The 72,089-nt window shown below is 35.1% G+C and overlaps 6 protein-coding genes across 6 annotated transcripts; 3 read left to right on the top strand and 3 right to left on the bottom strand.

Moving 5' to 3' along the window:
* Positions 1–23,729: 23,729 nt before the first annotated feature.
* Positions 23,730–24,153, bottom strand: LOC100686828 (keratin-associated protein 21-1-like). The gene has a single exon (XM_038581134.1). The coding sequence runs from the start codon at positions 24,111–24,113 to the stop codon at positions 23,886–23,888; it is 228 nt and encodes a 75-aa protein (XP_038437062.1). The 5' UTR covers positions 24,114–24,153; the 3' UTR covers positions 23,730–23,885.
* Positions 24,154–35,722: 11,569 nt separating this feature from the next.
* On the top strand, positions 35,723–39,110 carry LOC111093444 (keratin-associated protein 6-1-like). The gene is made up of 2 exons (XM_038581731.1): positions 35,723–35,856; positions 38,535–39,110. The coding sequence occupies exons 1-2, from the start codon at positions 35,723–35,725 to the stop codon at positions 38,791–38,793; spliced, it is 393 nt and encodes a 130-aa protein (XP_038437659.1). The 3' UTR covers positions 38,794–39,110.
* An 11,073-nt stretch (positions 39,111–50,183) lies between these two features.
* On the bottom strand, positions 50,184–50,318 carry LOC111093559 (keratin-associated protein 22-1-like). Its single transcript, XM_038581133.1, has one exon. It carries the CDS (start codon positions 50,316–50,318, stop codon positions 50,184–50,186), a length of 135 nt encoding a protein of 44 aa, XP_038437061.1.
* A 4,749-nt stretch (positions 50,319–55,067) lies between these two features.
* LOC102151782 (keratin-associated protein 6-1-like) lies at positions 55,068–55,709 on the top strand. The gene has a single exon (XM_038581132.1). It carries the CDS (start codon positions 55,113–55,115, stop codon positions 55,371–55,373), a length of 261 nt encoding a protein of 86 aa, XP_038437060.1. The 5' UTR covers positions 55,068–55,112; the 3' UTR covers positions 55,374–55,709.
* A 7,844-nt stretch (positions 55,710–63,553) lies between these two features.
* On the bottom strand, positions 63,554–63,700 carry LOC111093437 (keratin-associated protein 20-2-like). The gene has a single exon (XM_038581131.1). The coding sequence runs from the start codon at positions 63,698–63,700 to the stop codon at positions 63,554–63,556; it is 147 nt and encodes a 48-aa protein (XP_038437059.1).
* Positions 63,701–69,482: 5,782 nt separating this feature from the next.
* Positions 69,483–69,725, top strand: LOC102151701 (keratin-associated protein 6-1-like). The gene has a single exon (XM_038581730.1). The coding sequence runs from the start codon at positions 69,483–69,485 to the stop codon at positions 69,723–69,725; it is 243 nt and encodes an 80-aa protein (XP_038437658.1).
* The last annotated feature ends 2,364 nt before the right edge of the window (positions 69,726–72,089 follow it).

The raw sequence follows: 72,089 nt of genomic DNA, 5'->3' as shown, positions 1-72,089 counted from the left end.
AATTTTGAAATTAAGATAATGGAGATTGATAAATGAAACAATGAATTTTGCCTGCCTTATTAACTCATTCATTTAATAAATATTTACATAGTATCAAATATATGCTGGGCTGTTTTTGAAGCACTGAATCATATGACTTAGTTCTGGTTCCTAATACTATCACTTTTTATCCTCACTGTATGAGGACATTGCAATTTTGCAGGCTCGTTAGACTAACATTAACCATCTCTGGAAAAAATGAGAGAATTCTTTTAATACATTTCTGAAACTATAAAACATGATTTAACATAATTTTGAATAAATAGATGTTGGTATCTGTATCATACATATTTTCAAACAGCATACATGTGCAATTTTGAACACGTCTGGGAGATAGCAATCAAAATCATATTTGTATGAGTTATTTTTCTATATTCAATTTATTGAGAGACGATTTTTTTAAAAGTGTTTAATAAAAATGAGATTTGCCTCACTTAAATCCATCAAACAGGACACACACACATATGTTGCATGTGCACAAAACTAACAGAAAGAAAGAAATATAAATGAAAAGAAGCAATGTTGTCAGGGACTTTATTTAAAAGTGAAGTTAAAACTTTTTCTCCACAAGAAAGATTGAATTAAACCTTACACAGAAGTTAAACGTTAATAAACATTAAATGGAGATATTTCCCATTAATTGGAAGAAACTGTATGATTTTTGTCAATAAAGAAGACAAAGTTATATCCTCTTTCCCTAACTTCACATCCAGGAATTAAGATAGATTTTCCACGTCTGAAAAGAGGTTAGAATTTCTGGAGGCCGAGTTCAGGACATTATTAGGATACATGCAACGTGCTGAGTTGCTCTGAAAGTTTCTCAGTGGAATCTACAGTACCAGTATCTGCCATACAATATGGGTGGCCACAGAAGTATCCTTATCAACCACAGGCACAGCTGAGGCCACCAGAGTCATTTCTCTAGTAGCACATGGGGTTGGGAGTGCCAGGTTCAATTGTAGAGCAGGGAATCCGTTTCCTGAGATTGAATATCACCATCTGTCCAGATTGCCTCTGTAGGGGGAAAACCACAGGTTGTGGTGACATAATTTGCATGAGAATTTTGGAGCCTCTGGATTCATAATGCCAAAAAGATTATTTTGCTATTACGTCAAGATTTCCAGAAATGCATCATGCAACTTTAAAAAGTGGTTTCTCTCCTAATTGCAAAACCTTCCTTCAAGTGTTTGTTTAAATTCCAGTTGGTTAACATGTAGTGTTATATTAGATTCAGCTATAGAATTTAGCGATTCATCACTTACATACAATACCCAGTGCTTATCATTACTAGTGCCCTCCTTTAAACAAAATTTTTTTTAATTTGAAAAATATGGGACACCTGAGTAGCTCAGTGGTTGAGCATCTGCCTTCGGCTTAGGTTGTGATCCTGGGGTCCTGGGATCAAATCCTGCATCAGGCTCCCTGCAGGGAGCCTGCTTCTCTCTCTGACTAATGTCTCTGCCTCTCTCTGCATCTCTCATGAATAAATAAATAAAATCTTTTAAAATTTTGAAAAATGCATTTATCTAAAATTAAATCTGCATTAGAAAAATAAGCCCAGAGATGCTGCCCACTTGGTACTGATCAGAGGCAGCCAAAAGAGAGTGTTCATGGGAATCAAGTTGGTAAACATATATGTCTCGCTCAGATATTACCACAAAAATATTGTATAACAAATGGACAGGAAACATGTAAAACAGTTTTACATAAAAGCAAACATTTACTTCACCCACATGTCTACTTGTTACTTATCATTTGATTGAATTAAGGTAGTCATGGCCCAAAGCAATGAGTTAGATCTATGCAACTCTCCTTTGGCTTGAACCAGCATCTCATGGATTTATCTCCTTCTCACTATAGAAAACAGGAGAGTGCAAAGGGTCCAACCCTAATGGTGGAAACAGATTGCCAGATTTTGAGCTTCTGTCACATGCCCATTAATGCCATTATGGAAAGCAAGTCAAGGAGAGGGGGATACACCTTTTGTCACATACACCCTGTCCACTCTGGGGTCACACAAGTTCCATAGCTAAGCCAAAAACAGTGGAGAAAGGGAATAGAATCCTCTCATGGAGGTCAGGGAGGAGGGTGTGAAAATTTGATGAAGAACAATTTATTATGTGACAGCTGAAGTTTGTTGGGGGGATTAACAAGAATTGGAATTGCAGTTAGAGTATAAAATTGTTCAGTTTTTGGAGATATGCTACCAGATGGTTTTCCAGAGTCAATGTGTGTTTGGTAACTCCATACTCTCATCAGCAGGTCATACCACCTGTCTTGTCTTTTAGCTAATCTGGTGGGTGTTGTAGTGATCTCACTTTGTATTTCCCTGATACCTAATGCAGTTGAGTATCTTTTGCCATATTGTTAGCCATGTCTAGATATCCTTCCTTTGTGAAGTACCAGCTCAACTGTGTTTCCTCTTGAGCTGTATAGGAAGAATAATGAACAAACTCATATCTCTGCTCACATCAGAATTCAAGCTTATGTTTCACTGGCTGGTTTTACTCTCCTAGTAACTTGATAAGGTGATAAAGGTCAATGACATTGCAAGCATCATTGCTTATGATACAAGTGGTTGTTAAATTGCATTTGGACAAGGGGGAGCCTCTTGGGATGTGACCTGGCCATCTGTGCTGTGACCCAAAGATGAAAGGCTGAAACTGTAAGTAGAAAAGACGAGTGGCACTAGCCCAAAGATGCTGCCCACTTGGTACTGATCAGAGGCAGCCAAAAGAGAGTGTTCATGGGAATCAAGTTGTTAATTGCTCTGAAAAATAAATAACAGGGATCCCTGGGTGGCGCAGCGGTTTGGCGCCTGCCTTTGGCCAAGGGCGCGATCCTGGAGACCCGGGATCGAATCCCACGTCGGGCTCCTGGTGCATGGAGCCTGCTTCTCCTTCTGCCTATGTCTCTGCCTCTCTCTCTCTCTCTCTCTGTGTGACTATCATAAATAAATAAAAATTAAAAAAAAAAAATAACAGAGTATGAGGCTCAGACTTCAGCCTGCTAAGATGTGGATGCCATTTTATATATTACATAAATATATTATATATTTTATATATAATATTGTTTATATATTATAAAATATAATATAGTTTATATATATTATAAAATATAATATATTTTATATATTATCTATATTTGATGGCTTAAGATCAAATATGGCTTAAGATCATCTGAATGCACAATGCATAGTTTTACACAATTACAGAAAAAAACAGTTGATCTACTCCCACCTTTTGGTTACCTCACTCCCGTAGGAAAAAAACTTGTGCCATGAGTTTTCTTTCTCTTTATTTTCTTTCTCCTTCTTCCACACTCATGATTGAACACAAATGGCATACACACATAAGACAGAAATGAGAAGAAGCACAAAACAGCATTACTTACAATAAAATAACATAATTTTTGGAAAAGTGACATAAAGATGTCATGGTAAACAAATAAAGTAAAATGATAATGTGATATCAAAGATTAGAATTGCTGTACTTTGTGAGATATTCAAAGGGATTTTGGCTAATTAAGATCAAGATTTTTGTTTTTCTATTTTATTTGTTTTGTTTTCTGGTAACATAGGATGAAGTTTCACTTTAGAAGAGAGAATAGAAAATCTTAGTAAAAAAGTCAGAAAACACAGGTAAAAGAGACCAATAGTGTGAGTGGTGTTAGTTTTCAGCAGAATCCATAAGACTGGTATCTGCCACAGCAAGATGGGAGGGGGCAACCATATCTATACCCACCAGAGCCACAGCCAGAGGTGCAACCCAGGCCACCAGAGTATTTGCTATGGTAGCATATTATGAAAAGAGTAGTAGGTTTAGTTATGAAGCTAAGAATCAAGTTTTCTGAGTTCAAAAGTCGCCATCTACAAATGAGCTTCTACATATCTCCAGTAGAAGGTGGGGCAAACCAATGGAAGTTTGGGCCTCATATTTTAGGCTAATTTGCATTGAAAACTTCTTGAAATCTATTATTAGGAAGAGAAGGCTTCATAAACAAAAATAATTTGAGTTGTGTCAGGATTCTCACAGCAAAACAGGTGTCTTTTGTAAGCAATTGTTGTCTATTTAGAAAGCCCTAACTCATTCTATTTTTGTTGAGAGCTTGTGATTCTAATGGGAAGCTCCTTATCACATTTTTTGGAGGATATTTTTTTATCTAACAATGAAATGTGTAACGTAGAGTTATAAAAGTCCTTATATGTGAATGTGGATTTGTGGATGGGATAAGTTAATAAAGTCACAAAATGGATAATTTTTGCTTTGAAAAAAAATTTAATGAAAACACTTATGTAGCTATGCATTTCCAGTGATTACATACAGTAGACTGCCTGTTCATTCATTCATAGGCACTTTGTTTCATAAATCCATATTAATAGATGTGTCCATTCACATTTAGACTTGTGTCATTTTTGTGTCTAGGCGAGGTTTTCAATTCAACCATGCAATTAACAGTTTATTTGTATATTCATTTTCTTTTTTAAAAAAAATTTAAATTCAATTAGCCAACACAGAGTACATCATTCGTCTCAGTGCAGTGTTCCAACAATTTATCAGTTGCATATGAGACCCAGTGCTCATCATATATTAGTTGATTTGCTAGATATAGAATTTAAGTTCCTTATAGGTGAAACCTACATATGTCCTTCTATGTTTTTATATTATAATGAGGCAAAGCTCCTGTTAAAAATCAGGATTCTTAATAGGACACACATAGGAACAAAAAATAGAATTTTATGTTTAAAGACAAATTGTGTGTTAAGACAAAACCATTTATATTTAAAGTAACTATTGATATATTAACATGTCATGTCTGCCATTTTATTGTTTTCTCTGTTTATTGGTCTTCTTTTACTGGAACAAAAGATGTTGGTCCAGAAAACTAGAGGAACATATTATATGTCTAATTAAAACCTACAGTACCAGATTTTCTGAGAACAACCTCATACTATTCCCTTACTCTTTATTGTCTTCCATTTAGCAGAGGGACTAGAAACTACATTTATGAGAGTCTGTTGCTAGAAGAATTTCAAAATAAACTATTCCAATGACAGGCTTCTGTTCAAGATTGATCAAGATTGGTGAAAGAGAGGAGAAAATCACATTTTTGGAGAACAGCAATGGGGAAATATATGACTTTTGAAATATGTGAAGTTTTACATGAAATATTAGCTACTATCCTGAGAATTCTCTGTGATTTTTTCACTTTCTTGACTCACTGAAACATAGCAGAAAGTCTGAGCAATAGGGAAGATGCTTCTTGAACTTTTTTTCCCCTAACTTTCATTGGTTGAGTAAGCTACTATTTTTATTAATTAAATCTTTTCTTACCTTAAATACCCAGAATATTTTCTGTTTTCTTTTTCCCAAAATCTGATTGATACACAGCAATGTCTTGATATACACATAATATTATGAACAAGATGTAATACGTAATATTATATGCAAATTGATCCTACATTTTTTATTGTGCTGCAAAGTAAATGTAATTTTTGAAAAAAAAGGATGATATATTTAAAGTCTTTAATAAGTATGGGTAAAAGCATTTGGAGGTTAAGAAGAAATAATTATATATTCAGAGAAACAAACCCTGAGGAAATTTGTCACAAACAGACTTACACTAAAATAAATACTAAGTGGATTGTTTTCAGCAGAAAAAAATGATTTCAGCTGGAAACACAAATAAATGCAAGAGTGAGGAACAAGGAGTGAAAATATGAAAGTAAAGGTAATGAATATTATTTGCTCAAATTGTTATCATTGTCCTCATTGTCATTGTCTCTGGTGGGGGGGGTGCATATAAAACAAATGTAGAATCTATAAGCTTGAAAGCAATGATATAAAAGATGTCAGTGTAATTGCAGTTAATGCGTTTTGAGGTTCCAGCACTATGTGATAAGTATTAAAGAATGCTAATTTATGTAAGAGTATAGTAAGTAAAAAATACATGTTTTATTCTCTAGCGAATCACTGCAAGAATAGTAAAAGAGTAAACAATCATCAGGAAATAGAGGAAAAATAGGCTGTAAAATATTTGATCGGTTCCAAGAAAAAAGAAAATGGATCATAAATTCAGTACAACAAACAAAGAGAAGGATGATAAATTAAAACCCAAACAAATGGGTAATGTGCATAGACTATTTCAATGAAAATATAGGATCATAAGCCTGGAAAAATGTATCTAACTTCATGCTGCTTAAAATAGACACATCTCTAACATCATGTTACAGGATATTTGAAAGGCAGAGTATAGAAAAAAATTTCACTCTGCAAACATTAAGCAAAAGACAACTGGTGTAGCTATATTGATATTACACCATAAGACAATAAGAATTTCTAGAACAAGAGAAGGAAATTTCATAACCATGAAGGACCAATCCATCAGGAAGGCATAACAAATTTATTTAATATGACCTAAATAACATAGCTTCAATATTAAGCAAGAATACTTTTCTTATCATAATAAGATGAAGTAAAAGATGTGTGTTAATAACTGAGAGAACAAGGAAACAAAAATAAAAGTATGCAAGAATATTGAAGTCATAAACAACACAATTAATAAACTTGGCCAGTAGATAAAAATAAAAGACCAAACCAACATCAGAAAACAATTCTCAAGTGCATATATATATTTATAGTCAATTTTCATATTCTACTGATGGGAATTATAGGCTGATAAAATCTCATTAGAAAACGAAACTTAATTCTATGACCCATGGATTGCACTTTTAAATATAGACAGAGCAAAATGTGACTAATGTTTGCAAGGTATATTGTTCTCTATCATTTTACTTTCATCCTACCTGTGTCACGTTTGAATTGATATTTTTGGAGAGAGCATATGTTTTGATCACGTTTTTTTCCCTACTCTGCTTATCTCTATCTTTTAGTTATTATATTAAACCATTTATATTTAAAGTAATTATTGATATGCTAACATATCACATCTGCCATTTTGTTATTTCAGTTTATTGGTCTTCTTTTTCTCTCTTTTTACTTTCCTATGGGTTACTCGATCATCTTCTTGATTCCATCTTGATTTTCTTGCACCATTTTTGAATATATCTATTTTTATGGTTTTCTTAGTGTTTGCTGTAGGCTTCACACTATTATTTACATTACTTATCTGAGTCTACTTATAACAACATTTTGTGACTTTAAGTGAGGTTTAGAAGTCTTATTTCCATTTAGGTCTCTTTGTCTTCCCTACTTTAAAAATATAATTGTCTTAAGCATTTCCCTTACATTTATTGATACCACATCAGATGATATTACAAATTTTGCTTCAACCATCAAATATGATTTAGAAAAATCATGAGAAGTATAGTTTAATATATTAACCCCAATTTGACCCACCCTAGTAACTCTTTTTTTTATGATTTTATTTATTCATGAGAGAGAGAGAGAGAGAGAGAGGCAAAGGGAGAAGCAGGTTCCACACAAAAAGCCTGATGTGAGACTGGATCCTGAGTCTCTGGGCCAAAGACAGATGCTCAACTGCTGAGCCACCCAGGTGTCTCAATAACTCTTTTTATTTCTATGGTTCCAAACCTTCTATTGTTATCACATCTGTTTTAGAGAACTTTCCTTAGCCAATTATCAAACGTAGGTACTGAGGACAAATTTTCTAAGTTATCCTTTATCTGTGAATTCCAGAGGATTATTTTTGCCAGCTGTAAATTTCACAGTTCATTCTTTTTTTCTTTTAGTATTTGAAAAATGTTGTGTCACTTCCTTCTAGCCTCCATGGTTTCAGATAAGAAATTTACTATTATTTAATTAGTTTTTCCCAATAAGCAACACATTAGGAAATAACTTTTTTTTTTATTTAGAATTTTTTTCAGTCTTATTCTCTTTCTCATCTTTTGGGACTCTCATGATACTAATGTTAGCTTTTTCGTTGTTGTCCCATAAGTCCAGGAGGCTGTTTATTTGTTTGGTCAATTTTTCCCCTGCTGTTCAGTTTATTAAATTCTATTGGTCTGCCCTAAAATTTACTGATTCTATTATTTGTCATTTCCACTTTACTATTAAACTCAGTGAGTTTTTATTTTTATTTTTGTTGTTGCATTTTTAAGTTCTAATATTCACTTGGTCCTTTTTATAATGTCTTTTTGCTAAGATTTTCTATTTTTTCATTTCAAGAGAATTTTTAATTGCTTATTTTCTTTAAAGATTTATTTACTTATTTTAGAGAGAGAGAAAGAGTGCATGGAAGAGGGGCAGAAGGAGAGGGGATCCCAAGCAGACTCCACATTGAGCATGGAGCCTAACTTTGGGGCCCAATCCCAGCAACCTGAGATCACAATCTGAGCCACAACCAAGAGTTAGAGGGTTAACCAACTCTGCCACCTAGGTGCCCCTAATTGCTTCTTGAAGCAATTCTATAATGGTTATATTAAAATTTTTATCAATACTATAATAAAATCCTTATCAGGTAATTCCAGTATCTGATCAATCCTGATGTTGGCATATGTTGTCTTTTCTTATTCAAATTGTGATTTTCTGTTTTTTAGTATAATTAGTAAGTTCTAAAATTGCGTTCTGAATATTTTGGATAACATAAGAATAACATAAGACTTGGACCCTATTTTATCTCTATTTTTCTCTTTATATATATATATATTTATATATATATATATTTCTCTTTATATATATATATATAAACATATATATACACACATATATAGTATATATAATACATATATATATTTTTTATTGGAGTTCAATTTGCCAACATATAGAATAACACCCAGTGTGCATCCCATCAAGTGCCCCCCTCAGTGCCCATCACGCAGTCACCCCATCACCCAGCCCACCTCCCTTTCCACTATCCCTTGTTCATTTCCCAGAGTTAAGAGTCTCTCATGGATTGTCACCCTCTCTGATTTTCCCCTTTCTTTTCTCTTCTTTCCCTTATAATCCCTTTCACTATTTTTTATATGCCCCGTATGAGTGAAACCATATAATGGTTGTCCTTCTCCAATTGACTAACTTCACTCAGCATAATACCTTCCAGTTCCATCTATATCTAAGCAAATGGTGGGTATTTGTTATTTCTAATGGTGTAATATTCCATTGTAATATTCCATTCCATATACCACATCTTTTTTTTAAGATTTTATTTATTTATTCAGGAGAGAGAGAGAGAGAGAGAGAGAGAGAGAGAGGCAGAGACACAAGCAGAGGGAGAAGCAGGCTCCATGCTGGGAGCCTGAGGCGGGACTCCATCCCGGGACTCCAGGATCGGCCTTGGGCCCCTGGGCCAAAGGCAGGTGCCAAACTGCTGAACCACCCAGGGATCCCCAGGTGTCTCACCTTTTCACTGCATCTGTATCTTTGGGGTAAATCCCCTAATAGTGCAATTGTTGGGTCATAAGGTAGCTCTATTTTTAACTCTTTGAGGAACCTCCATACAATTTTCCAGATTGGCTGTACCAGTTCACATTCCCACCAATAGTACAAGAGGGTTCCCCTTTCTCCATATCCTCTCCAACATTTGTTATTTCCTGTCTTGTTAATTTTCACCATTCTCATTGGTGTGAGGTGGGATCTCATTGTGGTTTTGATTTGTATTTCCCTGATGGGAAGTGATGCGGAGCATTTTCTCATGTGCTTGTTGGCCATGTGTATGTCTTCTTTGGTGAAATTTCTGTTCATGTCTTTTGCCCATTTCGTGATTGGATTGTTTTTCTTGGATGTTGAATTTAATAAGTTCTTTATAGATCTTGGATACTAGCCCTCTATCTGATATGTCATTTACAAATACCTTCTTCCATTCTGTAGAATATGGATTACAATTCAGTGTCAAAAAGTCAATTCAGAAGCACAATTATAAAGCTACTGGTGGCTCTGGAAAAATCTTTCTCTCTTTTTAAAGCAAGTAGTCCTCTTGTGAGGTAACAAGGGCTGGGTGCATGTGTTTGTTCAGCTTCCTCTTGGGTCACTGAAACCACTCTGGCTAAAGTGAACTGCTAACTCACATTGCTTCCTCACTGCAAATGGGTGGAGTAAAAGTTTAATATCCATCTCTGTCCTGATGACACCTTCTGGTAAAAACAGGGTGTTTAATTGCACTGCCTCATTGCCTCCAACTGGGGAAAATAAGCTTAGGTTCCCACTGGGCCCTGATGATACCACAGTCAATGTGAATAATCTGGTTTTTGCTTATTATATCTGTATACACAACCATCTCAGTGTTGGTTTGATGAGTGACAAGCTGCCACAGCAACACGAATCCCACTACTGAGAAGCCCACTGTTTTTTCAGATATCACATTCTGCAGAGAATGTGTAATTTGACAAAAATGCTATAATATAAAAAAATTGTGATTCTGGAGATTGATGAATATAAATAAACAGATCTTATTTGTCATATGTTTTTAAAAGAGAGTATGGGAACAGAATGAAAAATTTTGTGTAATTAATTGTTAACATCCTTCATTCATTAATTAATTAATGTTTGTAAAGTACTTTCTACAGTGCTTATACCTACTGACTATTTTTCTAGGTGCTGAGTGATAGGATTTACTTTTTTGTAACTTAATATAATCTTTTTCCACTGTCATATCACAAGAACATGACAACTACAAAAGACAATTAAGTAAATATCCATCTTGGTAGAAAAATGGACTAAAGTTATTTTAACATATCCATAATTTTATGTGAAATTTTGAAATATAATGAAAATGAAGTGAAAAAATAATGAATCTTGTTTAATGACAAAACGATGCATGTCATTTAAATCTCCTCAAATGAAATTATTCCCAGTAGCTGGATCTATAGGATAGGTAGCCTCAGTGGAAAAATACTAGAGTTGGTCAAACCAAAATAATAAGTCTATACAAAAGCACAGCAATAAATGGTTTAATCCAAATGTGTAGTGTCAGGAGAGGCCTAAGAATGGAGACATCAGAATAGAATCATGGAAGATTAGGTTACTACTATAGAAAGTATTACTAAGTAATTAAAATAATTATTTGTTATACTTTCAGCTTATGAAGATAAGGTTTTAGTGTGATCAAGGTGATGATGATAGTATGAATACACAAATTGACATTAGTGTCTCTGAAGAAATGAGAGACCTATCTTTCTGATACTTCATCACTTTGGGAATACAAATAGCACAGTTTCTCCAGTCATGATCACCTAAAGCTAAAGGAGGCAAAGAGGTAAATTTAAATAAAGCAATACTGACAGTAAGGATGTTGATTTCAAAATGAAGTTAAATTTTTCTGTCCATGAAAGTTATTAAAATAAACTGTGCACTGAAGTGAAATGGAAGTATAATTTTAACACCAATAAAAATAAAAATAAAAAAAACTCTGGGAAATGAACAAGGGGTAGCGGAAGGGGAGGTGGGCATGGGGTTGGGGTGACTGGGTGATGGGCACTGAGAGGGGCACTTGGCAGGACGAGCACTAGGTGTTAGGCTATATGTTGGCAAATGGAGCTCCAATTAAAAAATTAAAAAAAAAATAGGAGGAGAAAAGTCTATAAGTCTATAAGTCATAACAGATTTCAAACTATTTTAATCAACCAAGGTGGAACTTGCCAAATTTGAAATGCATTCTTCCCTCTCACCATTCTTATAGGCTAAGATTGGGTTGGACACTATTTAAAGAGAGAATAGAGTTCTATGTGAAGAGTTCTAAAAACAGAATCAATCATGGGAGGAGGAGTCCAATAATCTAAGTGGCTCTAGAAGTTCCTCAGTAGAATCCATAGGACCAGAATCTTCCACAGCAAGATGAGTGACAGCAGCTATATTTACATCCACCCTAACCATTGCCATAGCCACAGCCCAAGTGGCCATAGCCATAACCCAGCCCAGCATAGTAATTTCTGTAGAAGCACATAATATAAGGAGTAGATGGTTCAATTGAAAAACGGAGAAATGTGCCTCAGATTGAATGGGACCATTTGCATATAACTTCTTAAACACCCTCCATAGTGGGTGGAGAAAACCCTAGGTAGTGTTCACTGCATATTTCACACTAATTTTCATTAGAAAAATTTTAGAGTCTCTTGATTCATAAGGTGAAATGAAGCCTTCATAGGTAAGATTCTTTTGCTAAAATGTTAGAATCCTACAGTCAAATCATGTGGCTTTAAGAAGAGGCATTTTCTTTCTCAACAACAGCAACAAAGTAAATAATTCAATTAAAAATGGGCAAAGGATCTGAATACTTTACCAGAAAAAATAGACAGTTGGCAAATAAGCATACAGAAAGATACTCAAGGCTGAACGTCATTAGAAGATTGCAAATTAAAACACTGAGACACCACTCTACAACTTTTAGGATAACTAAAATGCAAAACACTGACAAATGCTGGCAAGAATGTGGAGCAATAGGAACTCTTTCACTGCTGGTGGGAATCCCAAATAATACAGTTGGTTTGGAATAGTTGGGCAGCTTCTTTCAAACTAAACAAATATCTTACCATATTATCCAGTAACTGTGCTCCTTGCCATTTACTCAAGTGAGTTGAAACCATGTTTACTTAAAACCTGCACTCAGATGTTTATAGCATCTTTATTCATAATTGCCAAAATGTGAAAGCAACCAAAACATCCTTCAGTAGGTAAATGTAAACAAAGTGTGATACATCCATGCATTGGATATTAGTCAGTGAAAAAAAATGAAGTGAGCTATCAAGGCACTAGGCTAAAGTAGCCAATAAAAAGATCTGTGGTTTCCATGGGTGTGCGGGGCAGTGAGAGAGGGTTGAGAATGAAGCACTAGAGATTTTCAGGATGGTGGAGCTATTCTGTATGATACTGTAATGGTGGATACATGTTATTACACCTTGTCTAAACTCATAGAATGTACAACACAATGTACACTGAACTGTGGTCTTTAATTAATAACAATGTACCTATATTGGCTCATCAGTTCTGACATATGTACCACACTAATGCAAAAAAATTAATAATAGAAGACACTTGTGGTGAGAGAGTGAAGCTGTATGTGGGAATTTTCTGTGCTTTCTGCACAGTTTTTCCATACACCTCAAACTGATCAGAAATCAATCTATTACTTTTTTTTTAAGTGTTTGTTTATTTTTCAACTACTGCTTACTCTGAATTTGACCAGTTGATAAATATTGCCAAATTACTTGGGATGACAGAGCACACAAGCATTGCTCTAAATTTGTGGGATTTTGTTTTGGATATTGGTTCTACTCAACTGTGGATTTCTAGAGATGTTTATATTTATATAGTTCTATTATACAGTCTTAAGTTTTATATTGTATTTAATGGATGAGTGGGTACCTTGAAAGGGAAATTACTTGATACTGAAAGTCTGCCAAGTTTTTCCATCTGTTCTCAGATGAAAACATGTCTCGTCTACTACATCATGTTTTCTATGGAATACTTTCAGTGAACTGACTTAACATATTTTTATGTGTTTTAATAAAAGACTATTCATGTATATTGTATAGCATCCAGACTATGAATAAATCATAAAGGTAGAACTTGATGAATTTCCAATGTAAACATATCTAGTAAGTACTTAGATCCAAAAATCACATATCACTAATATTCCAGATGACTCCCCTTATGCCCATTTCCATTCAGCACCAACCTTTAAGGATAACCATTTCTGATATTCAAAACTATGGCTTTGTTTGCCAACTTTTGAGTTTTATACAAATGAATCCCATACAGAGGATTATTTTATCTGGCTTCTTTTGAGCCTCATTCTTTTTGGTAGATTTATGTTTTTTGTTTTCTCACTGCTGCTGTATAAAATTTCAATGTACAGATATACCACAATTTCTTTATTCATACTCTTGATGGTCATTTGCATTGTCTCACATTTTTAGCAGTATTTTGCTAATAGTGTTGCCATAGACAATCTTGTACATGTCTCTTGATACACTTATGCATGTATCTAAGGCATGCTAATTATTGCTGTAATAATGTTGCTTTTAAAAGCCCTCAAATCTCTGTGTCATATGATATTAACAGTTATGTCTTGCTCGTATGTTTGTGAGTCTATTGGGATTTGGTCAATATAATGTACATTTGGCTCAAGTTGTGGGTTCTTTCCTTCATGAATCCCTCATCTTCCTTGGATTGGTAGATACTGGAGGCATCTTCTCCAGGTGAGAAGGCTGGAGTACAACAGGGAAAGCTCAGACATGTATGGATATCCCTATGCTCAAGGCATGTGTGACAATATCTCTCTGGCCAGTGCAAATAACATGGTCAAGCCCAAAGGCAATGATCAGAGAAAAACACTCCACCCTCAGTAAAGCCAGACCAAGTGACATAGACTGCCATAATCAAAGGGTTGGGATATATATTCCTGCCCTAAGAGTGAGAGAGAAGAGAATATATTCTGCTGAATAATAATTTACCCAGGAGATCCACAAATTCTTGCCCACCATTTCATTTATGTATGGTCTGTGGCTACAGTGACAGAATTGAGTAGTGAGACACACACCATATGGCCTATAAAATGTAAAATATTTTACTATTTACAGAAAAAGTTTACTGATGTCTGATTAATCTATCAAGGTAGGCATGCCAATTAGGTATATTCCTAGAACCAGAATTACTGAGTTATAGAACATATTACCAAATAGTTTTCCAAAGTTCTACATTTTCACCTGCAGTTTTTCTATCATTACTACACTCTGTGTTTTCATCTTGTTTGTAGCATCAATGACTTACTACAATCTATTGCAATATGTTACTTCTACTTCTTTCCTGATAAGTCTAGAACCTTAGTGCTATTTTTTATAATCCAGTCTTCTATGGAATATGTGTAATATATCTCATTTTCTATATATATTTAAACCTCCATATATTTAAACCTCCATATATATATGTCAAACCTTATCACTATCTGTGCATGATAGTATTCATATACATTTTTCTAATCATTCCATGCTTTTGTGAATGTCTGTGTTTCTGTCAGGATCTCTTTCTTTCTGCCTAAGCAAACTTACTGTTTCTTACAATTAATACTTGATAAAAATAAACTGTCTCACTATTTACTTGTTCAGAAATTTTGGGAGAACATTTGATTGTATGAGATTTTAGGCTGACAGTTATCTGTAATCCATTCTTCCTTAAAATGTCATCACATTATTCTTTGGCTTCCTTTGCTTCTGAGGAATCTACTATGGTTACTCTTTGTAGGTAATATTTCTGTTTTCTCTAGCTGCTCTGGTTTTGACCTTGCATTTCATTATCAGCACTTGGGTTCTGCCTAGATGTTATTATTTTATTTTATTTTATTTTATTTTATTTTATTTATTTTACTTTAATATTTTGTGTATTAAATTCCAGTTAGTTAACATACAGTGTAATATTAGTTTCAGGTGTACAATTTAGTGATTCAACCATTGCATGCAACACCCACTGCTCATTACAAGTGCTCTCCTTAATCCTCACCATCTCTTTAACTCATCTCCCCCCACTACCTCCCCTATGGTAACCACCAGTTTGTACTCTATAGTTGAGTCTATTTCTTGGTTTGCTTTTCTCTCTTTTTTCCCCTTGATTCATTTGTTTTGTGTTTTAAATTCCATATATGAGTGAAATTATATGACATTTGTTTTCCTCTGAGTTATTTTGCTTAGCATTATACTCCCTAGCTTCATCCATGTTGTTGCAAATGGCAAGATTTCATTATTTTTTATGGCTGAGTGATATTCTAATATATATATTATATATATATATATAATATATATATAATCTCACATCTTCTTTATTCACTCATCCGTCAATGGACATGTGGGCTGATGCCATAATTTGGCTATATTAGATAATGGTGTTATAAACATTGGGATGCTTGTATTCCTCTTAATGAGTATTTTTGTATTCTTTGGGCAAATGCCTAGTAGTGCAATTTCAGGGTCATTGGGTAGTTTTATTTCTAACTTTTTGAGGAAGCTCCATACTGTTTTCCAGAGTGATTGCATCAATTTACATTCCCATTAACAGTGTATGAGGGTTCCCCTTTTTCCACACCCTTGCCAACACCTGTTGTTTCCTGTGTTGTTGATTTTAGACATTCTGACAGGTATGAGGTGATATCTCATTGTAGTTTTTATAGATTTATATAGATTTATATTGATGATGATGAGTAATATTAAGCATCTCTTCAGGTCTCTGCTAGGCATCTGTGTATCTTCTTTGGATAAATGTCTATACACGTCTTCTGCCCATTTTTAAATTAGATTGTTCATTTTTTGGGCATTGAGTTTGATAAGTTTTTATGTATTTTGGATACTAACCTTTTATCAGATATATCATTTGCTATTATCTCCTCCTATTCTGTAAGTTAGTTGCCTTTTAGTTTTGTTGATGGTTTTCTTCACTGCGCAGAAGCTTTTTATTTTGATGAAATCCCTATAGTTCATTTTTGCTTTTGTTTCCCTTGCCTCAGGAGATATTTCTAGAAAAATGCTGCTATGGTTTATATGTAATTTTAATTGTACTTCTCCTTCTTGGCAGTGCAGAGTTTTTAGAATATGTGGTTTGGTACCTTTCATCAGCTTTGGAAAAGTATGGACTATTTTCTCTTCAAAATGGCTTCTGCTTTATTCTTTCCATTCCTGCTAAACTCCAATCACATTTCCTACTGTTTCATGAGGTATGATGTGCCCTTTATACTCTCTTTAGTATTTTACATGCCAAGTATTCTGTTTTTGCCTTGGTAGAATAGCTTTTATCAATCTATCTTTAAGTTAGTAGTTCAGATTTCCTGTAGCTAGTCTATTGAGTTCTTAACTACAATATGTAGAATTTAAAATACATTCTTCAGTGAATGTATCCAGTTATAACAATTATTTTGTAATTTGCATTAAGTTTCTTATATGATTGATCATAACTATGTTTAAATTTCTAGTTTCCAAATCCAGTACGTGGTTCACATTCTGGTCTTCTTATATTGTCAATTGCTTCTTTTGTATTGTTTCAGATGTTTCCACAAGCTCAACGTCTTGTATAAACATTGTAGAGGATCCAAAATTATGCATTTCATCATAGAGATTTTGTTTTGGTCCTAGGTTATTAGAAAAATTTTGATTCCATTAATCCCAACAAAGGCTCACATAAAATAGAGTTCCTTGAATATTGTAATTTTGGTAAGGGCCCATCTATCTGTTTTCTTTCAGGAGATAGGGATACTCCTTTGGATCTTCCAATTCAGGGCACTTCTGGACAATTCCTTAACTTAAATGATTATTTCCTCAACAATTTGATATGAAAAAAATTCTCTGATTTTCAAATGCATCTGCTTGATGTCTTAAGAAATTGACTCCTACCACTTCAGAATTTGGAAAATATCTGAAGGAGAAACCTGGCTGCCTATTAATCTCAGTGTTTTGCCAGTTCATTGTATCAGAATCTTGTGTCTCCAATTATGTTTTTCTAGCCTTGAGAAAGGAAAAACAAAACAAAACAAAAAAGCAGCCAAAACTTGGTTGTTACTCTTTTCTCCAGCAATCTTTTGTTTGCTTTGCTCCTACAATCAAGGACTGCAGAAATTCACTTAATTTTCTACAATTGTCCTATTTTTAGAATCCTGGTCCCTTTATTCTTAGTATTTTTTAAAAGATTTTATTTATTTATTCATAAGAGACACACAGAGAGAAGCAGAGACATAGGCAGAGAAAGGAGGCTTCCTGTGGGGAGCCTGATGTGGGACTCCATCCCAGGACCCCAGAATCATGACTTGAGTCAAAGGTAGACGCTCAACCACTGAGTCACCCAGGTGCCCTTGTTTTGTTTTTTAATTAGCTCTTCATTGGACTTAATGCTTTTAGTTTGAGTTTCCCAAGTAAAACAACTGCTTTAAGAGTGGAAAATAAACTTAATATCTCTAACATATACATTTGATAAAGGCCAGATCTCTAGGTAAAAAATGAAACAAGCTAATATTAATTTGATACTGAGAAAATATCTCAAATCTATTTTAAATCATAAATTTTATATATAAACTATAAAATTATATATATAAAATATATAGCTGATATAATACAATCATAGATGTTGCAAAAACACAAAACATACAAATGCATATAAGTTTTAATGCTCATTCTTTTTATATTTTTTAATGTTTGGATGGAAATACAGCTATTATAAAAAGTAGTCATTTTTAAAGCTTAGATTAAGACAAAAACAACAGAGATGATAGAAAAGATTATAGACATATATAAAAAACAGATTTCTTATGAATGCTTTTGGAAAGAATTGATATTTTTACTCTTCAATTTTAGTCATTTAATAACCACAAAAGAGCACTCTGGCTCTTTTTTGCTCTTTTTCACCATACTCCCACCCCGAACTACATACATATATGAATAATTGTCACACCCAAATAGAAGAACATATAAGCTAAAGTGTTGGAGATAATTTAGTATAAATGTACCAAAGCAATATTTGCAATGAAATAAAGTTTACTTAATAATACATATATTTTTTAAAGATTTATTTATTTGATTGAGAGAGAGAGAGAGCACCATGAAGGGGGGAGGGGTAGAGGGAGAGGAAGAGACAGGATCTTAAGCAGACCTTCTGCTGAGCATGGAACTCATCACAAGGCTCATCTCACAACCTTGAGATCATGACCTGAGCCAAAACCAAGAGTCCAATGTTTAACCAATTGTGCCATCCAGATGCCCCTAATACATATGTTTTACAATAAAATTGATAATTCAACTTAATTAAATTTTATGTGACATCATACAGGTAATACCATATCAAAGGAAAGACTTTCCTATAAACTGTGATACAGTCTAATTGATAATAATGAATCAAAATGTCATGCTGAATATCTTTTATTTATCTCAGATAGTCTGGTACAAAGTCAATATTTTTGAATACATTTTAAAATTTTTCATGTGAAGAAAACTTGGAGAGAATGCCAATAAAATATGGTGACATAGCTAATAGATTAAAAATTTCTCAATAGAAGCCATAAGACCAGTATCTTCCATAGTACAGTGGGCGGCAGCAGCCATAACCATAGCCACCATAGCCACAGCCATAGCCATAGCCCAGGCCACTATAGCCACAGCCCAGGCCACCATAGCCATAGCCCAGGCCACCATAATAGTTGCTGTAGTAACACATGATGTCAGGAGTAGAAGGTTCAGTTGAGGAGCAGGTGGTAGGTATCTTTAATATGAATGCCACCATCTGCCAACGGCCTTTTATACACCCTCAGTGGTGGGTGGGGAAAACCACAGGCAGTAGCATCCTAAATCTCACTAATTTGCTTCAGACAACATCATAAATATTTTGATTTATTGGCAAAACAAGGCCCTCATAACTGAGATAATTTTACTCTTATGTTAGGACTCCACCATTTATGAGCCTTTAAAATGAAATTCTTATTCTATTTTCAAGGCTATGTCTCACTCTATTTATTTAGTTGAATAAATATCACTTGATTATGTAGCATTTTATAAAATATGAAAATAGGTATCCCATTGTTTGGTTTTGTTTCCATTCTTCTTTAAGAAGAATTTTAAGATGAGCCTTGTCTGAAGGAACATGTTCCCTGAATCTTTCACATAAAGGAAGAATATAATATATATTCATATACTTTTTTAAAAATTCTTCCTTCCAACCCAGTATGACCACTTACCTTACTGGTTATGTTATTGGTAATAGGGTGGCAAGTACTTTCATATATAGACATATTTGGCATTTATTTATCAACCTTTCATTTGGTATGTGAGACTTTGATCTTTCCAAAAAATCTGTAACCATTTTATGGGCAGAAACTGTCTATGCCTTATGCTTCCCTGTGTCATCAGATAGGAAGGTGTTGTAGATGTATCTGCAAACCATATGGAGGTTAAGCTTGATTCTCCATCCTCAGCTTATGTCTCTTTTACCAGGGCTCATTTTTGTTCTTACAGATGCCCCAGATTTGCAGCAGTGATATGTGTCCTAAATGATGTGTGGACATTTCAGAGAGGTGAAAAGTGTCCTGCAATCGTTCCTCATTCTCTTAGTTTTCAGATGATTGGTGAAGTGTTGGTGGAGATAGAAATCCTCAATCATGGAAAGACTAGTTGAGCACAGAGCACAGAATATGCTGTAGTTTTTTTTTCTCATTTTCTTTCTTTTTTTAATTTCAAATTTTTAATGAAAATTAAAATATAATTGAATTTAATTAAAATATACTTTACATAAAACAAATTTAGACCTATTTAAAAGTAGAGGTTTCTTCCATGGCCCAAAAGTACAATGTTCCTAGGAAACCTTTCCTAGATTGAAATAGCATAAAACAAAGAAACAATTACCTTAATTTATATGAAAAAATTTTGTAAGCATTCCTAAACACAAAAATAACATTTTTAAAGCTTTTTCTGATACTTCAGGACACATATTACTAACAGATGCATTAAATAAATCAGGCTGAAGCCTGGATGCTCACAGACACAGTTCAGAGCTCTGGGGTGTGATGCTGAACAGAGATCTTGGGAAAGGAGCTGGGGGCAGAAGCACCACTCTTAGAGCTCCAGGTGCTCGCTCTATCTGTAGGGACTCGCTGCAAAATCAACCCTGAATGCTATTTTCACTTTTTGCCCTTTTTTGCAAAAAAAAAAAAAAAAAAAATCCTCTTTTAGATTTCTTTTGTTTAGAGAAAACAAGTACAAATGTAGTTTTGTTTGTTTGTTTTTGTAAAAGCCAAGTGTTACATATTGCAAACTTTTGAAAAGCTACCCTTATAGCTAAATAGTTTTAACAAACAGATTAATATAAATTATATCTTTACTCTAAATATAGCTATTAGGAGATTTTTCAAGGAGAGGAAGAAGCTTCCTGACTTTATAGTTGCCAAATTCAAATTTCTCTGGCCCCATCAACACTGCTTCAAATAGTGAGAGTGGTGATAGGTATATAGATGGGATGAAGAACCCTGCTTTTCTTCAGGCTTCTAATTTAGATTATATGAAATTTCACAGAAAAATTCAGGTAGGTTTTTCAGCCTCTTTCAACACCTCAGCTTTTATTTAACTATTACTAACTATGGTCTAGTCATTTTTAAAACAGTGTGTTATGGACAGCTGTTTTTGTTCCTCTGTCTTTTCATATCACTGACCTTCTCATTCACAGCATGAGATGCCAGAAGTGGTAAAAGGACATTAGGGAAACTTCCAGTATTATAAAGAAAAATACATAAAATAAATTTTCTTTCTTCTGAAATTGGAAAATAAATCATTATTTTTCTTTGTTGGGTGAAGACTTACTACACATCTCTTCACATTTTTAAGGTAGATTTTCAGGTATTATTATTTTTTATATATTTTTAATAATAAATTTATTTTTTATTGGTGTTCAGTTTGCCAACATACAGAATAACACCCAGTGCTCAGTGCCCACCACCCAGTCACCCCCACCCCCCGCCCTCCTCCCCTTCCACCACCCCTAGTTCGTTTCCCAGAGTTAGGAGTCTTCCATATTCTGTCTCCCTCTCTGATATTTACTACCCATTTCTTCTCCCTTCCCCTCTATTCCCTTTCACTATTATTTATATTCCCCAAATGAATGAGACCATATAATGTTTGTCCTTCTCCGATTGACTTATTTCACTCAGCATAATACCCTCCAGTTCCATCCACGTCGAAGCAAATGGTGGGTATTTGTCATTTCTAATGGCTGAGGAATATTCCATTGTATACATAAACCACATCTTCTTTATCCATTCATTTTTCGATGGACTCCTTGGCACCTATATTATCACGTGGAATTTTGTTGGTAGGGTTCACTTGTCAAATGTGATGATGGCCAAACTTTTTTTTTTTTAACAAAATGTAGCAATTTCTTGAAAGTAAAGTAGAAAGTCCACTTAATCAAAATGATCTTTGGCTGACTGATATCAGATTCCATAAGTCTCTTGTCTCTTTACCATTTCCCAATGTCATGAGACTTTGTAAGAAATAAAAATAGGATAAGTGGGCACATTCATTTTGGAGATTTTAAATATGTGCCTAAAGGATGTGGGAAGCAGTAGTTAAGAGGCATTGGTGGTGAAGACAAAGGCAGGGGATGTTAAATGTAGTGATGGAAAAAAGCCTATTTTAGTGGCAAAAGTATTTAAAAATTTGTCATAGAAAAAGTAATTTGATAGTCTGATCAGATGTAGTAGTAGCTGCTGAATCATATGGAAACCTGGGTCACATTTGTTCTGAGACAAAAAGATGGAATGTTAAGACTCTTGAATTTGCAGACACAGAAAATCTTCAGAAACAGCCCAAGACAGTCTGTTTTCTCATCACCATTTCTGCTCATTTTCTGTTTCTTTCTCTCTCCTTCTATTCCTTAGTCTCACATACATACATATACACAGAAACAGAAAAAGCAATGATGGGAATGTTAATGTAAATGCAATGCAGCAATATTTACAGGGATAAATTGTTGTTAAATATGAACTTTAACTCTCACATGAACGATACAAGGAAGAATAATGCTAAAACAACATAAAAAGTAAAAATTTTCTATAAATTACAAGTCATCCCATTGATTTTGGAAAGCCAAAATAGGCATGCTAAATCTGAATTATTTTTTTCCCCAATAGTCAGGAATGAAGTTGGCATTTCTGATGAGAGTATGCAGGTTCAGTTAGGAAATGAGACGAGTTCAATAGGTAGAATTGCAATCTGTTTTATTTAAAGATAGTTTAGCTTGGCTGTATGTTGGCTAAACAAAATGATCAATATGTACATTGTGTCTGTCATAGCTAGAGGAGGATTAGGCAAAAGAGAAGGGTTGCTGAGTCCCAGTGCTCCTCAGCTGCTGCGTCTCTAAGGCTGTACCATCAAACACAATGTCATCATTTATAAGAGCCTGGAGATGGGTATGTGTATATATGAGCATAGCTCTAAGTTCTCACATTCCCAATCAAAATTTCATAGAATTCATTAAAAATTATTATATGGTTGGGGTGCTGGATTGCTCCATTGGTGGAACATCTGACTCTTAGTTTTAGCTCAGGTCATGATCTCAAAGTCATGAGATTGGGCCCCAAGTTAGGCTCCATGCTCCACAGGGAGTCTGTTTGAGATCCTCTCCCCCTTCTCATTCTGCCCCTTCCCCTGCTCACACTCTCTTTTCTTTCTTTCTTTCTTTTCTTTCTTTCTTTCTTTCTTTCTTTCTTTCTTTCTTTCTTTCTTTCTTTCTTTCTTTCTTTCTTTCCTTTCTTTCTTTCTTCTTTCTTCTTTCTTTCTTTCTTCTTTCTCTCTAAAATAAATACATATTGAAAAAAGTTATTACATGATTTGCTATGTCCCATCATTTAAGTCAGTGACATTACATCATTTAGGCGATATTTTATTGAGGGCCCCTTGTGCCATTCACTTCTAAGGCAATGGATTATATTATTGATATTATTATGGTTGTGACTTCTCATAGGCTATCTCCCCATTTATAGCATTAAGATGTGGCAATGTTGCAAAGCCATATGAAAATATTGATCCCCCCAAAAGCAATATTTAATTGAATTATTTTAACACACACAAAATGATGAAGAAAAATCACTATAAATGCAACAAATACTTTCCATGAGATAAATGTTTATTAAATTCACTGTAAACTTTTCCCACACAAAATTGTTGATCAAAAATGTAAGGAATTAGAAGCTAATATGATATCAAAGGAAAATTTTTAAATTAAAAAATTGTGAAACATTCCATGCAATTTCAGTGATTCTAGTAAGGTTTGCGGAATCTATTTTATTTTATCTTTTCAGATATTTTAGGATGATGTTGACATTTTGGAATAGAAAATGGGATTATTCATGGGCAGAATCATGGAGGCAGATTCAGGCCGCTGGAGGAGAATAACAAGTTGAGTTTCTCTGGAAGCTTCTCAGTAGAACCTGTATGACTGGCAACTTCTGCAGCAAGATGGTCGGTTGCTTCCATATCCATAGCCTCCACAGACATAGCCCACACCATTGTGGCCACATCCATAGCCACCATAGCCCCAGCTGCCGTAGCCACAGCCCAGGCCACTGTAGCCACAGCCTAGGCCACCATAGCCGCAGCCACCATAGCCACAGCCTAGGCCACCATAGTAGTTGCCGTAGTAAGACATGGTTTCAGGAGTAAGGGATTTGGCTGAGGAGTAGGGGATCAGTTTCTGTCGGTTTGAACATCACCATCTGCACAGGTCCTTTTATATGTGCCTTCAGTGGATGGGACGCATCACAGGACTTGTTGATCACATATTTCCTACTAATTTACATCAGTACACTTCCTGAGTCTTTGTTTCATTAGGCAAGGTGAGGCCCTCATGAACAGGATGATTTGGCTGTTGAGTCAGCTTCCCTACAATCAAACCGTGTGCCTTTCAAGTGTTTTTCTTATTCTCTTTTTCAAACCCTTACTCAGCTTTTATTTATTTAAAGTATTTGAACCAATTTTTATCTAGTTTAATCATTGACAAGGTTCTAAAATGTTGATTTTTAAAATTGTATCATTACTTCTAATATATTATGTGAGAGTCTTTCTTAAGGTGAAAAATAATTTTCCTAACAATAGAACTTATTCAGTAGAGTTAGGTAGGCTTTCCATGTATATTATTTACTTTCACATAAAACAGGCATAAAAGTATATAGAATTGAATTTTGAAACTTTATAAACACATCCTCAAGGTCTAATATCTGCCAGTATTCCACCATCAATACCATCTCTCCCTATATACCTTTTGTTATTTTTGCTGAATGTTTTAAAACAAATCTAAGACAAGTAGCATTTTTCTTATAAGTACTTCAGTACTTAAAATGAGATTTTAAAAAACATATATAATTACAATACCAGTATCACACAGATGAAATTTAAAAAAATTCCTTAGCATCCTTTAATATTCAATTCATGCTCAGATTTTCTTGATTAGTTCACAATTACATTTTTATAGTTAATTTTTTATGTTGGGACTCACATTTAGGCATAATGTCTTCTAATTCTTTTTAAAGATTTAATAATTCTTCATATATTCCTCTATCCCTTGTATCATCTCTATCCTGATAAGTAGATGTAGAGGGTTGAAGTGATTCTGGTCATTCTCCTTATTTTTTGACAAGAAAAATACTTTATGAGTACTCTGTATACTTTGTTTTCTATAATATTAGGAGGCTCATGGTTGTCTGGTTGTCCCATGGCTTCACATTTAGTAGTGGTGAGATTGTTAATTGAGTTCATGATATAATCTTCCCTGACAAATTTTATCTATTAATTTTTGCACGTGATGATAGTTGCATAGACTCATTATGGGTAGAAATTCTATAATATTGATTCAAAAAATTCTATCATTACACCTCAGACCACCATAACTGTAGTCCTGGCCACCACAATAGGAACACATGTGTTAGTAGTGCAAGATTCAGTTGAGGAGCAGGAAATAAGTTTCTTGAGTTTTATGGCATCATCTGCAAAAGACCTTTTATATAAAGTAAATAGTAGATATGGCAAACCACAGACAATCTTGACCTCATACTTCAGACTAATTTGCAATAAAGCTCCTCATGAATCTCTATTTCTTTCATTTATGTGAAGTGCATTCCTTAAGCCATGATTACTTAGTTACAATGCCTGGTTTCTTACAATCTACTTGTTTTGCCTCAAAAGTAGATTTCTGTTATGTTGTAACTAGTTTGTCCACTCTGCAAACTAGATAAAAATATATTTAACATTTAGGATCAGACTCTATGTAAATCCATGAGCATATAAGACCTTATTGGCTTTTCCCCTCCATTTTCATTTGAAGAATATTAATGCCTACTACATAATCATGTCTGAGGTAGGTGGTTAGAAGAGGAAAGTTACTTGGAGCCACATGTCTATAAATTTTATGAATTCTTTTTACTACATTAAAGGATTTTACATCCCTAAATAGTGTTTCTCACTGATCAATGACAATGAATAATTGACCAAATACAAGTAGGTTTCTATCCTATTATAAAGACACCTCTTCTTTCATTGATATTTACATTAATTTTTAATGTTTGATCACATTTGTAAAGTTAACTATTTACTTACACAACTTAGGATTTTTAAAAATGTTCCTTTTCATTAATGCATGATGGCTCAGCATTCAGGGAGTTTGTTATCTGTTTACTGGAAACTGATGGCATTTTATGCTTTCATCTGTCACAGTGTGATCAAGTACCGCTGATACAGATATGAGCAATGAGGAGGCTTAGTTCACTGGTCCTGGTGAAGCTGTGTTCTATTCTGTCATTTTTCCTTACCACTGCTAGATCCAATGGGCTTTTTTGTTTGTTTGTTTGTTTATTATATTTTGGTGGGGAACTTCCAAGAGCCGCACACTCAGGTTAGCTGAATAGTGGCAGGAGCACATGTATCATAGGACAGATGTGGTCATGCTTGGAATTCAACTGGGTATAGGTCTTGGTACATATAGAGAAAAATTTCCTGTCTATAGGAGATCATGCTCTAAGTTTTCATTTTTAAATGAACATTTAATTTTCCTAACTGAGGTTTTTTTTTTTTTTTTTTTCCCAACACTGGCTGGATCCTAGTGTGAACCATAAAGGGAACTGGTATGTGTCTAACTGACTGAAATCTATTGAAGCAATGTATGCACACTGTATCACTCAAGAATGGTATAATATATAAACATATATGAGAATTCATTATATTTTCCCAACTATGTATGAAAAAATAATTTTGCCTTATTTTAGTAGGCAACTTTAAGCACACAATTGTCCAATTCTTTCATCAGAATCACCAGAGGGTTTGGTAATCATGCACTTGTCTTCTAGGTACTCCTGGCCATAGGTAAAGGATGGTGAAATACAAACCCTCTATTTTACATTGCTACTAAATTCATCTTCCCCTCCGAGCTTAACATGAGAAGAATTTGAACAATGTCAATTGGACAAAAAAGAATCATTTGGGTAGTGAGGCTTTGGAGAGGATAGCTATGTACACATCTGAATATCCATGCATTTTCATATGCTATTCATTTTTAAAGTAAGCTTTTAATTTGAAAGTGTTCTAAAAGTCACATAAAACATTAAAAAAGATTGTCATCCTTATTCATTCATTAATTTATTTTCCATTTATTCATTAAAAAAAAACCCAGAAATGTAAACAAAATTCAAATCTGTAATACTTCCAGGCACTGTCATAGGTGTTGGAATCATGTAAATTCTAGAATTGGCATTGTTTTCTTAGTGTTATTTGATTTTTTCTCTCAAATCATAGGCTGTGGTATTTTTAGAAAGCCAAGAAAATTCCATTGTATAAGATGGATACATAGATTAAAATATTTTACCTACTGAGAAAAATGAGAAATGACTTCTAATACTATATATAGCAAACCATAAATGTCATTCAATCTTATGATCCAGTTTTAAAAAATAATTAATAGAAATTTGAAATTCCTAAAGAGTTACTTGGCCATCTATATTATTAAAGAATAATATCTGCAACGTACCACATGTTGATATTTCATACTGATAAAGGGGATATGCTTTTTTTGAGCATTTGGGGAAAAGTTCTTAATTTCAAACAAAGGTCAAAATGACACAAAAAACTTAGGTCAAAATATGTCTTCAACACAATGATGTTAAAATTCCATTATGCAATTTTTTTCTGATAGGATCTGGTGGAAAGTTGTATTCAATATAAAAATAAATTTTAATATATTCAAAACAGAAATTAGAAATATGAAATTCAAAATCATTATTCCATGAAAGTGCTGATTTAATTTCTTATGTCTGATGTGCTTATGTGGTAATGGGGTGGCACTTTCTAGAAATTCTTAAAGACGAAGATGATGTGCACTTCCATTCTGTGGGCTACTATTAGATGTGAGGTGGAAAATCCAAGTACAACCACCAGGAAGTACAGTTCAAAATCACAAGAGTGGGGTGTAAGGAAATAGCTAAAGACAGAGGCATGTAGAATATGGTGATTGGAAATAGGAGTGTCATTCTGGGATTTTATCCTTTAATTAGAAACTCAGCATATGGGCTAATGTTTAAATATAATCAAGTGGTTGCAGTGATTACAGTTTCATCAAAACCAAATTTCATTTAGAAATAATTTATTCTTCAGCTTTAGTTTTTTAGCATGTTTCTGTCACAAAAGTACACACACATGTGCATGCAACAGGTGTATCAAAGTAATGTAAAAAAAAACCCTGTATTTTCAACATAGGAGATTTTATTGAAAATTGAGATAAATTTTGTTTCACATGAAGAATGTTGAACTAAAATGTATGCAGAGCAATAATTGTAATGCAGTAACAGGAGAAGAATTTTCTTTTATAAAGCAAGACATTCCAGATGATTTTATTCAACTGAGCTGATGCATGTAGAATTGCAACTGTTCTTTCCTAAGTATTCTAGAATGAGAGAATCGCCATTTCACAAAGAGAAGAACTCAAAAAGTGGATTCAGGAAACACAGGAAGAGGAGTTCTGGAGTATCTTTAGAAGTAAAATCCACAGGACCAGTATCTGCTAAGGTAAGATGGGTGGTGGCAACCATATCCTTCCCCACCAGAGCCAGAGCCAGAGCCACAGACCAAGCCACCAGAATAATTGCCATAGTAGCACATGTGTCAGGGATGAAAGGTTCAGTTGATAATTGGATAAGTGTCCTCAGTTGGAATGTTGATAAGTGTCCTCAGTTTGGAATGTCACCATCTTCCCAGGGCTTTTATTTATCTTCAGTGCCAGATAGGGCAAACCATAGAAGGTTTTGAACTCATAATTTACACTAATTTATGTTAGAAAAATTCCTTAACCTCATTTTTTTTTTTTTTTTTTTTTTTTTTTGGCAGAGGCTTTCATGAGTAAGATCTTTTTTCTTTCAGGTCAGAATTCTCACAATCAAACCATATGAGCCTAACAGTAAATAATTCCCATATTTTCAATTTGCATCAAACTAGGCTAGTTAGTGAAATTTCTTTGATCAGCTTTTATGGGGTTTCTAAAGAATGCTGATTTCTCAATTGAGTTTATAGTTTCATGGGAAGATATTCTAAGTAAAGTAAAAATTCTGTCAAAATGTCTGTGTATTTTTTGTATGATTTTGTATGATTCCTCTCCCCAAAGAGAATATTCCTTCAATTCTTTGTAAGTGAAAAGAGGACACAACCTATATTCAAATGCCATTGTAAAGGCATGAGTATTTTTATATGTAATTATGTTACTTTTTTGTTATTTCTGGAAAATTCTACACTTTTGTTATAAAGTGAAACACTGAAAAAAGTGAAACATTGACTTACATATTCGTTTTCTTTCTATCAGGTATTAAAAGGGTATGGAGCAATTGGAATCTTTGTAAACTCTTGGTAGGAATGAAAAATGATATAATCACTGTGGAAAAAAAGTATGGCAATACTTCAGAAATTTAAAAACAGAACTATTATATGATCTTTCAGTTCCACTTCTGGGCATATATCCAGGTATATATCCAAAATGATTGAAATCAGGATCTCAAAGAGATATCTGTACTTACTTTCATTGCAGCATTATTCACAACAGTCAAGATATGCAAACAACCTAAGTGTCTACTGATGGACAAATGGATTTAAAAATGTGGCAATATATATATACTAGGATATTATATTATTATTCAGCCTTAAAAAGGAAGGTAATCTGTCACTGACAACCTAGATGAACCTGGAGGACATTTAGATAAGTGAAAAAAGTCAATCACAAAAGGATATAGTGCATGATTCTTCTTTTTTTTTTTTCATAATTCTTCTTATGTGAGGCATACAAAATAGTCAAACTCATAGAAACAGAGAATAGAAGGGTGGTAGACAAGGACTGTGGGGAGGGGGAAATGGGGAGTTGCTGTTCAAAATGTATAAAGTTCCAGTGATACAAAATAAATAAGTGGTAGAGACCTGTGTACAGCATTGTGTCTAGAGTTAATCATACCGTATTGTGCACTTAAAATTTTGATAGGAGTGTAGAGCTTCTGTTAAGTGCTCTTACCTCAATAAGAAAAAAACAACAAAAGAGCAAGAACAAACTTCTGGAGGTGATACATATGTTCATTACCCTGACTGTGGTGATGGTTTCTTGGGTATAGTGATATGCTGAAACTCATTACACTATATACTTTAAATCTGTGCAGGTTTGTGTGTGTGTGTGTGTGTGTGTATCAATTACACCTCAGTAAGTAAAACTGGTACAAAAAACTAGGTTGATCTTTCTACAGAGACTGGGCAGAAAAGCAGGACTTTGTGCTTTTCTGTTACAGTGTGTCAAATTTGTTTCAGTATAGGCCTCTCCTTCCTCAGTCCAACTAGAGACCTGGAGACTCCTCCACCCAGTCACCCTCTGAGTTCCATCATCTTACAGTTGCCCTGGGGTGTCTGGGGTGAAGTCTCCTCACAGAACAGCTGAGTAGCAGCATAGGGGACACGTGATATCCTACATGAGTTTCGAATTCTTTTCCGAAGACAACTGGAAGGGTATGCATCATGCAGACAGAGAACATTTCTCACTCATGAAAGAGATAGATTCTCTCTTAGAAGAGGCTATGAACCAGGTTAGGCTTTAAGATGGATATTTAATTTCAGTATTTGAGGTGGTTCCTCCTGACATTGGCCAGAAACTAGATGAAAGAAACAAGAGGTTGGTTTGAATAGAGCTAAAGGCGGTGACTGAAATCTAGCTATATGCAATGATATTCAAATAGAATCTCTCTTGAAAAGTAGTATAAATATGGCTGAGTTAACAAATTCAATCCATCACATATTAAACACTTATTGAATTTCTCAAAGGTGGTTTTGATCTACCCTAAGTATTGAGAGTGATCTGTAATATAGTTGATTAAGTCTATTAGTCATAGTATAGTTGAGTAAAAGATGGAAAATGTCTGTGTTTTCTTGTTATGATAAAACTATATTCCATTCTGAGTACTCTGTTGAGAGCCCATAAAGAGACAATCGATACTTTCTGGGAAAAATAACATTATGAGTGCATCAAGACCCCAGAGATAGTTTATATCCCTACTTTCTCATTTTCTGCTAAAGTAGAATATAAAATTCCAGGGAGACATTTTCAACATTATTCACTGTCATTAATTTATTTATTAAAAACATTGATTAGGCACATAATAAGTGCCAGCAACTTTTCTCACTGCAGCGCTACAATCTCCTATCAGTGATATTGTGTGAAATCATATCCTGTTTATTATTCATTACTTGAGTAGGTGTCAGTTATACAGGGCCTTTGAGAGAATCCACCATCCCAGAGGAAAAATTGGAGAATTCCTTGAGTTGTCTCAGTTGCTGAGACAATGAAATAGAACTTCTAAAAATATGATGTAATATAATATAAATTATATACATTTCCTGAAAGTCCTTCAAATGATAACACATTTTGAACTCTCTAGAGTGCTTTCAGCCAGATGTGTTTGATATTTGAGAATATTGTCTGGATGTTCAGAGACATGGTTCCTCATTGGAGTCTTATGGAAACTCCTTTTCTTCATTTGGTTCTGGAAGAAAGCTAGAGTAATTGAGAAAAGAAGTTTTGTTTTCTTCAATTTAGAAGTTGGAAGAACAAGGGTAATATCCCTAATCCAAATGAAAGATGATGATCCAGGTTGCTAAAACATTGTTTACCAAGAAGGGAGCTAGATGGCTTTTCCGATAGATCTCTAAAATGAGAACAGACCCACCAACTATGCAGGTATGTATTGTACTATTTTGCTGTTAAACTCAGAGGAATAGGAAGAAGTAAGAAAGGGAGAATAAAGCACTTAGGCACATATCCGAATGATACAATTTAACTGGGGTTCTAGACAGATAGATATCTCTAGTACATTTTAATAGACAGATATCTCTAGCACATGATAATAGAAAATGGTGCTAAATTGTATGAAATGGCATTCAGCTGGTTTATGTATGAACAATAGTGCTGCCTATAGGTATATATGAAAGCAAAAGTTCTTATATGATGCTGTTATAAAGGAATGATGGCCATATCCTTATATTTTGGAAAACGATCCTCTCAGAATAATGACAAAGTTGAAGTTCAAAGACAGTGCCCCACAGAGTCCTACAAATTAATCTAAATAAAATGCAATACTATTGAATGCAAAAAAAATAAGTTCATTAAAAATTAAAACTTTGCATTATGAAATATGTTGAACTAAATTAGAAAAGATAGGGGTGCCAATTAAGTGTCTGCCTTCAGCTCAGGTGATGATCCTGGGGTACTGTGATCTAGCCTGTATCTCTGTTCAGTGAGGAGTGTCCTTTTCCCTCTCCCTCTGACCTTTATCCTGCTCCTGCTCACACACACACTCTCTATCAAATAATTAAAATATTAAAAAAAAATAGAAAAGATATCAAAGATGAAATTTCTCTGTAATTTTTGACACTTTCCTGGCTATTTTCATCAACTGAGAAATCCATCAGATCTGAGCTTTGTGTTTTCCAGGTTATCATGGATGAGCTTGTCACAGTTGGTACAGGGAGTAGAATTACTCTTGTGAACAACCATGGAAGCAGAGTCGGGAACTCACAGGTAAAGGAGTATAGTAGATTGAATTGCTCTGGATGTTCCTCAGTAGAATCCATAGGGGCCACAATGTGCCCCAGCAAGATGTGCAGCTCAGCCATGTCCACAGCCAGAGCCAGAGCCAGAGCCAGAGCCACAGCTCAGGCTTCCATAATGCTTGTTGTAATGGTGCATGGTATTAGGAGGAGTGGTTTCCATGGTGGAGCAGGAAATTTTTGTTCTCAATTTGAATGTCACCATCTGTATATAGAGTTTTCATATCTTCTGTGATGTATGAGGCAGTATGACCTCATATTTCAGGCAAAGTTTAATAATAAAGCCTCATGAAACACTTGTGTCAAAAAACAAGGAGATGCCCTTATAACACATATTATTAACTATTCTTCCTGGAATCCAATAATCATGTCACTTGTTAACTAGATTCTTCTTGTATTTTAGAGATCTTCTCACTCTGGTTTTGTTATTAAAGTCTATACTTAGGTTCCTTGAAATGTTGTTGATATTCAAGCCCTAAAAAGCCAATTTTCCTTGTTTTTTTTTTCTTAAAATAGTAATTTCTATGGCATATTTAGATATACAAGGAGCTGAGGGTACATCTATTTGAGTGAGGAAGTGATAAAAGTGAAGAGTTATCTGAAGTAAAAGATCTTTTAGGTTATATGATTTCTTTCCATCAGACAAACAACTCCTCACACCAAATAATATTTTCTATTACTTACTGAGGATGAACTGACTATATTTACATTAAAGTGCTAATATAAAGCTGCATTTTTTTCATTTTGAGAGTTTTATTTATTTGTTAGCCATGGCTTTCTATAGGAGTACACCATTATATTATGCAATTGAACATTTATTTAGAAATTAAAATATTCATGCTAGATGTCCTCCTTCCTCTACCTTTTGGGTTCTCATATACTCAAATTGTCTTTAAAGTCATTAGTGAATTTCTCCAGGAAGGTTTTTTGAAATAGTGGCAGAAGAAACATGGAATATGGCTTTCTCATATCTGCTTCAGCTTTCGGTTTGTTGCAGTAGCATATTAAACATAGCACATATCTGAAAAACTCTAATATGTATTCATGGGACTATCTAATAGGCAAATAGATAAACTACAAAAATAGTTTGGGGCTCATGTACCTCTTGAAAGCATCTTTGGATTCCACAGGTGTCAACAGACCACAAGCCTTGGTCTAGAGCTGTGTTCTTCAAACTTTTAAGAAAGAAAGCTAAACCAGTAGTATTTGGAACCTGTATCCAAAATTTGAATATAGCTATTTATTGATAATTTTTTACATGCATTACTTACTGGTAAATAATCATTGAATATAAAACATATAACATTATTTATATAATAAGAGCTCACATTATGATAGGTTTTGCTTTAACATGTTAGAAAATTTTTAAGTTTTTGTCATATAAAGATCTGAAGTTTTGGTTCTAAAGCAGTTTGTTGTGATTATTAGAAAAATGTATTATTTATTATACTCACATCTTTTTTTAATTTTTTAAATCAATCTGAATCCCATTATTTAGTTATACAGTTTATTTTTGAAATTTGACTAGTAAATATATATCCTCCTTAACTTCAACAGTTTGTTTTTACAAATTTATTTGAGAAGGCTTTGTTTTTATACAAATGGGGTCAAAACTCTCTTCAACTCTTCATTTGGAAAAATTTAAAACCTGGAATGCCTGGGTGGCTCAGCACTTGAGTATTTGCTTTTGGCTCAGGGTGTGATCCCAAAGTCTGGGGATTGAGTCCAACATTGGGCTCCCTGCATGGAGCCCACTTCTCTCCCTGCCTGTGTCTCTGTGTCTCTCGTGAATAAATAAATAAAATCTAAAAAACTTAAAAAATAAAAATTTAAAAATCTTAGAATATCCTATTTTCACATTTTAATATTGCATAGATATTAGTGTCTTACAGATGGTACATCTATATAAAACTCAGTAATGTGAGGCATCTGGGTAGCTCAGGTCATGATCTCGGAGTTCTGGGATTGAGCCCTGAGTCTGGCTCCCTGCTCAGTGGGGAGTTGGCTTCTCCTTCTCCCTCTTGCTTTCCCTCTCTCTCTCCCTCTCCTTCTCCCTCTCCCTCTCCTTCTCCCTCTCCCACTTCCTCTCCCTCTCCCTTCCTTCTGCTCATTGTCTCTCTGTCTCAAATAAATAAATAAAATCTTAAAAAAAAAACCAACTCAACAACTCATTAACATGACAATGGAAACAATATCAAATAATCATTTACAAAATGTTCTGTTCCTAACACAGCAGTGTGCCTGGCATGTTTTACACACCAGGTATTGAACAAATGAGACTTAAAAAACATATGAAATGGACTTCATAATCAAACTGATCTTACGTAAAGAGATTTGCTAAAGGCAGCTGGGTTCTCAAGACTGGTACAGCACTCCCTATGTCCAATTCCTGGTTGGACATGAATTCTATATGAATGACATCAGGCATCTAAGAAGCTTTCTTATGAAGCTACCAGAAACCAGACGCCTGGAAAACTCATAGAAGCACCACTTAAAATATGGGTGTGTTCCTCTGTGTTCTAGGAAAACGAGGGCAGACAGCCAGCTCTGTGCAGCTATCAGAATTCAGGTGTGTTTTGAATTATTTGGCCTATGAATTAAAGAGAAGCCAAATTTATTGAGGAGGAAGCAATCAACTGTGTCATGTGGAAGCTCAGCTTTAAATAGTGTGGGAAATATGCAGAGGGATTAAAAAAGAACAGAAAAAAACAAATGGAAGAAAGTAGCATCTTTCCCTGGGGATAGTTACTACACACATATTTTTATCTTATAATCATCCATATGCAGAAATGACAGTGAAAATAAATAAATGTGAAAGCATATCATCTTTGCAAAAAGATTAAATTTATTGAAGGAAGTACTTAGTGATCAAGGGGAGACTTCTGTTGCATTTTAAAAGATATTCTTAAAAAAAATAAAATATATTCTTTAAGAAAGATCATAAAGAATATACGATGGAACGAGAGAAAGATGACATCTCTGCTTCTTTCATGATAGCCTAGATTTAGATTTTTACTATTTTAAAGAGACAGGATGGGATGAACAAGACCAGCAGCAGAATTCATGTTTCACAGGATGACAAATCTAGTGAGTCCAGGCATTCTAGAATTTTTCAGTGGAATCCATATGACCAATATCTTCCATAGCAAGATGGGTGGCATCAGCCATATCTGTAGCCGTGATACCCATGATAGCCAAAGCAGTAGCCACAGCTGTAGCCATGGCCAAGCCCACCAGAGCCACACAGCCCCCATAGTAGTTGCTGTAGTAGGTCGTGTATCAGGGTGAATGGTGCAGAAGAGGAAGATGACTGAATATCACTCCCTTCATAAGATCTATAATTCTTCAGTGTAGATGTGGCAAGTCACAGGTAATGTTGCCCTTATTAGAAGTTATTTCTCATTAACTAGAGCAACACCAAAAACAAAATTCTCACGAATCTCTCATTTCATTGGGCATTGGGACGCCTTCATAGCCAAAACTACTCTGCGGTTGGGTCAAGATTTTCACAGTCAAATCATGTGCATCGAACAACAGATATCTGACTTGATTTTCTCATTGAGGACTCAAATTTCAATTCCATAATGAAATTCTATGAAATCACAAAAACTATGCAAAACTGCAATTGACGCAAATTGTTTTGAGTGTATTAATAATCTCAAATTCATCTGCCCCTTGCAGTTGAAAAAGTTACTCTTGTTTAGCTTTGGAAAAATCAAAGTGCTAAAGGGTAAGTTTTATTTAAAGAATGGGATATATGTTTCCTTTTAGATAAAACTCATTTTATCTTAAATACATAATTCAGGTAACATTTTTTGAAAGATTTTATTTATTTGAGAGAGAGAGGAGAGAAAAAGAGACAGAGAGAGCCCGATTGGGTGGAGGGGCAGAGGGAGAGGGAGGGGGAGAAACAGGTTCCCCGCTGAGCAGGGAGCCAGACCTGGGACTGGATCCCAGGACCCTGGGATTATTACCTGAGCTGAAGGCAGACATTTAACCAACTGAACTACCTAGGTATCTCTTAGGCAACATTTTTATAAGATAAAACTTTACAGGTGTACAAATATGCTTTATTTTCATATTTTACCAAATTCTATCTTGAGTTACCATTTCCAGTAGATAAAACATTTATTCTTGTCCCTTCTGGGTAAATAACAAAATTCACTGACATTCTAGTCTGCAGAATGAAAGCTCAATTGAATTAAAAGTTTCACCAACTCCACCTTCTCCTGAGTGGACTCTAATGTGCAGACAGATGCTACTGATCAGAAGGGAGCACCTTCATCTGTCCTGCGCTGACACCTATGTTTACATAGCACATATTGCCATTTCCCATTGCCATTAGCCAAAAGCTCCTCTGGTCAATCCATTACCTGCTATTCAGTGCTGCATCTTTGTGGCTTTACAGCCAGGAATGTTTTTTATTGTGCTAGGGAGCATAATGAATCTGAACTCAAATCCAACTGGGTAGGCACCAATTGTTATATTCTCTTCTTGCTTGTGTTATATTTGTTGGCCACTCATGGGACTTGCTCCTTCTCAGGAAAATTAGAGAATGCTTTTTTTCTACTTTTAGATACACAGTCATAAGGTAGAGTCCTTTCCTTTGGCTGCAATGACCCAAGACCCCCAAATGAGGACTTAACTGTGTCTGAGTTCTCTTGTTCAACTCATCCACTCTCCACTAAAGTTTATATTCAGGGATACAGAGGATGAAAGAAATAATAATAGCAAAGATTATTCTTCTACTTACCATGTGCCAGACACTGTTGGGTTTGACACGCACTAATTTGACTCTCGAAATTATCTTGTGTTATTATTATTATTGTTATTACTGTCCCATTTGCAGATAGAGCAACCGAGGTACACCATTATAGTGGTCACAAAGCTATAAGTGATAGAAGTAAGATCTGAACCCAGAGAGCTGATTTCAGAATTTTATTCATATCTCTTATGCTCTATGGACTCCCATGAGGTCATCTTACAAAGAACAGAAGATTAGAGGGCTATTTCACTTAATCCTCCAGTTAAGGTCTGAGCTTTTTTATATTTAAAAAAAAAAAAGAACCCTGACCATTAGTAATATATTTCTCATTGTCCAAGATGTTTTACCAAGACTTCATTGTTTGTTGATGAAAATTTATTAGTGTCATGAAAGGTAACTCTGCTAGTATTATTTTAAATAAAGAAATGCCTATATTCATCTTTGAGCCAAAACACAAACATTACAAATATGTTTAAGTATAAAGAAAACTCATTCATGAAAATGAAATTTTATAAAGGAAATAAAATCTCATTTCTATTTCCTGGCTATAGATTCAGGACATAAATTTGAAATCATGAAAAAAAATTGATGTTTTAAAAGTAGAGTCATAAAAGGAAATATTAATATAAGTGAGAAAGAAAAGCCCAGTTTTTTCAGGCCTTGGTGTTCCAGAATTTTAAACTATTGGCTTTTCGTTAATAGTCTCATGAAGTTGAGTGATACCTTTTGGCTTTTCCTAGTAAGCTACTCCTCATGTGAAAATAAGGAAAATCCCTAAAAGAAAAAATGTTTTGAAACAGAGAAGAAGAGATGGAGAATCTCAAATTAAGGCAGATTATTATGACCTGTTGAATGTCAGCCAAAAGAAGGCTGGTCGTTTGGTGGTTTGAGGTCAGAATGTCTAAAATGCTATTTCTTGTCATAAAGATTGGTTACAAATTGCTAACTTGAAGATCTTGTATAAGTAGGGTTTTGAAGCTAGGACAACTGATTCTTATGAATGACTCACAGATGATTCAATGTGGCTAAACAATAGCAAATGTCCTCATTGCCCCCAAAGCCTTACCCTAAAACCAAGGGTCAACAAGTTACTCACAGAGGTTTCGCAAATTAACCAATGGGATGACTTGTGTGGTGGATCCCACCCACATTGAGGGTATATAAAAGGTCTCTGCAGGGGGATTGTACACAGTGAAGTGACACTTCTCTCTTTCTCTACCTAAACACAACCTCAACAACCAACACCATGTGTGGCAGCTACTATGGAGGCTGCGGCTATGGAGGCTGTGGCTATGGAGGTCTGGGCTGTGGCTATGGCTCCAGCTATGGCTGTGGCTTTGGCAGACTGGGCTATGGCTCTGGCTGTGGCTCTGGCTGTGGCTATGGATATCGCTCCCACTCTCTCTGTGGCTGTGGCTATGGATGTGGCTATGGCTCTGGCTTTGGCTGGTACTAATTGAGGTTGCACTGGGAGACTCTCACCCTCCACACCTGGACATGGAATTTGCCAGTTTTGAGCTCCACATGCTCTGAGCCTTCGCCTTGGGTGATGATATCCTGCATGATCAAAGTAGTTCTGTCTGCTGTCACCTACAACCAAACCTACAGATTCCCTGAATTTGCTGCAGGAAGTGGGAGATGGTGAAATTTATCTGTGACCCCCACAGTTCTACTTTCATCAGGGTGGTGGTGTCAGAGCAACTGCCTGGATGATATTCATGCTGGAGCTTGTTTCTGTGTTGACCTAATAAATTTGTCCAATCCAAACAGCAACCCTGGTTTTTATGTCAGTCATTTGGTGCCTAAGATAACTTACAAACTTTTTTTTTCTGTTTTTAAGAAAGCTAATTTTTTCTTATTATTTTTATGACCATTGTCTTAGAAAAAATTTATTGTCCTTGTTGTCTTAGAAAAAAATTATTTCTTGTAAACTTCAGTGTCCTCCTCCTCTGCTACTGAGGGAATAATGTTATATGCTGGATAACTATTAACACTAAGTCAAATATTACTTATATGTTAGGTTAAGCATGCCTGACATATAGTACATAATAACAAAAAAATTAATTTCCCCAAACTTTCATATTCATGTTCTTTAAAATAAATGAACAATGTTGCTATATCCTTCTTTTCCTTTCATCTTCCATTTTAAAGGTATAATTTTAAAACAGGTATCCATTTGTTAAAGGTACATATTTTAAAGGTATGAAAGACATAACCCAAGGAATGGTTTAATAATCCATTACATCCCAAGCTGGTAATAAATTATAAAATTGTCTGGCATGCATAGTGGACCATAATATTTAGGTAACTCTATTTCAGATATAGGCTGAGAAGTTTCAGATTCCAATTTAAGATGTTGGATGAGGCTCTGGTCATACCTGAGGCTTAGGTAAGGAAAGAGTCACTTGCCGACTCATGTTGCTGATGGCAGATCTCAGTTCATTGTACTTGTAGGAATGAAAGACTCATTTTCTTGCTGGTATTTGGCCAGACACCCTTGCAGGCTGGAAGTCACCCTCAGCTGCAAAAATTTGCCCAGAGTTCTTGGCTAAATTTCCAACGTGGTTGCTTGTTTTTTCCGAGCCTTCAAGTAAGAAGAAAGATTCTAGTACAATGAATGCAAAGATCTTATGTGACATAATCACACACAGCCATTTACATTTGCCATATTTCATTTGTTACAAATCAGGACTAGGTCTCCCTCACACTCACAAGAAGGGGTCACACATAGTAATTCGCATCAGGAGGAAGGAATCAAGGGGGTATATGGAGAGTCAGCCTACCAGAGACTCAATGTAATTCATTTTTCATCATAGGAATTAGCAAACTGTCCATCATTTTCAGTGCTTTTCAACAACTTAGGTAGTGTTAGAACAATCTTTGGTAGAATTCTGACAGATCATCTGAATCTTGGCTTTTAGTGAATTATTTGTTAATATATATTTTTTTATTCCTTCCAAGGAAATTGGACTGTTTTTGATTTCTAAATTTAATGGTATCAATTTTAGTAATATATATTTTCCTAGGAAATGTTTCCTAGGAAAATCTAAGTTTTCAAATTTTTATATACAGAGCTCTGAAAAGTTGTCTCATATGGTGTTTAAAATTTCTTCTGTTTTAATGTTCCTTCCTATTATTTATTTTTTATGTTATTTCTGTCTCTTTTTCTTCATCAAGTTAGCAAGTTCTGTTAATTCTTTCATTTGGTTCATTATTTAAATCACCGTTTTTTTCCTGATTCTCCGCCTCATTAATTTCTGCTTTACTATTTATTATTTCTATCTCTGTGCTTTCTTTGTTTAGAAGTTTCCTTTGTAAGTGTTATAAAAATAATATGATGAATATTATGTCCTTTCATTTTTACCAATGAAAGTGTTCATGCTATGAATTCTTCTCTGAAAACTGCTTAAATACTTCTTATAAACTCTGTTATGGGCTATTTTCATTATTATTAATTATTTTAAAATCTGTAATTTAATTTGTATGACCTCTCTCACCCAAGAATTTTTTAATGGGAGGTTTTTTATTTTCCAAAATAAAGAGTGTTTTTATTTTTGTTCTCTTCACTATTTGATTTTGTTTTTAAAGGGCTTTCTGTTCTTTGTTTTTGTTAGCAATTATTAGTTTGTTGTCTGACATCAGATAGTATATTTTACTATACTATATATTTACTATATATATTTACTATATGTATTTACTATTTACTATTTACTATACTATATATTTTAGTATATTTATACATCAGATAGTATATTCACTTTTTGAAACTTACTAATGCTTTCAGTGTAACAAAGTATATGATCAAACTTTGTGCATGTTCTGTGGGAGCTGAGAAAAAGGTTCGTTCTCTATTACTAAGGTATAAAGGCTAATATATAACCATAAAAGCTACCTTATTGAGAATATTGTTAAATTGCTAATATTGCTACTTACTTTCCCATTCCATTTGTCTTGTTCTGAAAGAGCTGTTTTAACATTCCCTATTATTAGTGTGTTTCCATCTATATCTTGGCTTCATATGTCTATATCTTCATAAAGAGGGTGTGTGTATTATTTGACGTATACATGATAAGTGTAAGATATTTATTTTTCCTCCAAGTTTTTAGTTAAATTCTATTTAGTTCACATACAGTGAACATACAGTGAATATTAGTTTCAAGTATAGAATTTAGTGATTCATCACTTACATACAAACTCAGTGCTCATCACAATAAGGGCCCTCCTTAATCCCCGTCATCTATTTAACCCATCCCTTCACCCACCACCCCTCCAGCAACCTTCTTTTTTTCTATAGTTAAGAATATATTTTATGACTTGCCTTTATTTTTTTCGTTCATCTGTTTTATTTCTTTTTTTAATATTTTATTTATTTGAGATAGAGAGCACAAGCAGGATAGAAAGGCAGAAGGAGAGGGAGAAGCAGACTCCCTGCTGAGCAAGAAGCCCAACATGGAACTTGATCCCAGGACCCCAGGACCTGAGCTAAAAGCAGACAATTAACCTACTGAGACACCTACACACCTCATCTGTTTTATTTCTTAAATTCCACCTATGAGTGAAATCATTTTTTTCGTGTTTCTCTGACTGACTTATTTTGCTTAGCATTATATTCTCTAGCTCCATCCACTTCATTGCAAATGGCAAGATTTCATTCTTTTTTATAGCTGAGTATAGAAAACCCAGAAATGAACCTGCCACTCTATGGTCAACTAATTTTTGACAAAGCAGGAAAGAATATCCAATGGGAAAAAGATAGTCTCTTCTATTGAATAGGGGTGGGAAAACTGGACAGCCACAGGCAAAAGAATGAAACTGGACCACTTTCTTACAACATACACACAAAAATAAATTCAGAATGGATAAAAGATCTAAATGTGAGACCAAAAATAACCAAAACCCTAAAGGAGAACACAGGTAGTAACCTCTTTGACCTCAGCCACAGCAATGTCTCCAGAGGCAAGGGAAACAAAAACAAAAATGAACTATTGGGATTCATCAAGAAAAGTAACTTCTGCACAGTGAAGGGCAATCAACAAAACTCAAAGGCAACCTACAGGATGGGAGAAGGCATTGCAAATGACATCTTTGATAAAGGGTTAATGCACAAAATCTATAAAGAACTTATCAAATTTGACACCCCCCAAATGAATAATCCAGTTAAAAATGGGCAGAAGACATGAATAGACATTTTTCCAAAGAAGACATACTTATGGCTAACAGACACATGAAAAGATGCTCAACATCATTCATCATAAGGGAAATACAAATGAAAATTACAATGAGATATCACTTCACATCTGTCAGAATGACTAAAATTAACATAGGAAACAACAGATGTTGGCAAGGATGTAGAGAAAGGAAAACCTTCTTACACAGCTAGTGGGAATGCAAACTGGTGCAGTCCCTGGGCAAAACAGTATAGAGTTTCCTCAAAAAGTTAAAAATAGAACTACCTTTTGATCCAGCAATTGTACTATTAGGTATTTACCCAAAGGATACAAAAATACTGATTTGAAGGGACACATGTACCTGGATGCTTAAAGCAGCATTACCAACAATAACCAAATTATGGAAAAAGCCCAAATATCCACTGACTAGTGGATGGATAAAGAAAATGTGGTATATATGAGTAAGATATTTCTTGTGATTTATTTAGAATTTACATGAGAAAGCTCTCTTTTTTGTCATAGTTAATGCTTTTTTGGTCTGAATTCTCTTTGGTTAATATCAGAGTTTCTATGTTTTCTTGTGACATTTTGCCCAGATACCTTTGTATATGCCTTTGTTTTTGTTATTCTGAATCATTTTGTTTAAGTATATATGTGTGTATATATATATATATATATATATATATATATATACATATATATATACATATATATAGCATATAGTGATGTCTTACTTTATGAGCCAAATTTAAAATGTTTTCTTTAATAGATAAATGAAGCCAATTCATATGTATTGATAAGACTGATGTGTTTCAAAACTCAATACATTTTTTTTTAATTTATTTTTTATTGGTGTTCAATTTACTAACATACAGAATAACACCCAGTGCCCGTCACCCATTCACTCCCACCCCCCGCCCTCCTCCCCTTCTACCACCCCTAGTTCGTTTCCCAGAGTTAGCAGTCTTTACGTTCTGTCTCCCTTTCTGATATTTCCCACACATTTCTTCTCCCCTCCCTTATATTCCCTTTCACTATTATTTATATTCCCCAAATGAATGAGAACATATAATGTTTGTCCTTCTCCGACTGACTTACTTCACTCAGCATAATACCCTCCAGTTCCATCCACGTTGAAGCAAATGGTGGGTATTTGTCATTTCTAATAGCTGAGTAATATTCCATTGTATACATAAACCACATCTTCTTTATCCATTCATCTTTCGTTGGACACCGAGGCTCCTTCCACAGTTTGGCTATCGTGGCCATTGCTGCTATAAACATCGGGGTGCAGGTGTCCCGGCGTTTCATTGCATTTGTATCTTTGGGGTAAATCCCCAACAGTGCAATTGCTGGGTCGTAGGGCAGGTCTATTTTTAACTGTTTGAGGAACCTCCACACAGTTTTCCAGAGTGGCTGCACCAGTTCACATTCCCACCAACAGTGTAAGAGGGTTCCCTTTTCTCCGCATCCTCTCCAACATTTGTTGTTTCCTGCCTTGTTAATTTTCCCCATTCTCACTGGTGTGAGGTGGTATCTCACTGTAGTTTTGATTTGTATTTCCCTGATGGCAAGTGATGCAGAACATTTTCTCATATGCATGTTGGCCATGTCTATGTCTTCCTCTGTGAGATTTCTGTTCATGTCTTTTGCCCATTTCATGATTGGATTGTTTGTTTCTTTGGTGTTGAGTTTAATAAGTTCTTTATAGATCTTGGAAACTAGCCCTTTATCTGATATGTCATTTGCAAATATCTTCTCCCATTCTGTAGGTTGTCTTTGAGTTTTGTTGACTGTATCCTTTGCTGTGCAAAAGCTTCTTATCTTGATGAAGTCCCAATAGTTCATTTTTGCTTTTGTTTCTTTTGCCTTCATGGATGTATCTTGCAAGAAGTTACTATGGCCGAGTTCAAAAAGGGTGTTGCCTGTGTTCTTCTCTAGGATTTTGATGGAATCTTGTCTCACATTTAGATCTTTCATCCATTTTGAGTTTATCTTTGTGTATGGTGAAAGAGAGTCAATCCCATTTACAATTGCACCCAAAAGCATAAGATACCTAGGAATAAACCTAACCAAAGATGTAAAGGATCTATACCCTCAAAACTATAGAACACTTCTGAAAGAAATTGAGGAAGACACAAAGAGATGGAAAAATATTCCATGCTCATGGATTGGCAGAATTAATATTGTGAAAATGTCAATGTTACCCAGGGCAATATACACGTTTAATGCAATCCCTATCAAAATACCATGGACTTTCTTCAGAGAGTTAGAACAAATTATTTTAAGATTTGTGTGGAATCAGAAAAGACCCCGAATAGCCAGGGGAATTTTAAAAAAGAAAACCATATCTGGGGGCATCACAATGCCAGATTTCAGGTTGTACTACAAAGCTGTGGTCATCAAGACAGTGTGGTACTGGCACAAAAACAGACACATAGATCAGTGGAACAGAATAGAGAATCCAGAAGTGGACCCTGAACTTTATGGGCAACTAATATTCGATAAAGGAGGAAAGACTATCCATTGGAAGAAAGACAGTCTCTTCAATAAATGGTGCTGGGAAAATTGGACATCCACATGCAGAAGAATGAAACAAAACTCAATACATTTTAATAAATTTTTATAATGGCATTTGAATGGTTTGTAGTTTTTCTAGTGGCTACTTAGGTATCTTTGTGTATATAACAATTTTAAGGTACTAAGTTCTCTCTTCTTAGTCAAACTTTTATTATGTGATATACTAGTTATATTCATATTCTTAACTTCCACTGCTGTCTAAACAACAGAAGCTCAATTTATTTTTCTCTATTCCTCTTCTGCTACTCCCTTGTCTTTTAGTTTATCATTACTTTGTATCACAATATATTAGTGTATTATTAATCCTCAAATTAATCCCTGTGTTTGATTTGGTTATATATTACACTAAAAATATATCACTGCACACACATATACAGTCACATATATGTATGTATATACACAAGACATATATATATACATGCATATCTATATATCTATTTGTCTCCAAATTTTGCCGCTCAGTATAGCCTTTTGGGTGCAGAATTTCTTAATTTCTTCTATGCTGAAAACTGTTATTCTAATAAATTGTTACATGAAAGACAGCTTCATTAAATATAAAGTCTTAATGCTTGCTTTTATTAGGTTTTAAATGCTCTCTCTTCTGTCTTTGTATGTTGTCTTTGGAAAATTCTGATTAATAGTCTCATTTTTTATCCTTTGTAAATGATTTGATTGCCTAAAAGCCTTGAGTAAGCCTTTTTATCATTGAAATATAATATTTAAATAATATATATCTTATAATTAACAGTTTTAGATTAACATTCTATTACCATTAGGACCTGTTGATGGGTATATTTATATCAAACAAAATAAAATAAACACCAGAATGCATCATAAATATATATCTGAAAAGTAAAGGCAAAGAAAAAAGTCTTGAAAGTAACCAGAGACACTACACATTATCTAAAGAATAATAGCAATTTGAATGACAGCTGATTTATCATCTGAATGTAGTAATAAAAAATGGTGTAGAAGTTTACAAATGGTGAAAAAGAAGAACTGTCATCCATGTATTTTACATCTTGCAAAACTATCTTTCAAGAATGAAAGGGAAAATAAAAACATCCTTAGAAGGAAAAAAATAATTTGTCATTAGCAAACCTACATTTAAAGATTGACTTCAAAAAGTTCTCCAAACAGAAAAGAAATTGCTAAAGGAAGGGGTCTTGAAACATCAAGAAGACACAATGGAAAAAAAAACAGGACTATGAGTATCTATAATAGACTAATTTCTTCATTATGAGTTTTAGAAATCCTATTTGGTGATCAAAATAAAAATTATAACACTATAATCAAGGAAATACTATTAAAAGTAGACATGATAAGGGGATTGAAATCAAAGTAAATGCCCAACGCTTCACTTGTGGCCATAAATATTGATACCATTACACTGTTATAAGTTGCATATGCATATTGTAATACCCAGAGGAAGCATTATAAAAGCTATGGAAATATATACACTCAAAAATACCATAAATAAATTAAGATTCAATGCTGTAAGATGTTCAAAAACATAGAAAGTCAAGAAAAATAGAGTAACAAAATTAGAAGAAACAAATAGAAAAAATATAATAAAATGGCAGAATTCAGTGTTAACATATAAGTAATTACATTGAATATGCATAGTCTAAATACATGAGCCAAAAGATAGAAATTGGAAAAGTGGATTTAAAAAATCCAGTATTGGGATCCCTGGGTGGCGCAGCGGTTTGGCGCCTGCCTTTGGCCCAGGGGTGATCCTGGAGCCCCGGGATCGAATCCCACAATGGGCTCCCGGTGCATGGAGCCTGCTTCTCCCTCTGCCTATGTCTCTGCCTCTCTCTCTCTCTCTGTGTGACTATCATAAAATTTTTTAAAAAATCCAGTTTGACCTATCTATATTCTGTTTATAAAAAACTCACTTGAAATTCATTGACATAGGTAGGCTGCAAGTAAAAGAATGGAAAAAGTTACATCAAGCCATTGGTAATAAACTGAAGTAGGAGGTGGTCACATTAATCAGGTAAAATAGACCTCAGACCAAAGAAAATTACTAGAGATAAAGAGACATATTGCATATGGTATAAGGATTAATACATCAGGAAGAAATAACAATTCCAGTGTGCACCAACAGCAGAGTTTCAAAGTCAATGAATAAAAAGTGATAGAATTGAGAATAGAAATAGAGAAATTTACAATTACCCTTGAGTATTTTCAATTCACCTTCTGAGAAACTGATAAAACTAGTATGCAGAAAATAACCTGGAGACAGATGATCTGAGCAATACAATCAGCTAAAAGAATTTTAATATATAGAATTCTTCACCCAGCAATGAATATATATATATTTTTTCAATGAAAGTACATATATATTTTGAGGCCAGTCTTTAAGTTTTGCCCTGCCACCAAGGGAGTTCTTCTTAGCTGTCTTTCCTCCTAGTTCTGTCTGATAAACCAATTGGCTTATGGTTAAACTTGTTGCTGTCACGGAGCAACAAGCTGCCTCTTAATTGCTTATCCTCAAAATCTCTGTCATTTTCAAGCATACCCTTAAGCTTGACTTTCTTACACACTATTCTAAATAAACTAGTTTATTCGAGGGAAGGTTCAGTGCTCTCTGTTTTTATGGCTTGCCTCTTGCTTTGTGCAAAATATCTGAGCAACTATTCCAGAACTGGGGATAGGAACAGTTGCTTGTTCCTTCTCTTAACAGAGACACATCTGCATTACTAGCAATCACTGGGCTTGGGCGGTAGCCTCTAGTTTTTTAGGCTTGATACACTTGTAATGAAACCTCCTTCCTATCAGTGGCCTGGAGTGATGGAAAGCAAGATGGGGCCTCAAGATTGTTAGTTTGTTGGGTGATGGGTAGCACTTGGCACTACAACTGGGAACAGAGTAGATAAAGGGAACCACATGCCTCTTGGCCATGTTCACTTGGAATTTAGCCACTGCAACACAGAACAAGAAAGCATGAGATAGACGAATGGCCTGCCCAGATGAGAGAGATGCTGTAGCCTTTGACAAGAGTAGGGAGTACTATTTTGTGGATTCCTCTGTCCAGAGGTGAGCTTCTGCCATTAACTTGGAAGAGGGAGGATGGAAGAAGCAGATTGTGGCTTAAGTAGATCAAGACTGTCACTAAACCTACATTAAGTTGGTTTTCTTGAATGAATGTTTCTTCATTTGTTTTCTTTAGGACAATTTCCAAAGATTTGAATTTTTTTAAGTATGTAATATTTCTGAAAAAGGGCTGATCTCTGATGCCGCTTTTTAAAATATGATGGGGTTGAGTCGAAATCCACAGGTTCTCTGACGTTCTCTGACAAGGCCTTCTGTTGACCTGCCTTTTGAGATCCCTGCCCAGTATGGCAGGACCAAAGCCAAGCCTATTAGAAAAAGGACTGGGATCCCTGGGTGGCACAGCGGTTTAGCGCCTGCCTTTGGCCCAGGACGCGATCCTGGAGACTCAGGATCGAATCCCACGTCGGGTCCCGGTGCATGGATCCTGCTTCTCCCTCTGCCTGTGTCTCTGCCTCTCTCTCTCTCTCTCTCTCTCTCTCTCACTATCATAAATAAATAAAAAAAAAGAAAATATTAAAAAAGAAAAAGGACTTAGCTTTGTGTCTCTCCTCCCAGTTTCACTGCCTGTCAGCTTTTGGAGATGCCAGGGTGGCACAACACTATGCGTTGCTTGTTTCCAATTGATGGAACAGACAATTCTATATTATTTCTTCCTCTGGATGTCTTCAGGAAACATGCATTTTTGTAGCTGGTTAATAGTTTAACCAGCTTCATACTTTAATAGCCATCCAGAAAGCAATTTTGTATGGATCTTGAATTAGTAGTAGAGCCCCTAATTCTAACATTTGTCACTAAAAGTTTAGAAGGTAATGTTGCTTGGGACGTCTGGGTGGCTCAGCAGTTGAGAGTCTGCCTTCGGCTCAGGGTGTGATCCGGGATCTAGGATCGAGTCCCATACTGGGCTCCCCGCGAGGAGCCTGCTTCTCCCTCTGCCTGTGTCTGTGCATCTCTCTCTCTGTGTCTCTCATGAATAAATATATCTTTTAAAAAAAGAAGATAATGTTGCTTTATACTTTATCATTATTGATGTCATCACTAACACAATAATAAATGGAATGAATTAAGAAATGTCATTATGAACATCTTTGCTGATCATGAACCAGGCTACGAGGATCAAGGCTATATCTTCCAGCCTATACTTTGGGTCAGACTTGTGTTTTGTGAATTTGGTCTACCTAAGTCACTGCTTTGTTATGAATGATGAAAGGTTGTGGGGTTGAAGGCAGGCCAATATCAACACCTGTGAAAACTTCAGTGAAGCAGACTTAAATTTGGTCATCTCTCTGTGCCAACATGAGAATCATAGGTAGAATAGCTATGTGTGCAGCCGCCATGCATAGACTGAGTTCCAGAAGATATTTTGTCAGTGAGTGAAAAATAGCCATAATACATGATTTGGGGGAAAACAGTTGCAGCTGCCGGGAGCCACAAATTCAACTACTGAGTATCAAGAAAGAATGAGATTGGATGAAGTGTTAAGAAAGGGGGTACTGTTTTTACCGATGATTTTAGTCAAACAGCTATACTGAAGATGAGGTTTTGATGAGATCAAGATATATTATAGTAGCTTCTGGATCTGTTTATGAAAACACATTTTGCAAAAGTGCTGGTTGAATATAGATGTCAGTCAGGCTTAACACATCCATATCGTTGACTATAGATTGTCAAAGGGTGAGCAAACTCTCTGTCACATACAGACACACAACAGCAGACATCATAGAAATGTATACATATAATATGTGTGCATATAATATATATGCTGTGCATTTGTAAAATAAGATTACTTTCAATGAAATATGAATTTAGACATCTTCTCAAATGGAAATGGTTTAAGTTGATTATATTTAATCATGTACTAATAACATAACATCAAGGCTTTTTTTAATTGTGAGAAACTAGTCCTGATGTGGTATTGTAGGCTGAGTTGGTTGTCATTGCTTGAATAGCCTATTATATTGTTATTATAAATAATGGAGGAGATATACATAGTGCCTCATAGGATAATGATCTAAAGAGATCAGCAATCTAGAATTTCTTAGAAGAATCCAGAAGGCCAGAATCTTCCATAGCAGTATGGGCAGTAAAGGGCATATCCATAACCACCATAGCCACATCCCAGGCCTCCATGGCTATAGCTCAGGCCACTGTAGTAGCTGCTGTAGAAGCTCATGTGTGAGAAGAAGGCTCAGAAGAGCAGAGTCATTTTCTAGAGTTTTAGGTTTATAATCTATTCAGGACCTTATAAACGACCTGAGTGGTATGTGGGGCAAACCACAGGCACTGTCGGATTCATGTTTCAAACTAATTGGTATTAAAACCATCTCAAGAATTTCTCGTAACTAACATATCCAAGACAACTTTGTTGTGTGTCAGGACGCCTGTAATGAAATCATGTGCTTTTGATGAAAGATTCTTCTACTTTGGTGACTTGTTTATTCCAGATTCCTAATTTAGACTATGTCAGTGCTACCCTAACATTGTAAAAACAATATTCTACCTGTTGAAAATCCTAGTTTTACTAAAAATATCCTTCTTACACCTGCATATTTGCTGCCATGGGAACAAAAGAGTAGTTTCAAAGGGAAAGAGAAGGATGGAAAGATTGTGAGAAAGAAGACATGATGCCTGGATTCACTTGTTAACACTGAATGACTATTTTATCTTTTTTAGTGAAGCAATAATATTAGCTTTGGTTTAGACTTCAAATATACATTTATCTATAATTTTATATGTGATTCCACGCCATGGCAAAGACCTTGAACTTTGACCCCAATTACCCTGAATATATGAAAAGGAGAGACTTATTTTACTAGAAATTTGAGTTTTAATGGATTCTAGAAACTCTCAAATGATTTATTGATGTCGTGTACCACTGTATATGTTGCACTGAAAAATACACATCTCTTCTGGTATTCTTACTCAAAATGTATAACCTCAATCTAGTATGATAAAACTTCAGTGAAACCCAAACTGGGGAATATTTTACAAAACACCCAACACTTTCAAACTGTCAAGATCATGAAGGCCAAGGAAACACAGAGGAACAGTCACTAATTAGAAGAGACTAAAAAAGATTCTACAACTAAATGCAATGCGAATTGGATTCTGGAACAGAAAAAGGACACTAATGGGAAAAAATGATGAAATAAAATCTATAGTAGCTAAGAGTATTGTATAAAGTTCATTTCTTTGGATTGATAAATATACTATGGTTATGAAAGATGTAACATTAGGGAACATTGAGTGCTGGGTATATAAGAGTTTTCTATACTATTTTGGGAACTTTCTGTAGGTCTAAAGTTATTCCAAAATAAGAAGTTAAAAGGAAACATAAAAATAATCCTCCATTTTATTGATTTGGTCATTTACTAATTCACTTATCAAACTTTATTAGCAACTAATTATATACTAGGCACTATTTTTTTTATTTGAAGAGTTACTTATCTATTTGAGAGAGAAAGCAAGAGCATGGAGGAAAAGGGTAGGGAGAAAATCTCAAGCAGGCTCCACAGCCAGTACAGTGCCCAACACGGGGCTCAATCCCTGAGATCATGATCTGAGCAGAAATAAAAAATCAGACACTTAACCAATGGAGCCATCCAAGTGCCCCATACCAGGTACTATTATGAGTTCTGGGATGGAGCAATAGATAAGACAGACAAGGACAATATTGTGATGGAGCTTACATTCTAGATAAGCAGGGACAGGAGATTCAAGACAGACAAAATTTAAGTGAGTGAGTTAGATAATTTCAGATAGTGATGAGCCTGTGTAAATAATAAATCAAGATGAGCTAAGGAAAACTTAGAGAGTTATTGGTGAGGGATTACTTCTGAGTGGTCAGGGAAAGCCTCACTGAGAGAACCAAGAGAGAAGGATAAGCCATTCTCTCTGTTACTTCAAGAGCTCAAAGGCAGAGTCTTGAAGGCAGAAGCAAAGCAAGCCCATCTGAAGAGCTGAGAAGACACTGTGATCTATATATTGTAATGGAAAGGAATAGAGTTACCAGATGAGCTCATAGATGTAGTCAAGGCTGTGGCATGCAGGGTCATGTCAGCTGTGTTTTCTAAGCTTTGGGTTTCCAGATGTAGCAAACAAATACTGAAATTCAAATTTCACGTGTACGTGTCTGGTACATACTCTAGCCATCCTAATGTGGGCAGACATTGAAGGATTACCAGCAAGGAAGGTCATGATTGGATTTATGCTATGTACACTTGGAAAACTAGAAGAAAAGAATGAATAAGCCTGAGTAGTATAAAGAATCATCAACTAAATTTTGTCTTGTTAAATTTCTAACAATGATTAATCTATGAAAATATACATACCTTTATATATATTAAGATTGGAAACATATATATTATATATATATCATGTATATATTATATATTATATTATATATAATTTAATTATATATAATTAAAGATTGGAAATACAAATTGAGACTGGAGAAAAGAATGTATCCAAAGTAATCCATCTAATAAGAGTTTAGGCAGAGACTAGAACCATATGTGGGGAAAGAACCTAGCAGGGAATTCCCACATTTGAGGGTAAAATCTGAGGAGAAAAGGGAAAGGATATTTAGGAGAAGCAGTGACTGAGGTTGGAATTCAACAAGTGTGCGTGATAGGATGAAGACTAAGGTTGGAGAGCCTTTAGGAATGAAGAGAGAAGTTGGTGAATCTGGATGCTGCTCAGAGGCTGAGTAAAATACTTGACCTCTAGATTTGGCAGGACTTAAATCTTGATGATCCCTGGAAGAGGGATCTCAGGAGAGTAGTGGAGATGAAAGATCAAAACACAGGAGCAGAGAGATAAAGGGGTCTTAGAACACTGCTGTAGAGATATATTTGTGAAGTTCTGTTATGAAGCAGAATACAGAAATGGGGATTACTCTGAAGAGTATGAGCAGTGAAAGAAGGCTTGTTTAATTTTTGATTATGGAATATATTTGCGAATTGAGTATATTTAGAACACACCAGAAAACGTAGGAAAAAAAAATGGCATGCAGTGCAAAGCTCTCATTATTATAATCAGAGATACCAACTTAAATCTCAGAGGAAGCATTCATTTTAGGAATTAATTCCTAAAATTAGGAATCCAGGGAGAAAAAAACCTAGAAAATGTTATTAGAGTCATCATTTGTATATAACACAATGTATTCAATGACTTTTTAAGTAAAATACAAATATATCTCAGGTTAATTATAGTTTTTTTAATTGGCTGATGCAGTTTAGTTTTACCAGATTTAAGCAATGTTCTAAGAACTTAAATATCCTTGAAGAAGAATAAACATCATGCTATTTCAACTAGTTGTTGCTAAAAACTTATTGTTCGCTAGGCTCTGAACTGTGAGAATTGAGTCTATTGGAATTTTCCATATGGGAAATTTGAATGATGTGGTGAAGATGTCCTCTGCCTGTAATATCTTGACTCAGCAGATAGTGACTAAAATGTCACAATGATGTGGTACTTTACAAAAATGCACCTACCAAGACACGTACATGGAAAGTACATTCAAAGATATATGGTCGCTGAATAGATGAATGTGTGGATGTGATCATTAGTATGAAAAAAATTTTTGGTTCATTGACATGCTATTTTCTTTTGACTCATTTGAAATAGTTACCATGTAAGATGAATTGTATACTTATAAAAAATCTATGTCCTTATTCTGATGATCTCCAGAGAGAGTTGGTTAAAATGCAGAGGGTGGCTAACTTCTTGAACCATCTTCACTGTGATATAAACCAGCCTGGATTCCATTCTAGACACCCTGCCTAAGGTTACTTGAGGGAATACATAAAATGATATTTTGCATAAGAACTGAAATTAAGGATAATTTGAAGGTTTTCTAGGTAGTTTGGTGGAGACAGGTGATTTGGAGACCCTACTCTTCCGCCATCTTGCTCCTCCCCCAAGAACTGAAATTAAATATCAGAAATCACTGTGGCTGTATAGATGGTGCTGACTTCCCACATGCATTTTCTTAAAGACAAAGAAGTACATTTTTAAACTATAACATAAAACTACCCCTACTTTTCTTTGAATACCTTAAAGTATGAGCTATCACACTGATTTGAGTGAAGATAGTTTTAATTCAAGGGTTAGGCAAGAGAGCTTAGCATGTGAATTTAACACGTCCATACTGATTGGACGTTTCAGAAAGAAACAGTTCTCTAATTTATTGTTAACATTGTGTGATGATAAGCTTATTGGATACTTACTTAGAATGTTGACTAATCAGTGCATATACAATTAGGACAAGAAAAAAGAAATATAAAAATTGGGTTCCACAGAATAACATATTTTCATGTCCTTCAGTAGAAATTGGACATAAATGAGAATAAAACCCATTTGTATAAACAGGAAAGTAGAAGATATTTTGTTCAGACCTGTTTCCTTTGAAATTTTAATGAGTTAAATTATTATCAACATCATGAGCATGAAAGATAAATTATGCTTTCAATATAGAAAAAGGCACTAAATCCCCGAAGAAATTAATTATTTGGATCAAGACAGAAGAAAAACTCATGAATAAGAAGAAATGTTATTCTTTGTGAAATGTTATACAATAATATAATTATCTGGAGGCCAGGACCCTAGCAAATGCATTCTTTCTTGAAATAAAGGATGATTATAGGACATTAAAATGAAGGTCTAAAATGGGGCAGGTCTGTGTAGAGTGCATGAGTGTCTTCCCTCATTTAAGCCCAAAACTGGATAAAAGAATTCCAAACAAAGCAAATCACCTTAATGCCTCTGAAGCTTTCTCTTATGGTTGAGGAACAACAAACTAATGCAATTAATCATAAAATTACCCAATGACATGACACCTGTGATGTGGTGGGTGACATCCACATTGAGAGCATATAAAAGGCCTCTGCAGGGAGAACTGTCCACACTACAGTGAAGTGACACTTCTCTCCTTCTCTACCCAAGTACAACCTCAACAACCAACACCATGTGTGGCAGCTACTATGGAGGCTATGGCTATGGAGGCTGCGGCTATGGAGGCTGTGGCTATGGAGGCTGCGGCTATGGAGGCTGTGGCTATGGAGGCCTGGGCTGTGGCTATGGCTCCAGCTACGGCTGTGGCTTCCGCAGACTGGGCTGTGGCTCTGGCTGTGGCTCTGGCTGTGGCTATGGGTATGGCTCCCGCTCTCTCTGTGGCTGTGGCTATGGATGTGGCGCTGGCTATGGCTCTGGCTTTGGCTGGTACTAACTGAGGTCACACTGGGAGACTCTCACCCTCCACACCTGAACTTGAGATATTTGCCTGTTCTGAGCCCCACGCATTCTGAGTCTCATGGTTAAGTGCTGATTACCCTACATCACAGGTTTTAGACATGACTTTTTCTGCAGACTTGAACTCTGGTGTTCTCTTCGTCTGAACTACAAGTCCTTCCTTTCCTGGATATAATTTGTGAAAAGTAGAAGAATGTGAAAAGTATCCTGTGAGTTCTTACTGGATGTCTCATCTGAATAATACTGTCATAGATCCTGGCTTTCGATTTTCATACAGATTGTTTTTCTTCATTTTTCTAATAAACTTCTTCAGTCTGGCATAACTATCTCGGTTCTCTTTTCATTCAATATTGACAGTTATGCTTTTAGCTTTTTAAAAAATTATTTATATTAAAGGAAACAATTGCCTTCTTTAGAGGATATCTTCTTTTTCTATTTCTAATTCAGTTGCTCTACCAAATCCTTGATTTGTGACATCAAGGAAGCAACAATCTTTGTAGCTGTCAGTTTTCTACTCTGGTTAAGTGGTAATAATGTTGTGATGCTGGGTTAAGATAAATGAGATAATATTTGCCAGTTTAGTTAAAGGTTGCCTGGAAGCATTATATATTCCAAGTGCTTTTACATCAAAATCTTTATTTGTTGAAATTCCTTCTAAGATATGAGTGTTGGAAGGAAAAATAAAATAAAATAAAACCAGGGAGGGGAAAAAACCATAAGAGACTTAACTCTAGGGAAAAACTAAGGGTTGCTGGAGACGTGGGTGGGGAGATGGGCTAAATGGTGATGGGCATTAAGGTGATGAGCCTTGGGTGTTATATGGAAAAGATGAGTCACTAAATCCTACCCCTGAAGCTAATACTATAGGTTAACTAATTTGAATCTAAATATAATCTTGAAAGAAGAAAAAAAAAGACCAGATATGAGTGTTCATGCATGATTCCAGTTTCTCATTTTTGGTTCAGGCATATTTAAGCAAGAAGTGTTTCTTATGCTTATTCAGCCCAAGAGGTAAAGTAGTTCAAACCCACCTAACAAGTCTTGCTATGGTTTAAGAACTATTTTTAAAAGATGACACCATCTTGGGGGCCTGGGTGGCTTACTCATTAAGCATCTGCCTTGGGCTCAGGTCATGATCCTGGAATCCCAGTCTCTGCTCAGCAGGAAGCCTGCTTCTCCTTCTCCCCCTGCTCGTGCTATCCCTCTCTCACATAAACAAATAAAATATTTTAAAAAAAAAAGATGGCATCAACTCTAAAATCCATTACCTGTTTATATTTAAAGCTGCTTTATAATCAATCAATCGATCAAGCTGCTTCATGGCATCCTCCATACTTTCTTGTCCTGAGTCATTTCTTTCCTGTCATGCATGCGGTTTCACAGTTATAGCTGCAGTTGCTTGCCTTTTCCACCATTTTGTGTATTTCCATGTGTATGTGTGTGTGTCATATATCTGTAAACTTCTCAATTATTATTTCTCAAAATGTGATTTCTCGATCCTGGACATGAATGAGTTTAAGTGTTGTATTTAAGATAATGGTTAACCTGCCAAGGTTCACAGTTCAAAATTGTTGACCTCACAAGAAGGAATTAAGATACCTGGAAATATCAAACCCCCAAAGAGAACATATTTTCTTCAACATATACCTGTGTGAGGAGTTGTCTTTCCTATTTACTTTATTCTTGAAGCTTAGAATTTTTGTTTAATATTAAGTAGAAAATAATTGACCTATGTTTACACATCTAAAGAAATGTAGGTTTTACAACTATTTTGCCTTGCTGGTAAGTCATAATAGTTGAATATAAATGATGCCTTGGATGTAGGGTCACAAGCCAAGGTTCTTGCTGGTTATGCTTTTCCAGGATTTTCCCCCAACACATGCTTTAACATCACCTAGAATTGATTAATATTCTTAGCAGCTCTACCACATTGAATCTGAGGTTAAATGCTACCATTATCATCCCCAAATAAACATCTATTTTTTTATACTCACATTGGATTGTCAACTTCTTTAAAATCTTTAAATTCTGAATATCTCTAATTGAAATTGAAATACATGGGAATCTTTTACTCTTTATTCCTTATTTGTTTCTCTTTTTCTACAGTAACAGATCTCCACCTCAACATCATTGTGTTCACACTATCCAACAGTATACACAAAATACTTCCTAAATTACCACCCTAAAACATAAAACACGCCTCTTAACTGGCTCATGACATTTGACAAATTACGGAGCTTTTTGGAAATTGGTGTTCTTGTAAAAATGTTAGGTGTGACCATAGAACCAGGCTTCTTGGGTTGCTCTGAGAATGTTAGTATCTAGTAAATATAAATTTTTACTATTTCATGCATGGTTTATTTTCTGATTCTTTGCATATAATAGAACCATTTTCTGTGAAACTTATTCTATGCTGCTTATGTAATTCATATTCCAAAGCTCTGTATAATAATATATATTTAAAATCTAAATAATAATAATTAGTAGCATTTTTTTAGCTGCTTACCATAGGACAGTCACTTGCCAAGTCTTTTATGCACATTGTCCTACATAAGCCCCAGAACAACTCTACAATGTGTTAAAATTACTGTTTTATAGTTGAATAAAAGAGGAATGAGTTAACTTTCCCACTGGCAGTTTTAATGTGGCAAAGAGATATCTAATAACTACCTATTTGTTGTCTCTGTGCATGTGAATATAAAAATGTTGTTGGTCTTTCTTATCTAAATAATTGCAAGGATTTTTTCCCCCTACTAAACTTAAAAGAATCACCTGGGTAAGTTTAGTTACTAATATCATTTATTATATACTAATACAAAATTAGTATAAACTCTGATGAACAAGTCTTTCATTACTTCCTTCTTTCTTCCTCTATTCTCAACCTGCCACTTTAATTATAAAATTCCATCTTATTTTTGTTAGATATCTAGACTCTTTGATGTACATGTCTTACTCTACTTGGCATAATTGTTGTCTTTTTATACTTTTGCTCCAAATTTTGGGAGAGCTTGTCAGTCCCTTCCCCCATCTTAGCTTATGTTAAATTTTCTCCTTTCAGTAAATGCAATATATTTTTCCTGAAAAATATATATTTCTTCTTTTTTAGACTTACTATGCTTGCATTCTCACAATTATCCATTCTATGTATCTTAAACATTATGAATTTTAGAATTTAAAAAATCTGTTAAAGGGTTCTCTCTTCTTTTGCAATAGTGCTATTTTGACAGGTGGGCTTGTTCTGAATCCTTAGATCGATTCTCTGATTTTTGATAGCATGTTCTTTTCATACAGTTTTATCCATAAAAGAATACTCTACATACCCAGTACTTAAGCTTAGTACTTGTTCCATCAGAATTTATGTGTGTTCATATACAAATCTTTCATATACAATCATAAAGAAAAATGTTTAGATTTCTAATTTTATTTTGCCTATTTAGCAATATCTATTATTTTTTAATAAGATGTATTTATTTTAAAGAGAGAAAGTGAGAGAGAGGGGGCAAGGGGAGGGGCAGAAGGAGAGAATATTAAACAGACTCCACACTGAGCATGGAGTCCAACTGGGACTTGATCCCATGACCCTGAGCTCATGACCTGAACCAAAATCACAAGTTGGATGCTTAACCAACTGAGCCACCCAGGCACCCCAGCAATACCTATCATTCTTAGGAAGACCTTATGGTGAGGCAAGTGGAGGTAGCCATTTCAAACGCTCCATCAAATATTTTATTGCTTATGTTAATTGTGGCTGTCCTGCTGATCTATGGTAGATATTAATGATTTTAACTTCAGTTTCTATTTCCTCCCTAGGTGACTAGTTTTTCTTTTTCATTCTTATATACAGAATTTTAATCTATTTGCTTTTTCTTATAGCCAGTCTTATCAAATAGCATAAAAAATAGTCTAAAAATTCTTGCAAATAGATGGCACCACTTGCATAATTACAGTAACATCTATTAATTTCTTGTAACATTACAGAACTTTTACACCATTGCTATCATAGTCCCTTATTTTCTGAAAATATTTAGAAACTTCATAAAGTTGTTTATGATCATATTTTTGAACCTAAATTCAGCATAAATGCTATTCTTTTTTGATTGCATATTTAATATATACCCGGTATAGCAATGTTGAATCAGTCAAGGTTTCTGATTTTCAAAAACAGAACAAATATCAGGTATTGAATAAATAAAAGAAGTTAGCATTCTCAGGTTTTCTGGAAAAGCTATGTAACCAGGAAAATGAAATAGTAGTTTTTAAAATCCCATTAAGGAGGTTCTAGGAATACACTACTGTGCCATTTCTTGAGTAAAGACATTGCAGGCTACAAGGATGAAGTTTGGAAATAATTATCAGAAATTCTATGCTTTCCCCTCCTTATATATTATGTGTTTGCTACTATTTTCAACATATAATGATTCCTTCTATCACCTACTTGCCCACAGTTCTCCCTCCTGAATTTGGGCTTCATTGAGAAAACATGCTGCAGTGCCAAGGAACATATCTACTTATCTGTCTATCTATCCATCTATCCCCTATCTATCCAACTAATTTCTTTCTAAATGGATATTTTTTTTCAATCTCTTTTTGAAGAGATTTTGAGAATTTACCAAAGTAACTGAATACTAAGAAAAGAGAAAATCTCAATTTTTAGAGTGCTATTGTCATAGGATCTGAGCTCATGTTTGCATAGAGACCTCAAATACAAAAATTACCTCTTATTACATTGGAGGCACACAAAGACCAGATGTCAATCAAAATTCTGGTCCAACTATGTCTCAAAATGGGACTAATGCATAAATCCATGTTGTAATCATTTCTGCAGTCTTGTGGGTATAAATAGCATGGATAGAAGCTAACTGAACGTTTACATGGTTCCCTACCAATAAATTAAGTAGGAATGCTCAAGTGGAAGACCCTGAAAAAATATATATAGAGAAAGGAAGGTTTCATATAGGAATTGTGTCACCAGTTATGGAGGCTGAGAAATCCCATAGTCTGCCATCTACAAGCTGGAGAATCAGGAAAGCCAGTGGTGTAATTCAATTTGAGTCTGGAGGCTTTGAGAACCAGGAGTGTCTATGTCTGAGGGCAGGAGAAGAGAGCATGTTCTGGTTCCCGTAGAGAGAAAATTTGTCCTTTTCCTGATTCTTTTTTTGTTCTGTTTATGCCCTTAACAGATTGGAGGGTACCAATTGGAGGGTACTCACATTGGTGAGAGTGACCTTCTCTATTTAGTTTATGAACTCAAATGTTAATCTCATCTAGAAATACCCTCACAGACACATCCAGAAATAATATTTTACTAGCTATCTGAGAATCCATTAGCTCAGTCAAGTTAACACATAAAATTAACCATCACAGCATAGAATGACCGAGATTATTGCCACCATTAAAGACTTAAAGGATGTAGGAATTGGGATATCCATCATATACACACTTGATTCATTATTGTTCTTCTTGCAGAATTCAGTTTTTGGCAAACCCCCATGTGTGAGTTGCAGCACAGACTGCCGGATTTCTGGAGCAAGGCCATAGTGTGGTAAAATATATTCACAGCTCAAAAGGAAGCATCTAGGTTACTAATGGAACCAGGCAGAGACTAAACATCTGTCACTGTGCAATATCAAATGACGATGTGTGCTGACCTTCATGACTGGGTACTCTCAGATCCACCAAGCCATAAATTTTGGTAGACCTAGCAGCCGGAATCTAATGTTAAGTGGTAATGTAGATTCAGAGTTAGTTAGAGCAGGTGCAAAGGTCATGAATGAGTTCCATTTGTTATCTGCCTAAAGCCTTATCTAGCCTAATGCCTACCTGTAGCACTAAAGACTTTCTATAAGCTCACTGCTATAACCTCATGGGTGTTCTGATGACTAAATGGCAGAGCAAGAATATACTCAGGCATGGTTTGTGGATAGGTCTTCTCAATAGGTTGAAGTTAACCTGAAAACAGACTGCTGTTGCAGTAAGAATTGCTTTGAGAAAGAATAGTAAGGAAAACATCCCAGTAGATGGAAGTTTCATGCAGTATGTCCAATCATTAATTTTATGTGGAGAGAGATGTGGTCTGAGCTAAGAACATACAAAGACATCTGGACAGTTATTAATAGTAGGGTGAGTTGTTCAGGGGTTGGAAAGAGTATGCTTAAATAAAGAGATCTGAGAAGGAATTGTACCAGAGTGGATAAAATTATGTAGATGTTTGTGTTTGATGTCAATTTTCACTATAGTGCATCAGCATCAGAGAAGGTTGTACAAAACAACCAGGTGGACAATGACTCAGCCAGGAAGTGCCTAACAGCTTCTGTCATCTGCAATTCCAGCACATGCACAAACGAGCTCAAAAATAGAATTACCATAGTGCAGAGAATATTGAAGTTGGAATATTCAATCTGAAAGCAAAAGATTTCACTGAGCCTTCAATGGGACACCACACTTAGAAGATGGCAGCTCTTGATGGCAATTTGATTTTATCAGACTCCTTCCATACAGATGGAAGTTGCTATTTAATAGGAGTGATAGTTATTTGGGTATGAGTTTGCCTTTACTGTCCACAGTGACATGAGCATCACCAATATCTGAGATATGTAGTGGCTTATTTATGATCAAAAAGTCTTGGGAATCCTTGGGTGGCTCAGCGGTTTAACGGGGCCTTCAGCCCAGGGCGTGATCCTGGACTCCAGGGATCAAGTCCCGCGGCGGGCTCCCGGCATGGAGCCTGCTTTTCCCTCTGCCTGTGTCTCTGCCTCTCTCTCTCTCTCTCTCTATTATGAATTTAAAAAAAAAAGTCTTGCATAACATTGCTTTGGACTAAGACAATCTCTGATAAGAAGATGAAATAATGCACCCATGACCATGAGATCTGTTCATCTTAGCACATATCACATTAGCTAGCTGAAATGGTTTCTTAAAATGCAGCTAATGAATGAGCTAAGGATAATACTCTATGCGATTTGGTATTGTCTTTACAATGTAGAATATACTTTTAACCAATGAGACCCTGTTCCTAAGATCTGGAATATATAGATTTGAAAAAAACCCCAAAACCTTTCAAAGAAAATTGTTCACTTTCACCATCACTCCCTGGGACCCACTTAATGAATAAAAAAGACTACCTGATAACAGTGCGCTCCACATACCAGTAGATCAGCAGAGAAATTAATCACAGTAATGATTACTATGAAGACATATAGTTCTGCTCTCTAGTGAGAGTTTGAAAGTACATGTCAGAAATTTACAGGACCTATTGGGGCTTACTCCATTTCCAAAGAACTACTCTACTGTACAAGGACAAAAGAACTGAGGATTCAGACTTCTCAGGGATAAAGTTTTAGCTACCTAGACCAGCAGAGGCACCAGCAAACCATGAAGGCAATGTAGAATGGTAATAAAGGGCAGAGATGATGAGTGTCAATTACTGCTTAGAAACCAATTTGTAGCTAAAAAGGGACTTTAGCTTGTCTGATTAATCTTTTTGCTGCTGTGTAATTTGGCTTTGTTTTTGAGAATTCATGAGCAGCTATTGTCTTTAAGAAGTGGTGATAGAAGAAATTGACCATAACAGGAGATATGCCTGCACCTGAGTGGTGCAAAGAGTAAACTCTAGAAGATGGCTGTCGGTATACGCTCTGCATCCATTTCAGCCACGCTTAAGGCTTTCTCTTGCAAGCTGTTGAATTTCTCAGAATGAAGCCTTTGTCCCTTCAAGTGCCAATGAATTCATGTCTTTGGAGCATACTTCAGCTGATAGAAAAATAGCAGCTATGCAGCTATACACACACACACACACACACACACACGAACACACAGATTCTGACACTCAGAAGTGATGAAGATGAATGGATATATGAAAAAAACATACTATACACTTGCAAATTAACTTATATTTAATGAAAAAATAACAAATGATACATAAAATCAGAATTTTCCCAAGATTGGATTTGTGCAAACATAAAAAAAATGAATGGATTTTTTTTTTTACCCCACAAAAGCGTTGAATATTCTAGATAGTTAATGAGTTGGTGATTCTTTTATCATAATTGGCCTAGATTTAGATATTAGTGTTAAGATAGAAAATAATACTAACATAATAAAGAATCCTTATATAAATGACAACAGGAACTACCCAAGGGATCAGCAAACTAGAATAGATCAGTAGAAGCCAGAATACCAGTATCTTCCAAAGCAGCATGGACGGCAGCAGGCATAACCATAGCCACCACAGCCATAGCCATAGCCACAACCCAGGCCACCATAGCCGTAGCCCAGGCCGCCGTAATAGTTGCCATAGTAGCACATGGTGTCAGGAGTGGAAGGTTCAGTTGAGGAGCAGAATCAGTTCCTTGAGTTTGAATTTCATAATCTGTACAGGGCCTTTTATACAACCTGAGTGGTATGTGAGAAGACCACAGGAAGGATTGACTCATTTCCAAACAAACTGATATTTTAAAAAAATCTGAAGAATTCTTTAAAGCCAGTATATTCAGGACTCTTTTGCTGTAAAGTCATGTACCTATAAAAAAAAGTATTTCTTAATTACACAGTGTTTGCTTACTTAAGAACCCAGCTTCCATGAGATCTTATGAGCAATGCAAACCTCATCTCTGTTATTATTATTGTTGTTGATTTGATTTGAAAATTTTTTAAGTTTTTATTTAAATCCCAGTGAGTTAACATAAAGTGTAACAAAAGTTTTAGGTGTTAGGTGTACAATATAGTGATTCAATTCTTCCATACATGACTCAGAGTTCATCACAAGTGCACTCCTTAATTTCCATCACCTGTTTTACCCACCTCTCATCTGGTAACCATTGATTTGATTTTTTAAAGATATGATAGGTGATTCCTTTTTCTAATCTTTACTGAGGAATAATTGACAAATATAATGGTATACATTTAAAGTGTACATGATTTGACATACATATTCATTGTGGAGTGATTATCAAGATCAAGATAACTAGCATGTCTATCACCTTACATCATTAACTTTTTTTATGTGTGTGTGGCAGCAATGAAATCATTATAGAAATATAAAGATGGATGGACATTCAGATGGACACACGTGCTTCAGCAAGGCTTGACTTAAAACTGGAATTTAAAATGTGGAGCTTCTCCTTTGCCTTCACTTGTTTTTCTGTAGAATCCTTTGTTCCAGAAATTCCATGTCAAAATTGACATTTCACTGACCTCAGTGTGGACTCAGTAAGGCCAGCGCCAGCACTAGTCATAAAACCACCTCAAAGTTATGTTACTATGTGAGCAGCTGGCAGCAACCACCAGATTCCTATAGGAACCACCCAGATCCTGTATTTTCCTACAAAACCCCTCAGCCTGTTACTCCCGGTGGGTCTGCAGTTCTGAAGGCATTAGTCTATTGCAGCCTCCTTTGCTTGGCAAAATAATAGAGCTATTGTTCCTCTTATTTTGTTTAAAGATTTCATTTATGTATTTGAGAGACAGTTCAAGCAGTGGTGAGGAGCAAAAAAAGAGGGAGAAGTAGACTCCCTGCTGAGCAAGGAGCCCATACAGGGTTCAATCCCAGGACCCTGAGATCATGACTTGGGCTAAAGGCAGACACTTAACCAGCTGAACCACCCAGGGACCCCTCTTTTCTTCCTCTTAACCCCCAAACTCTGTGTTCATGTTATATTTCACCTCTGGATCACAGAGGTTGGTTTTCAACAACAGTAAGAGTGCATAAGTGCATAAAATCTTCAATCAAAAATTTTCAAGCATACAACTGTTACTAACTATAATCACCATGTTGTATATTAGTTCCTCCCAACTTATTCTTATAACTGAAAATTTGCATCCTTTGCACCACATCATACCATTTTCCCCTTTTCCCAGCCCCTGGCAACCCGTTATATTGTCTGTTTCTGTGAAATTGCCTTTTGTTTTTGTTTTTGTTTTAGTTTCCACACATGAGTGATACCATATGGTATTTTTCTTTGTCTTATCTCAGCATAATGTCCTCCAGTTTGATCATTGTTTTTGTAAATGGCAGAGTTGTCTTCTTTTTATACAGCTGAATTTGTGCCATTTATCTTTATGGGCCTTAGACATAAAGAGGAAAATTGTACTCTACCAGAAGTCTTAGTTTAGAAAGCTATTTTATTTTGTTGATTTTTTTTCATTTTTTAACTTATGTTTTTATGATGAACCCACTCCATGGCATACACTTTAAGCATATTGGTAAGAGAAATGAAAAGATAGACATAGTCTTTATTTTCAAGAAACTTAAATTCCTGATGAGGGTAGAGGGAAGACAGTGACAAACACACAATAGGCAATTAAATTCTGAAATAAATATATTAAATTCTGATAAGAATGAGTACTTGAAAAACAATAAAAACCAATGAGTTGAATGAGTTATTTGTTACTTGGTGGAGTTAATTTTAAATTGAGTAGTCAATAAGAGAAGACATATCTGAGGAGATGGCACTTTCTTTTTTTTTTAATAATAAATTTATTTTTTATTGGTGTTCAATTTACCAACATACAGAATAACACCCAGTGCTCAACCCATCAAGTGCCCCCCTCAGTGCCCGTCACCCATTCACCCCCACCCCCCGCCCTCCTCCCCTTCCACCACCCCTAGTTCGTTTCCCAGAGTTAGGAGTCTTCATGTTCTTTCTCCCTTTCTGATATTTCCTACCCATTTCATCTCCCTTCCCTTCTATTCCCTTTCACTATTATTTATATTCCCCAAATGAATGAGACCATATAATGTTTGTCCTTCTTTGATTGACTTATTTCACTCAGCATAATACCCTCCAGTTCCATCCACATTGAAGCAAATGGTGGGTATTTGTCATTTCTAATGGCAATAGCCAAACTGTGGAAGGAGCCTCGGTGTCCATCAAAAGATGAATGGATAAAGAAGATGTGGTTTATGTATACAATGGAATATTACTCAGCCATTAGAGATGGCACTTTCATTGAAATCTGAATGAATAGAAGGATTTAAGCATTCTGGCTACAATTTCCAGAAAGAGGGGTCAGGAGTATGGCAAAAATCTTAAGGAGGAAGACAACTTGGTCTGAGATGCTGAAGAGCCATGGTGTTTGGAATATGGAAAATTAGAAAGAAAATTGTAGGAGATGATGTCAGAGAGGATAGTTTATTGTGGAATATTCTAAATGCAATGGGAAATCTATGTAGGTATGTTTCAGGGGAAGGCTGTAATTTAATTTTTCTTGAGTCACAAGATTGAGATATTGGAAGATAATATATTTGGTGTCATGAGGGGTCATGGACTGGGGAATGTTAAATTTCTGATGGGTATTTATGAGAAAAATTGAATAATCAAGTAAGTAAACAGTTGACTAGACATTTGTAAAAGGGTGAAGATAAAGAACATAGGGAGGACAAAAATAACGCTCTGATTTTGGGGTCAAATTATGGAGAAGATCATACAAAAATTCCTGGAAAGGTGAAGTTGGAGGCAAAAGAAGTGAGCAAGTACAGTGTATCACATTCTGAGAGAGAGAATCTGTCAAGAAAGAAGAGTTCAACTGAATTTTCAGAGCTCTAGTAAAATGAATACAGAGAAACAAACCATATTTATATTTGGAAAAACATGACAAGTGCACTTTTAACGGAGTGGTGGGTCAACAGTATAAACATTTGAGGGAAAGAACATGAGAGTGGAAGTCGTAATCTTAGAAATACATTTTTGAACTTTCTATGAAGACGAATAGTAAGTTAAGGAGTTACCTTGGGAAACTCAAGGGTATTTTGTTGTAGAATGATTTGTTTATTGTTTACTGTGTTTTTCATGAGAGATAAATAGCATTAATTATATTTTAGAGCATTAGGGCAGTAATACTTAACAAAAAAAGGAATGCCATTGTATATACATAGGCAGAACATGGAGGATTTTTAGGGCAGTGAGATTATTCTAAATGATACTACAATGATGGCTACATAATATTATAAATTTGTCAAAAATCATAGAATGCATAACATCAAGAGTGAACCCCAATTTAAACTATAGACTTTGATGATAATAATGTGTCAATGTAGGTTGATCAGTTGTAATAAATGTACCATTCTGCTCCCAGATGTCGACAGTTATGGGACAGATGAAATCTTCCACGATCATTTTAACTAGTTGCAAAACTACTTGCTAAATAATTATTTCATTAACCAATATAATTTACACATGAATTTATTCAATGTATAGAACTTAAGTCTAATAAAAATGTCAATCACATTATTTCAACTGATGTTCATAAAAAATAATTCTCAGTTGAATGAACTTCTTGATGACATCCAAAGTATGATAATTTGAAACAAATATTTGATGTAGTTGAGATTTTCTAACACTTATTATCTCACTGAAGGAGGGGCTAAAAATCATAATAATGTCTCTAGTTAAAAAAAAAATAATAATGTCTCTAGTTTATGGAAATATACTTACCAACAAAAATAAATAGAAAATACATAAAAAATGCATGGTAAATGGGTAAGTGATTTTGTTTAACCTGATTATTAGTAGAAAAACATTGCTCTGTTCTATTTAGAGGCTATATTCCCTTGACTAATTTGAATTACCTATCAAAGCAGATGAACTGAATGAATTAAATACAAAGACCTTGGGTACTGAATTCCAGAGAAAAGTTAACTGAAGTATGAATGATTTCCAATTTTGAACCCTCTTCCTACTGGATAACCCAATCTTATATTATTTGGTTATGCTTTAAGGTTATATGAGGAGATATGCACTAACAGTCTTTCAATTCAGAACATCATTTTATTGTGACCACCTTGGTCATTGATTATGGATTTATGTGCATAATCATATCTCCTTTCTGAATCTTCCCAAAGACATAAAATCTAGTTGTTTTAAGACAATAACAAGATTCTCTTGGTTTTTCTGTACCTCCTAATAGCCTGGATTGTCAAAGTGAAAACAATTAAGTAAAAACAAAGACAAAAACAAAACAAAACAAAACAAAAAACAATGATTATTTAAGAGAGTTCCTGATTAAATATAGGTGCCTGATTAAAAATACATTATCTATTTTAACATTGTAGGTCTTTAAAAATGAATTTTCCTTTGTATGATGGGCAAAATCAAGTATCTGAAGATTAAAAAATATCAGTCAGAATATTATCTGATAATTGTGCAACCTCAAATGTGAAAAGTTCTCCCTGTTAACTACTGAGGAATTACAAAAAAATAAAATTGGGAAGCACTGACATTTCAGATATAGTAAAGCCCATAAATATGTAACTGGCAAAAATTCTTCAATTACCCAAAAGCTAAAAAATGGTATCAATTGAAAATGGCAATTGATAGACATCTCAATAGAGTAGATCTATTATTATTATTACTCTTCTGGTGGTAGGTTCTAAACAGAAATTGCACTACCAAGGATAAACTATTTTTAGTGTCCTGAAGAAGAATTAGGCATAAAAAAATAAAACAATAATTTGCATAAGTGAAAAACCAGAAATGCAATCGGCTCAGGCTGGTTCTTCAAGACATGTGAATAAGCTGGCCCTTTGTTAATTATATTCCAGAGTTGAGCGGCATTGTGATATTCTGTGCTGTGTCCTTTCAGAGGTGGAGAGACCACTGAAACACCGAAGAGGAAGAAACGTTTTGAAACAAGGTAGAGGCAAAACTCATAGGTCAAAATGAGTGCTATTGGTTTCTGGAAATACAGGAAAAAAGTATAGATTTTTTGTGTGTGCCAAAAGCAAGCCAAAATTGGCCTTCAGCAAATGCTTCTTGAAACTATGCATGTTTCTGAGGTTAAGTGAGATTTAGTGTAATACAGGGATTTGTATGTATGACTATCTCCCCTCATTATTGACATTGAATTGTTTGGGGGGAGTCCTGAGTCACCAAATAAAACAAACTTCTTTAATTCCTCTGAGGTTTTAACTTTTGGTTGAGAAACAACAAACTAATTAGATCAGTCATGAGATCGGCCAGTGGCATGACCTGTGTGGTGGATTCCATCCACTCTGAGGATATATAAAGGCCCTCTGCAGGGGTATTGTCCATACTGAAGTGACAGTTCTCCACTCCTTTTCTACCTAAGCACAACTTCAACAACCATCACCATGTGTGGCAGCTACTACGGAAACTATTATGGAGGCTGCGGCTGTGGAGGCTGCAGTTATAGAGGCTATGGCTATGGAGGCTGTGGCTATGGAGGCCTGGGCTGCGGCTGTGGCTATGGCTCCAGCTATGGCTGTGGTTTCCGCAGACTGGGCTGTGGCTATGGCTGTGGCTATGGGTATGGCTCCCGCTCTCTCTGTGGCTGTGGCTACGGGTGCGGCTCTGGCTTTGGCTATTACTATTGAGGATGCCATGGGAGACTTTTCTCTTTCACACATGTAACATCACTATTCACCAGCCTTGAAGACCATGTCCTTGTGTTCCTACATTAGGTTGAAGCAACTCTGATTTGCAAATTGCCCCACAATCTAGTGGCCCCTGTCTGGATCTAAAACCCATAGTTTTTTATTCTCAACCTTTGCTTATGAAAAGCTAGAATGTGATATTCATCTTGTGAACCCACTTACCTCCTTTTATTTGTCACTGATCCTGCCTTGATAATTTTTATGCATCATTCTATTTCTGTGTTCCCTAATAAATTTGGCAAACCTGAAATAAAAACCTTGTTTCTTTTTATTTATTACAAATAATGGAATTTTAAAATTTATTTTTAAAGATTTATTTATTTACTTTAGAGAGAGAGTGAGAGAGAGAGAGCACATGTGTGCAAATGAGAGGGGGAGGGCAGAGGGAGAGAATGAATCTCAAGTAAACTTCCTGCATGGAGTCTGATGTGCGCTCCATCCCAGAACCCTCAGATCATGACCTGAGCCAAGATCAGGAGTGGGATGCTTAACTGACTGAAGCACCCAAGCTTCCCAGAATTTATTTTATTAAAAAATGTTTTGTATTTGTTTGATTCTAAGAAACATTGCAATTGCCTGTTTTCTACAGATATTCTTTTGCTATTTCTATTTCAATTGCTCTACTGGTTCTATTATGTCTCTGTTGATGGGAGTTTTTAGACTAAATGAGGTAATATTTGTCTTTTAGTTTACAGTTACTTAGCTCATGATAAATATTCTGCACACCTTTTCCTTTCACAAGCCATCATCTGCAAAACTCCAAGCCTCCCCAAATCTTTTTTTATGTTTTATTTTTAAATTATAGACAGAAAAATTCCCTCCCTTGGTGTGTAGCTCTGTGGTTTTGAAAAATGCATAGTGTTGTGGTACAACCATCAAAATGAAGATAGAAAATAGTGCCATCACTCTCCCTGCAAAATCCTTCATGCTTCTTTCTTCCTTGAAGTTTCAAATTTTTATTTAAATTCCAGTTAACATATAGTGTAATATCAGTTTCAGGAGTAGAATTCAATGATTCATCACTTAGCTACAACATTCAGTGTGCATTATAAGTGCCCTTCTTAATACCCATCATGCATTTAACCTATCCCCTGCCCACCTCTCCTCCAGCAACCCTCAGTTTGTTCTCGATAGTTAAGTCTGTTTTATGGTTTGTCCCCATGTTCATTTGTTTAGTTTCTTGAATTCCACATATGAGTTAAATCACACGGTATTTGTGTTTCTCCGGTTGACTTGTTTCACTTAGCGTAATGCACTCTAGCTCCATCCACAGTGTTGCAAAGGGCAAGAAAAGATGCTCAACATCATTCACATGAGGGAAATACAAATCAAAACTACAAGCAGTTATCACCTCACACTTATCAGAATAGCTAAAATTACCACCTCAGGAAACAAGAAGTGTTTGTGAGGATGTGGAGAAAGGGAAACTCTCTTAAATGCTTGGTGGGAATGCAAACTGGTGCAGCCATTCTGGAAAACAGTACAAAAGTCCTTCATGCTTTTTCAAAACCCCTTTGTAATCAAGCCTTTCTCATACTCCTAAATCCTATAAATAACTGATTCTTCAATCTGTCTATACTTTTGCCTCTTTCAGAAGGTCATATTATGTTGGAGGTCCCCAAGACTGACCACATTTTTGGAAATTTGCTAGAAGGATGCATGGGACTCAGCATATACTTGTGTGTATAGCAAAGTAGTAATGATACATAGCTAGATAAGGGGAAAAGAATGAAGCAGATTCTGGAGGTATCCATGGGAAGATGTTGTCATGCTTTCTTCCTTCAGGAGGGGTCACGCAGAGCTCACTCTTCCCCCCTCTTTCTGGAGAGATCCCATATAACTAGTATTACTTCTTCCTTTCATATTTGGTGAAATTTACTAGTGAAATTATATGAATTGAGAGTTTTCTTTCTTTTTTTGGAAAGATGTTAATCACAAAATGTACTTTCCCATGAGTTATGAGGCTATTCAGATGATACGTTTCTTTCTGAGCAAGTTTTTGGCAATGTTCTGCCTGTTAAGGAACAAGTCTATTTATTTCATCTAAGTTGTCAAATTTGTGAGCGTATTGTACCCTGTGTTCCATTATTGGTTTTTGAGATGATTGTAGGGTCTATAGTGATATCTCTATTTTATTCCTATTATTGGTAAATGTATCTTCTTTTGTTTCTTTGTAAGTCTTGCTATAGGTTTAACAATTTAATTGAAATTTTCATAGAATCAGTATTTGGCTTCATTTTTTCCCTCTGTCTTCTATCTTAAATTATATCTATTCCAGCCATTAGCTGTATTATTTCCCCCTTC

This window comes from Canis lupus, chromosome 31, assembly GCF_011100685.1.
Source record: "Canis lupus familiaris isolate Mischka breed German Shepherd chromosome 31, alternate assembly UU_Cfam_GSD_1.0, whole genome shotgun sequence".
Classification (NCBI taxonomy): domain Eukaryota; kingdom Metazoa; phylum Chordata; class Mammalia; order Carnivora; family Canidae; genus Canis; species Canis lupus.
This window is presented reverse-complemented; position numbering and strand designations above follow the sequence as displayed.

What these genes read in the sequence shown, in the direction of transcription:
- LOC102151782 (XM_038581132.1), top strand. Translation starts at nt 55,113, where the DNA reads ATGTGTGGCAGCTACTATGGAGGCTATGGCTATGGAGGCTGCGGCTAT.
- LOC100686828 (XM_038581134.1), bottom strand. Translation starts at nt 24,113, where the DNA reads ATGTCTTACTACGGCAACTACTATGGTGGCCTAGGCTGTGGCTATGGT.
- LOC102151701 (XM_038581730.1), top strand. Translation starts at nt 69,483, where the DNA reads ATGTGTGGCAGCTACTACGGAAACTATTATGGAGGCTGCGGCTGTGGA.
- LOC111093559 (XM_038581133.1), bottom strand. Translation starts at nt 50,318, where the DNA reads ATGAGCTTCTACAGCAGCTACTACAGTGGCCTGAGCTATAGCCATGGA.
- LOC111093437 (XM_038581131.1), bottom strand. Translation starts at nt 63,700, where the DNA reads ATGTGCTACTATGGCAACTATTACGGCGGCCTGGGCTACGGCTATGGT.
- LOC111093444 (XM_038581731.1), top strand. Translation starts at nt 35,723, where the DNA reads ATGGGTGGCATCAGCCATATCTGTAGCCGTGATACCCATGATAGCCAA. An exon ending in GTAGTAGGTCGTGTATCAGG is followed by an intron (nt 35,857 to 38,534) that starts GTGAATGGTGCA and finishes TACACAGTGAAG; the next exon opens with TGACACTTCTCTCTTTCTCT.